Source organism: Petromyzon marinus, chromosome 9 (assembly GCF_048934315.1).
Source record: "Petromyzon marinus isolate PM22_M1 ecotype Great Lakes invasive population chromosome 9, UKy_Petmar_22M1.pri1.0, whole genome shotgun sequence".
In the NCBI taxonomy this organism is placed as follows: domain Eukaryota; kingdom Metazoa; phylum Chordata; class Hyperoartia; order Petromyzontiformes; family Petromyzontidae; genus Petromyzon; species Petromyzon marinus.
In genome coordinates this window covers 129,171-201,259 of record NC_133675.1, presented here as the reverse complement: position 1 = coordinate 201,259, position 72,089 = coordinate 129,171, and the positions used below count along the sequence as shown (strand labels likewise).

The window sequence follows — 72,089 nt, the reverse complement described above, 5'->3', positions numbered from 1 at the left end:
GTTCACCCACCCACTCATTCGTTCACCCTCCCACTCACCCTTCCACTCACCTTCCCACTCATTCGTTCACCTACCCACTCACCCTCCCAATCACTTGTTTACCCTCCCATTCACTCCTCCACCCAACGACTTACTCGTTCACCCTCCCACTCACCCTCCCACTCACCCTTCCATCCATTCATTCCCCAGCCCACTCACTCGTTCACCCTCCCACTCAACCTCCTACTCACTCGTCCACCCCTCCACCCACCCACTCGCTCGTTCAAGAATCCACTCACTCACCCTCCCACTCACTCATTCACCCTTCCACTCACTCGTTCACCCTCCCACACCGTCCCACTCACTCGTTCACCCACCCACTTACTAGTTCACCCACCCACTCACCCTCCCACGCACTCGTTTACCCTCCCACACACTCGTTCAGCCAAAAACGCACCCTCCCACTCACACGTTCACCCACACACTCACTCGTTCACCCTCCCACTCACGCTCCCACTCACTCGTTCACTCACCCTCCTACTCACTCTTCCATCCACCCTTCCACTCACTCGTTCACCCTCGCACACACTCGTTCACCCTCCCATTTACTCACTTGTACACCATCCAACTCTCTCATTCACGAATCCACTCACTCAACCTCCCACTCACTCGTTCACCATCCCACACACTCGTTCAGCCAAACCCTCACCATCCAAATCACTCGTTCACCCGTCCACACCGTCCCACTCACCCTCCCACTCCCTCGTTCACCCTCCCACTCACCCTTCCACTCACCTTCCCACTCACTCGCTCACCCACCCACACACTCGTTCACCCTCCCGCTCACCCTTCCACTCACCTTCCCACTCACTCGTTCACCCACCCACTCACCCTCCCAATCACTTGTTCACCCTCCCATTCACTCCTCCACCCAACGACTCACTCGTTCACCCTCCCACTCACCCTCCCACTCACCCTTCCATCCATTCGTTCCCCAACCCACTCACTCGTTCACCCTCCCACTCACCCTCCTACTCACTCGTCCACCCCTCCACCCACTCGCTCGTTCACGAATCCACTCACTCACCCTCCCACTCACTCATTCACCCTTCCACACACTCGTTCACCCTCCCACACCGTCCCACTCACTCGTTCACCCACCCACTTACTAGTTCACTCACCCACTCACCCTCCCACTCACTCGTTTACCCTCCCACACACTCGTTCAGCCAAACACGCACCCTCTCACTCACACGTTCACCCACACACTCACTCGTTCACCCTCCCACTCACGCTCCCACTCACTCGTTCACTCACCCTCCTACACACTCTTCCATCCACCCTCCCACTCACTCGGTCACCCTCGCACACACCCGTTCACCCTCCCATTTACTCACTCGTACACCATCCAACTCACTCATTCACGAATCCACTCACTCACACTCCCACTCACTCGTTCACCATCCCACACACTCGTTCAGCCAAACCCTCACCATCCAAATCACTCGTTCACCCTTCCACACCGTCCCACTCAGTCGTTCATTCTCCCACTCACGCTCCCACTCACCCTCTTACTCACTCGTTCACCCACCCATTCATCATCCCACTCACTCGTTCGCCCTTCCACTCACCCTTCCATCCATTCGCTCCTCCACCCACTCACTCGTCCACCCACCCACTCACTCGTTCACCCTCCCACTCACCCTCCCACTCACCCTCCCACTCACACGTTCACCCACCCACTCACCCTCCCCTTCACTCTTTCACTCTCGCACACACTCGTTCCCCCAAACACTCACCCTTCAAATATCTCGTTCTCCCTCCCACTCACCCTTGCACTCATTCGTTCACCCTCCCACTCACCCTCCTACTCACTCGTCCACCCACCCACTCACTCGTTCACCCTCCCAATCAAGTTCCCACTCACAGGTTCACCCTCCCACTCACCCTCCCATTCACTCGTCCAACCTCCCATTCACGCTCCCACTCACCCTTCCATCCATTCGTTACCCAACCCACTCACTCGTTCACCCTCCCACTCACCCTCTTACTCACTCGTCCACTCAGCCTCCAACGCACTCGTCCACCCACCCACCCACTCACCCTCCCGCTCCCTCGTTCACCCACACATTCACCCTCCCACTCACTCGTTCACCATCCGACTCGCGCTCCCACTCGCCCTTCCATCCATTCGTTACTCCACCCACTCACTCGTTCACCTACCCACTCACCCTCCTACTCACTCGTTCACCCTCCCACACACTCGTTCACCAATACACTCACCCTTCAAATAACTCGTTCACCATCCCACTCACCCTCCCACTCACTCGTTCACCCTCCCACTCGTCCTCCTACTCACTCATCCACCCACCCACTCACTCGTTCACCCTGCCACTCACTCGTTCACCCTAGCATACACTCGTTCACCCAAACACTCACCATTCAAATAACTCGTTCACCCACCCACTCACCCTCCCACACACTCGTTCACCCTCCCAATCCCACCTACTCACTCGTACACCATCTAACTCACTCGTTAAAGAATCCACTCCCTCACCCACCCACTCACTGGTTCACTCTCCCACTCACCCTTCCATCCATTAGTTCCCCAACCCACTCACTCGTTCACCCATCCACTCACCCTCCTACTCACTTGTACACCATCCAACTCACTCGTTCACGAATTCACTCACTCTTCCTCCCACTAACTCGTTCACCCTCCCACAAACTCGTTCACCCAAACACTCACCCTCCTCTCACACGTTCAAATCCCACTCACCCTCCCACTCACCCTCCCACTCACTCGTTCACCCTCCCACTCACTCTCCTACTCACTCGTCCACCCTCCCACTCACTCGTTCACCCTCCCACTCACCCTCCCACTCACCTTCCCACACACTCGTTCACCCTCCCAAACCCACCTAATCACTCGTACACCATCCAAGTCACTCGATCACGAATCCACTCACACACCCTCCCACTCACTCGTTCACCCTCCCACACAATCGTTCAGCCAAACACTCACACTCGCACTCACACGTTCACCCACCCACTCACCCTCCAAATCACTCGTTCACCCTCCCACACCGTCCCACTCACTCGTTCACCCACCCACTCACCCTCCAAATCACTCGTTCACCCTCCCACACCCTCCCACTCACACGTTCACCCTCCCAAACGCACCTACTCACTTGTACACCATCTAACTCACTCGTTCACGAATCCACCCACTCACTCTCCCACTCACTCGTTCACCCGCCCACACACTCGTTCAGCCAAACACTCACCCTCCCACTCACAGGTTCACCCTCCCTCTCACTCGTTCACCCTCCCATTCACGCTCCCACTCACCCTTCCATCCATTCGTTCCCCAACCCACTCACTCGTTCACCCTCCCACTCACCCTTTTACTCACTCGTCCACTCTGCCTCCAACGCACTCGTCCACCCACCCACCCACTCACCCTCCCTCTCCCTCGTTCACCCACCCATTCACCCGCCCACTCACTTGTTCACCCACCCACTCACCCTCCGATTCACCATCCCATTAATTCCTTCTCCAACCCACTCACACGTTCACCCTCCCACTCACCCTCCCATTCACTTGTTCACCCTCCCACTCACGCTCCCACTCACCCTTCCATCCATTCGTTCCCAACCCACTCACTCATTCACCCTCCCACTCACCCTCCTAGTCACTCGTCCACTCACCCTCCTACTCACTCGTCCATCCACCCACCCACTCACTCGTTCACCCACCCATTAACCCTCCTATTCACTCGTTCACCCTCCCACACACTCGTTCACCTTCCCATTTACTCACTCGTACACCAACTAACTCACTCGTTCACGAATCCACTCACTCCCCCTCCCACTCACTCGTTCACCCTCCCACACACTCGTTCAGCCAAACCATCACCCTACAAATCACTCGTTCACCCTTCCACACCGTCCTACTCACTCATTCACCCACCCACTTACTAGTTCACCCACCCACTCACCCTCCCATTCACACGTTCACCTCCCACTCACCCTCCCACTCACCTTCCCACTCACTCGTTCACCCATCCACTCACCCTCCCACACATTCGTTCACCCACACACTCACCCTCCCACTCCCTCACCCTTCCATCCAATCGTTCCTACACCAACTCACGTGTTCACCCTCCCACTCACCTTCCACTCACTCGTTCACCCACCCACTCACCCTTCCACTTATACTCCTACCCTCTCACCTTGCCGCTCAGTCGTTCACCCACCAACTCACCCTCCCATTCACCCACCCACTCACCCTCCCATTCACCCTCCCACTTACCCTCCCACTCACTAGTTCACCCACTCACTCACCCTTCCACCCATTCGTTCGCCCTCCCACTCACCCTCCCACTCACCTTCCCACTCACTTGTTCACCCACCCAATCACCCTCCCACTCACTCGTTCACACACCCACTCACCCTCCCACTCACCTTCCTACTCACTCATTTGCAATAACAACATCAACCGTCATTCGCCACTAAGTGGCGAATGGCGCTGGCACGAGGTCATGTGACAGACCCAGGTTCCACGCGTCGACTGACTGAGTTGAGCGCCTGATGCACCACCGGTGCCCCCTACTGTGTCAACTTGCTGTGCTTTAGACACCCGGCGCTCCGCTCGTTGTTGTGATCGTCGCCACTCTGCCCTCCGTTGTTGTTGGAGGGCGATTGCCTCTAACTGCCAGTAGCGTGCTTCACGAGCTTCCTCCACAGAGGCCGATCTTGAAGTCCACTCATCTCCACATCCTCCTGTGTCATATCACTCCATCTCTTCCCTAGCCTGTCCCGCGTCCATTTAGCCCTCTCGATCCGGCCATTCAAAAGCTGTTTAGGCATGCGGTGGCTGGGCATGTGGGCTACATGACCCAGCCAATGCATCCTTGCCTGCCGGAGGAGCTCACCAATGAGACTTTGTCCAGATCTTTCAAGGATTTGTGAGCTCCTCACAATCCAGCCTGGTTACACACAGGATGAATCGTAGACAGGCCAGTCTAAATGTTTCTCTCCGGCGAAGATGTTCCATTAGGGGGCTCCACGTTTCGCAAGCGTTGAGAAGGGAGGAAATGACTGTGGCTGTAATGACCTGAAGCTTCGTGCGGAGCGACAGACCAGGTAGCTTCCACACAGCGTTATGCAACCGATGAACTCTCCACTCTCTCCACAACTGCCCCAACATCAATTGGGAGCTGTGCGGGTGGAGTGTCCGATGGTACAAAATACCCAGGCAGGTGCTTAGTTTTGGTGGAGCTGATGGGAAGGCCCCACCTCTTAGTGGAAAGCTCCAGGTTCAGCAGCAGGGCTTCTAACTCCTCCTCTGAGTTAGCAGCAATTCCCAGATCATCGTCATACATAACATGGTTGAGCAATAGACCTCCTTTGCCAGTGTAGTGGAGTAGGAAGGTGCGTAGTGCAAACAGTGTGATTGCATGGAAACAAAGACAGTACGGCTTATGTTGGGTCAGCCTGTTGCGAAGGCAAAGTCATTACGGGTTATGTTGGGTCAGCCTGTAGCGAAGGAAAATACAATATAGGTTATGTTTGGACAATTAAGCTGGGGGAGCCAAGGACGGCTGTGATTGGTTGGTGTTGTTGTCAAGGCTTGAAGTCTGGCGAGGTAACAGTTGCACGGGCACGCGGAGTGCCGTTGGGACGCGGGTTAATTAATTGGGGTGTAATGAGAGCGGGGATAAGGTCCGGAGTTGCAGTCGGGAGTGGGGAGTTGGAGTTGGGGGCTGGACGAGGCAAGACGTGGAGCAGCTGAAGAGACGAAGGGGAAGACGGAGTTCGTTGGGGAGTTGGTTGGTTGGAGAGTTTGGAGACAGAGTTGGAGACAGAGTTTGGAGACAGAGTTTGAGACAGAGTTTGGAGACAGAGTTGGAGACAGAGTTTGGAGACAGAGTTTGAGACAGAGTTTGGAGACGGAGTTGGAGACGGAGTTTGGAGACAGAGTTAGAACAGAAGAGAGCATAATGATAGCGGAGCTGACGAAGAGAAGCAGCTAGCAGTAGAGAGAGCGTGACGATAGCGGAGAGCAGAGACGAAATAGTTAGCAGTGGATAGAGGATAGCGACGGTGATAGCGGAGAGCGGAGACGAAGAAGTTAGCGGTGGAGTAAGCGCAGTGATAGTGGGGAGTGGACAGACCAAGGTGGCGAGCGAGTCGAGTGAAGCACAGCGAGCGAGCCGTGGCGACATGGAAACTGGAATATTGAGGACATGCGGAGAGTTGTAAATAAAGCGGTGTTCGAAGAAAGACAAAAGTTGTCCAAGTGAAATCGAACACTACACCAGTACCAAAATGTAATAATAGGTTTTTCCCCCTTTTTTCTGGCAACAAAACTTAAACCTTTTTACAAGGATTCATGTCTGCATTAACCAAAATACCTGCAGTCAAAATGCAAACAAAAAACATACTTTTGGCGTCATCTGGTCGAGCACCAATTGAGTCGAGGCTCAAAAGAAAGCCATCCTTTGGTGTGGACCAATCAGTTTCCATGAAAATGCATATATTATCATTGTATGTTTTTTCTTTGCATTTTGACTGCAGGTATTGTGGTTAATGCAGACATGAATCCTTGTAAAAAGGTTTCAGTTTTGTTGCCAGAAAAAAGGAGAAAAACCCTATTATAATTATTTAATGCTTTGTGAACTACGTGAAATAGACGTTAAATAATGTGGGAGCCAGAGGACATCCCTGTCACACCCCAAGGTGTACAGGGAATGGCTCCGACTCCGGCCACGTAGTTTTACCCGGGCCCCCTCACCATCATGAAGGTCCTTAATGATCGAGAGCAGAGGGTCAGGGACTCTGAAAGCACGAAGAACAACCCAGAGCTCAGACCTACTATGGTATCATAGGCCTTGTCCAGGTCAATAATGCAGATATATAGGTCTCGTTGTAGCAAACGGACAGAAAATATGGCATCTGTGCAGGACTGCCCTTTCCTGAAACCGCATTGGGGCTCCGCAAGCCTCTCCTCAGTGTGCCTAGCAAGGCGATGGTGAATAATCCTTTCCAGGAACTTTCCTGGTACACTTAGGAGTGAGCTGCCCCTGTAGTTGTTAGAGTCTGTGCAATCCCCCTTTTTAAAGAAGAGGACCACCAGGCCATCCTTCCAATCCTGCGGAACCCATCCAGTGGTCCAGACTGTTATTATGATGTAATGTAGGGCAGTCTGTGCACAGACGTTACCCTCCCTCAAGCATTTCGCTTGGGGGATCATCTTTGCCTGGTGCCTTTCCTCGTCTCAGACTCCGGATCGTCTTCAGTACTTCCTTAACAGATGGCACCTCTGCCAGGGGGTGAATTCTTCTTCCAATATATGAGGCACTGCAGTCTCAGCAGGGTCATCCACACTTTGTCCCACGATGTTTTCCATGTGGAGGGATTTCCCCTGCCCCAGGACTTCACGGCAATGCTCAGCAAATCTGCGAATCTGTTCCTGGGGGTCGGAGATTGGATCACCGTTCTTTCTCCTGATGATGGTAATAGGTATGGTGCTGCAGGTTACTTTTTTGATGGCGTTAAAGAGCGATTTGTGATCGCGGGCAATTGAGGCAGAATTCATATCCTCAGCAACCCACGACCTCGACCTAACCCTGCAGCACCTCACGGCTCTCCGAACCTCCGAGGAAAGGCTGCGGTAAGCCTTATTCTCCGACGTGGGATGCTCTAGCCGATGAGAGTTGGCCTGGCGCTTTGTCTCACTCAGCCTGAACACCTCCTCTGTCAGCCAGGGTCTCTGGGGAGGTCTGGACCGTGTACCCAAAGCAGCCATTGCAGCTGCAAGAGCCACAGTCCTAAATATCGCTGATTTCCCCTCGACATCTGGAGAAGTGGGGGACGATGACAACCCCAGCTGCAAGTGATGATGGAATTCTTGCTTGCAACTTTCATCAGCTAGCTGAGACTATGCCACTATGGGTTTAAATGGGATCCTGGGTAGTATACCCACCAACGGAGTGGAAGAATGGCAGGCGCATCTTACAGATGACAAGTCGATGGTCAGAGGGCAGATAAGCTCCACGGTAGGTCCTGGTGTCAAGGACATGGGCCCGCATCCACTGTTCCGTCACTATGTAGTCCAGCAGATGTTCTTGCTTAGTCCCGGCATGCATCCATGATGTTGTGTGGATGCGCCGATGCTGGAACAGCATGTTGCTAATAACAAGCCCATGGGCTGCACAAAAATCTAGCCACCTCCTGCCATTGTTATTGTTCTGATCTGACCCATGCCTTCCAATCACTCCAGACCAGGTGCCAGCATCATGACCAACTCGGGCATTGAAGTCACCCAACAAGATGACTCTATCCTGAAGGGCCACTTTAGCTAGCACCTATGACAGGAGGTAATAGAAGGCATCTGACTTATCGGCCTTGCCTGCATTCCCCCACGGATGTTCGTCTTTGGGGTGGGGTATAAGTAACCACGACCACCACTCCTCACCTCTGGATGATGGAAGGCGAGCCCAAAGTAGACTGGGGCTTACAGCTTCCCACACCTCAAGAAGAGCCACTTCCTGTTGTTTGACAGTCTCCTGCCCCAATAGAGGACTGTCCACCCCTCATAGTGGCAGGAGCCAGAGCTGGTCCACCGGACCTCCTGAATACCACAAAGATCCAGGCAAGGTGGTACCGGTCCAGCTCCCGACAGAGAAGTTGCAGCTTTTCCTCCGCAGTGAGCGTTTCAACATTCCACGTGGCCACCCGTAGTGGTTTTTTGTTGTTTCTGGAGAAGCCCTGAGGGTAAGGTTTCGGTCTCCTGGCTCCGCTAAATGGGGTTTGGCCAGGAGACAATCCCCATTCTGTCCACCTGGGCCTCCGGCACAAGCTTTTTAAGTGCATTTTTCAGTCGTGGTTTGGTGGTAATTAATTGAAGGTGGAGGGGTTACCAGCCACTCGCACCTGTCCAGAGCCCCCGTTTGGCCGCTGTGGTGGTTACAAACGCCATGAGGGGAATGGCCAATCTTATATTGGCCCTCCCCCTACGGCACTGCCCACCACAGCATTGCCGTCCGGCACCAACGAGGAGGTAGCGGGTTGTTTTTGCCGGATATTCACACTCAATCTCCCACTCACTTGTTCACCCTGCCAGGAACTCGTTCACTCTCCCACTCATTCGTTCACCCAAACACTCACCCTCCCACTCACACGTTCACCCACCCACTCACCCTCCCATTGACTCGGTCACCAACCCGCTCACCGTCCTACTCACCGTCCTACTCACTCATTCACTCTCAAAACTCACTCGTTCACCCACCAACTCATCCTCTCACTGACCTTCCTACTCACTCATTCACCCACCTAACCACTCACCCTCCCACATATCCTTCCACCAACTCACCTTCCCACTCACTCACCCTACCATCCATTCGTTCCTGCTGCCACTCTTTCACCCTCCCACTCACCCTCCTACTCACTCGTTTACACACCTACTCACTCGTTCACCCTCCCACACACCCACCCACTCACCCTCCTAATCTCTCGTTCACCCTCCCACTCGCTCATTCACCCTCCCACTCGCTCGTTCATCCTCCCACCCACCCACTCACCCTGCCACTCACTCGTTCAACCACCCACCCACTCACCCTCCTACTCACTCATTCACCCTCCCACTCACTCGTTCACCCACCCACTAACCCTCCCACTCACACGATCAACCCCCACTCACTCGTTCAACCACAAACTCACCCTGCTACTCAATTGTTCACCCACCCACTCAGCCTCCCACTCACTCACTCCCACTTACTTACTCTTTAAATAATTCGTTCCCCCACCTACTCACTCGTTCCCTTCCGCTTACTCTCTCACTCAACACCCCACTCACTCGCTCACCCTCCCACACCCTCCCACTCACCCTCCTTCTCACTCTTTCACCCTGCCACCCACTTGTTTGCCCACCTACTCACCCTCCTACTCACCTTCCCACTCACTCGTTCACCGACCCGCTAACCCTCCCACTCACTCGTTAACCCACCCACTCACCCTCACATTCATCTTCCCATCCACTCACCCTCCCGCTCACTCGTTCACACACCCACTCAGCATCCCACTCAATCGTTCACCCTCCCACTCACTTGTTCCCCCTCCCAAACCCTCCAAATCACACTCCTACTCACTCGTACGCCCTCCCACTCACCCTTCCACTCGCTTGTTCACCCTCCAACTCACCTGTTAACCCACCTACTTACCCTCCAACTCACAAGTTCACTTACCCTCCCACGCACTTGTTCACCCTCCCACTTACTCGTTCACCCTGCCACTCACACTCCTACTCGTTCACCCACCTAATCACTCTCCCACTTACTCGTTCACTCACTCTCCCACTCGGTGGTTCACGCTCCCACTCAACCTCCCACTGATCCTCCGACACATTCACCCTCTCACTCCATCACCCACCCACTCACCCTCCCACTCACTTGTTCAACCTCCCACTTACTCGTTCACCCAACCACTCACCCTCGTATTTCACGCTTCCACCCACTCGATCACCCTCCCGCTCACTTGTTCACCCACCAACTCACCCTCCCACTCATACGTTCAACCACCCACTCACCCTCCCACTCACTCGTTCAACCACCCAGTCACTCTCCCACTCACTCGTTCACCCACCCACCCACTCACCCTCCTACTCACTCATTCACCCTCCCACTCACTCGTTCACCCACCCAATAACCCTCCCTCTCACTCGTTCATCCTCCCGCTCACTCGTTCACCCACCCACTCACCCTCCCACTCACACGATCACCCTCCCACTCACTCGTTCAACCACAAACTCACTCTGCTACTCAATTGTTCACCCACCGACTCAGCCTCCCACTCACTCCCACTTACTTACTCTTTAATTAATTCGTTCCCCCACCTACTCACTCGTTCCCTCCCACTTACTCTCTCACGCAACACCCCACTCACTCGCTCACCCTCCCACTCCCTCCCACTCACCCTCCTACTCACTCTTTCACCCTGCCATCCACTTGTTTGCCCACCTACTCACCCTCCTACTCACCTTCCCACTCACTCGTTCACCGACCCACTAGCCCTCCCACTCACTCGTTAACCCACCCACTCACCCTCACATTCATCTTCTCATCCACTCACCCTCCCGCTCACTCGTTCACACACCCACTCACCATCGCACTCAATCGTTCACCCTCCCACTCACTTGTTCACCCTCCCAAACCCTCCATATCACCCTCCCGCTCACTCGTTCACACACCCACTCACCATCCCACTCAATCGTTCACCCTTCCACTCGCTTGTTCACCCTCTCACTCACCTGTTAAATCACATACTCACCCTCCTCCTCACTCCTTCACGCTTCCACTCACTCGCTCACCCAGCCACTCACCCGCCCACTCGTTCACACACCCAATCACTCTCCCACTTACTCGTTCACTCACTTTCCCACTCAGTGGTTCACTCTCCCACTTTTCCTCCCACTCATCCTCCGACACATTCACTCTCCCACTCACTCGATCACCCACCCACCTTCCCACTCACTTGTTCACCCTCCTCCCTTACTCGTTCACCCAACCACTCACCCTCCCACCCCCTTGTTCACCCACTCACTCACCCTCCCACTCACTCGTTCAATCTCCCACAATCTCCCACTCATTCGTTCACCTATCCACTAACCCACCCACTCACCATCCCACTCAATTCTTCACCCTCCCACTCACATGTTAACCCCTCCTACTTACCCTCCCACTCGTTCACCCACCCAGTCACTCTCCCACTTACTCGTTCACTCACTCTCCCACTCGGTGGTTCACGCTCCCACTCACCCTCCCACTCATCCTCCGACACATTCACCCTCCCACTCACTCCATCACCCACCCACTCACCCTCCCACTCACTTGATCACCCTCCCACTTACTCGTTCACCCAACAACTCACCCTCCTATTTCACGCTTCCACCCACTCGATCACCCTCCCACTCACTTGTTCACCCACCAACTCACCCTGCCACTCACTTGTTCACCCAATCACTCACCCTCCCACTCACTCGTTCAATCTCCCACAACCTCCCACTCACTCGTTCCCTCACCCTCCCACTCACTCGTCCACCCTGCCACACCCTCCCACTCACCGTATCACTCACTAGTTCACACACCCACTCACCCTTCCACTTACTCGTTCACCCACCCACTCACCCTCCCACTCACTCGTTCACCCTACACTCACTCTTTCACGTTCTACTTACTCGTTCACGCTACCACTCACTGATTCACCCTCCCAAACCCTCCAACCCACCTTTCTACTCACTCGTCTACCCTCCCACTGACCCTTACACTCACTTGTTCAACCTCCCACCAAACTGTTCACCAACCTACTCACCCTCCCACTCACGTGTTTACTTACCCTCCCACAGACTCGTTCACGCTCCCACTCAATTGTTCACCTTCCCACACCCTCCCACTCACTTCATCACCCTCCCACACCCTCATACTCACTCGCTCACTTTCCCACACTCACCCACCCACTCACCCTCCTACTCACTCGTTCACCCACCTACTCACCCTACCACTTACGCGTTCACCCACCAACTCATCCTCCCACTCACTCGTTCATCCACCCACTCACCTTCCTACTCACTTGTTCACCCTTCCATCCATTCGTTCCCCCACCCACTCAATCGTTCACCCTCCCTCTCACTCGTTCAATCTCCTACAACTTCCCACTCACCCGCCTAGTTACTCGTTCACCCTCCTGGTCACTCGTTCACCCACCCACTCACCCTCCCACTCTGTCGTTCGAAAATTTATAAAATTATGCAAATGTATGAAATTATAAAATTAAGCAAAAATTATAAAATAATGAAACGTGTGTATTTCATGTTAATTGATGTTAATTTAGGGTAAGTGTGATGTGATCACTCGTATGTGTGATTAAACGTGTGTTAAATATCACGTGGAAAAGTAGGTATATGATCTATATGTGTGTGTATAGGAGTATTTTTAATGTGTGTCTGGCAAGAACAACCCCCTACCTCCTCGTTGGTGCCAGACGGCAACGCTTTGGTGGGTAGTGCCATGGGGGGAGGGCCTTTTTAGATTGTCCATTCCCCTCATGGCGGTTGTCACCAACTACAGCGGCCAATAGGGGGCTCTGGACGGGTGCGAGGGGCTGGTAACTTCTCCACCTTCAATTCATTACCCCAAAACAACGACTGAAATTTTTAATTAAAAAGCTTATGCCGGAGGCCCCGGGGGGACAGGCGTCTATGACGTCTCCTGACCAAACCCCATTTGGCAGAGCCAGGAGACTGAATCCTTACCCTCGGGCCTCCTCCAGAAACAACAAAAAAACCACTACGTGTGGCCACGTGGAATGTTCAAACTCCCACTGCGGAGGAGAAGCTGCAACTCCTCTGTTGGGAGCTGGTCTGGTACCGCCTGGATCTCTGTGGTATTCTGGCGGTCCGGTGGGGCAGGAAACTGCCAACAAACAGGGATTGGCTCTTCTTCTGAACAAAATAATGAAGGGAGCGTGCCGGTGAGGTGTGCAAAGCTGTAAGCCCCAGGCTACATTGGGCTCGCCTTCTCATCAACCAGAAGTGAGGAGTGTTGGTCGTGGTTACTTATGCCCCCACCGAAGACGAACATCCGTGGAGGGATGCAGGCAAGGCCGATGAGTCAGATGCCTTCTATGCCCTCCTGTAAAAGGTGCAAGCTAAAGTTGCCCCTTGGAAAAGAGTAATCTTGGTGGGTGACTTCAATGCCCGAGTTGGTCATGATGCTAGCACCTGGTCTGGAGTGATTAGAAGGCATGGGCCAGATCAGCTCGATAACAACGGCAGAAGGTGGCTAGATTTTTGTGCAGCCCAGGGGCTTGTAATTACCAACATGCTGTTCCGGCTTCGGCGTATCCACACAACATCATGGATGCATGCCGGGTCTAAGCAAGAACATCTGCTGCACTACATAGTCATGGAAAAGCGGATGTGGGCCCATGTCCTTGACACCAGGACTTACCGTGGAGCTGATCTGCCCACTAACCATCGGCTTGTCATCTGTAAGATGACAAGTCGATGGTCAGCCATCCCTGTGAGTGGCTGGCTGAGGTGCCATCTGTTGAGAAATTACCAAAGGCGATCCGGAGTCTGAGACCAGGAAAGGCACGGGGCAGAGCTGATCTCCCAAGCGAAATGCTGAGGGAGGGTGGCGTTTGTGCACATGGCACATGCCATATTTTCTGTCCGTCTGCTACAGCAAAGACGTAGGGAATTCCAACAAGACCTACATCTCTGCATTATTGCCCTGGTCAAGGTCTATGATACCATCAGGCCTGGGCTCTGGGTTGTTCTTCATGATTTCAGAGTTCCTGACCCTCTGCTCACGATCATTAAGGACCTTCATGATGGTGAGCGGGCCCGGGTAAAACTACATGGCCGAGAGTCGGAGCCTTTCCCTGTACACCTTGGGGTGTGGCAGGGATGTCCTCTGGCTCTCACATTTTTTAGCATCTATTTCAACCACGTAGTTCGTGAAGCCTTCAACAACTGTACCGGAGGAACTTCCATCTGGTACAAATACAATGGGAGGCTGATCGATGCCCGGGTGTGGTCAAGGGATGGCTCCCTATTGGTCAACCATGTTAGGTATGCTGCTGAACTGGAGCGTGCCACTAAGCAGTGGGGCCTTACCATCAGCTCCACCAAAACGAAGCACCTGTCTGGGTATTTTGTAGCATCGGACACTCCTCCCCGACAACTCTCAATTGGTGATGAGGCAGTTGTGGAGAGAGTGGAGAGTTTCCCATGTCTGGGCAGTGTGCTCATGACCGGCTCTGGTTTGACAGCAGAGGTCTCATTTCGAGTCAGTCGAGCGGCATTATCTTTTCATCAGTTACTGTACATAACGCTGTGTGGAAGCTACCTGGTCTGTCGTCAATCCCCCTAATGGAACATCTTCGCTGGTTAGAAACATGTAGGCTGGCCTGCCTACGACCCATCCCCGGTTTATCCAGGCTGGCTTGTGCGGAGCTCACAAATCCTTGAAAGATCTGGACAAAGTCCATTGGTGAGCTCCTCCGGCAGGCAAGGCTGCGTTGGCTAGGTCATGTAGCCCGCCTGCCCAGCCACTGCGTGCCTAAACAGCTTTTGCCTGGCCGGATTAAGGGGGCTAAATGGGCGTGGCACGGGCTAGAGAAGAGATGAAGTGATGTGGTATAGGAGGATGTGGAGCTGAGTGGACTTGCCGATGACTGGATCCATCGGTGTCAAGATCGGGCTCTTTGGAGGAGGCTCGTGAAGGATGCTACTGGGCAATTGGAGGCAGTCGCCATCCAACAACAACGGAGGGCAGAGGAGCGACGCTCGCAACAAGGAGCTGAGCGCCAGGTGGCTAAAGCACAGCAATTTGGCACAGTAGTGGGCACAGATGGTGCATCAGCCAGTCTTTTTTAGAATGAATAATCAGCCAGTCATCTCAGTCAGTCGACCCCTGGCACCTGGTTCTGCCCCGCAACCTCCTGGCAGCAGGTGTTCGACACTTCACGTGGCCTCAACGTGTACATAGCCTGGCAAAGGTGTCGTGGTGACGTCACCGCCACTTAGTGGCGAATGGCGGTGTGTTAGTTTGTATTACGATCAATAGGTGTGTGTAGTTACATGTATTATTATTATTGGCTCTTTCGTTGTCTTGGGGGTGTATTATGTGTGTCGTTATTTGTAATTGATGTGTGATTGTGAGGGTGGGGCTAGGCTTCATTGTCTAGGGGCGTATTGTGTGTGTGTGATTAACCTGTGTATCTATGTGTAATGCTTACCATCGTTGTTTAGGGGTGTATTCACAATTTTGATAATACAATAATTTTCATTTTAACTTTTACTGATTATGATTCTCGCTTAAACATTTACTGATCATGATTTTGTGTATTTATGTCTGGTCTCAGGACTGAGATCTCGCCACAGGATCTTATAATTAAGATAATTACGCATGCACTTAGGAAGGAAGCACTCACGATCTTCTGTGTAAGCAACTTTTATATCCAGGAACACTCTAATGTGAACACACTTATGTAGGTGGTGATACAATCTTGATTTGAAGCTTTTGTGACTGCGGGAATGTATACTCTTTGATTATTTCGGTAAAGTCACGTAGGTAGAAATAAAATCAAACAAATCATGATGTTTCCATCGCAACAGAAGCAATCTTCATGAGGTGGAACAACCACAGCAAGAAAAATGCTGAAGTAGGCGAGAGAGCTGCCGTGGCAAGAGGTTTTATCAGTAAGAAAGGCGGGAAGGGCAAGGAGAGATAGAGAGAGGGGGGAGGGGGTGTGGAGCAGGGGAAGGGGGGCTGTGTGAGCGCTAGGGGGAGAAGCAGTGAGGCTGGGGGGGAAGTAGGCGGGGCTAGAAGTGGGAAGCTGAGTGTGGGACACGGGGGGAAAGTAACTCGGAAAAATTATACTAGTGTAGAGTAGGAGTTAGTGACGTCATGTCACGCTCGCCCTCTGGTACGATGACGTCACGGATGGTGACGTCATGCACAGGGGGCGGGACGGTGACGTCATGTCCCCCTCGGGGATTTAAGCCGGAACCCATCACGGGTTCAGGGTCGTCTGGAGAGTCTGGGAACGTCTACTGCACAGTCGGGACCCAGGGGGGGGGGGGGGGGGGGGGAATTGGCACCAGGCTAGGGTAGCCTGCGGGTGTGCTAGGGACCTCCCCAGTACCTTTCCCCTGGGGTGTGGAGTGTAGGCACTGAGTGTGCAGTACACGGAGTCGTGTGCGGAGAAGTCTTTAATAAAACAACTGGCGTAAGCCCTTAATAAAACTGGCGTGAGCCCCTACACGAAGATCTGCCTCGGAGTCATCATTTACGCCTCACCAACTGACGTCAGGAGTGGACTTTTTCAAGGCGATGCTCTTGAAAAAGCGGAACCCACTTGTTGCGTCTTCCAACGACGCAGAGGCGGCAACCCGGGACCGGACGATCCCGGGCTCCGTGGCCCCGGTTATTGCGGCCACGGCTGGTGTGTCTACAGCACCAGTGAAGGACATCGGGCGCGCTGGGGAGACGCCATTACAGGTCCTCTAGCGACCACGTGGCAGGCCGCCGCCATCTTGACCATCGCGGTGGAGAAGCGGGCGGGACCGGCCATTTTGGAGGTGTCACGTGGTGCGCAGCCTGCTGCTGAAGCAGCTGTGGCACGGGAAGGAGCCGCGAGCAGAGGACGCCGTCGTCGCTTCGGAGGGCTGGTCGGCGTGCAAGATTCTTCCCAGCGCTCCACCCTGCCGTCCTCCGCTCGTCACAGCTTGTCAGGCGAGGTGTGACGCGCCACACACCGGCCCCTGTTGACACCTCATCCATCTTGCGTGCGCCTGGTTGTGAGTTAATGTTATTTTTTATTGTTTTCCCGCCGGGATGCCGGGTGTCCAATCGCTTTTAATAATTTGCGTCTGTCCGTGGCGTTCATGTCGGGTGTCCGCATATACCATTTTTGTTCATTACGGCGTCGGGATTCTTATGTTAAGGAGCCAGTTAATGATTAATTTGGCTAGGTGGGGGGTCTCGGGCTCCGTTAAGATCCAGTGGATTGCCGGGTTTATGATTTGTTGACACTTGTTGGTTGCCGTTGCGTAGTCGCGATTGTTTTGGGTATACAGTATGGAGCTTCGCTTGTGAGTGTTGTCAACGTGTGACTGTGGAAAACTCTGTTCATCATTGTTAATGTATAGCTGTGCTGTGATTGTTAACAGTTTATAGACTGTATGAAGCATTGCTCGAGATGGTTAGCTGTATGCAGACTGCATAGACTGCATATACTGTATTACCCCATTCGGCGATTATTAGGCATTTTGTGTATTAAAAAAAAATTTGCTCCTCAAATTGGAATGCCTGAGTCCCATGGTAAATGTTGAGGGGGGTTTTGAAATGCAAGGTTCAAATTGTACGTGTTTGTGATGGTGTGAGATTGCGATTGTGCGGGGGATGATTGCCTTGGTTTGTGGCTCTGCCGTCATTGGTATGGAGCATTTAAATTGAGATGGTGACATGCTGCCGGTGGTTGGAATTGTTGTGCTGGCTGTCAAATTTCTTGGGGCGCAGATCCTGACCAGGAGGATCCAGGGGGTGTTGCGTGCCTAACATGTCAGTTGTGGTCCCGTCATGCTATGGCTGACGGCTTGACCTGGCGGCCCGGAGGTTGAGACCCTCCGTGGTGCATCTGGAGCTGGAGGCTCGCCCTTCCAGCCTGGAGATCGAGACACTCCGAGGCGCGTTGCAACAGAGAGCTGGTGATTCGTGGTGTTCGGGCGTTGTTGTCCAGTTGCGTTGAGACTGTATCCCTCCGTTGTTAGGGTGCATGTCGTGCAGTAAGTGAGCGCTAGACGATTCTTCCATCTTCGCTCTATCACAATCTGGTGGATGGAACGGGGGCTGGGGGTCGGGGAACCCTGCCACCCGTGTTGTGTGGGTGAAGGTGAACGTACAGTTGTACCCCGGAGATCAAACTTGATTCGTTCCAACACCGATTTGTTCCAACACCAATTAGTTCGGGTTCTGGTGCATTCCATCTCCGAGGTTCTACTGTATTTGGGTTCATCGCGGCGTTGGTTGTGCATCCAAGGCGTCTGAATTTGTGTTATTTTGTTCTTCTCCTCTCTCGCGCCGGCCGGAATCCCCTCATCTCAACTACACAGGGGGCCGGGTGTCTGTTGTGTCCGCTGAGCCGGGCCGCACGAGTTGTGATGGCGCGAGCGATGCCGTGCCTTTGTGTGCGCCTGCAGAAGCCCCGCCAGTAATTCCACCAGCGGCGCCTCACCTGGCGGATTGGCCGGCAGACTGGACACCTGCCAGCACACCGCCGATTCTGACGCCGACGCAGCACGGAAGAGCCGGCCAGCGTCACGCACACGCTCGCGGGGCAAGCGGATACGGTGATGGACAGTGGGGCCGTTTCTTCGTCCCCTGCCTTCGTCGGACACGTTCCGGTGTCCCCTGTGGGGAGTTGTCTTCCCATTCGGGTTGCCGGGCTCTGCTCTCGTAATGGTTGCAGCCGGGTCGGCTGATTTATTTCACGGGGCGGGGGGGTGATGTAGAGTAGGAGTTAGTGACGTCATGTCACGCTCGCCCTCTGGTACGATGATGTCACGGATGGTGACGTCATGCACAGGGTGCGGGACGGTGACATCATGTCCCCCTGGGGGATTTAAGCCGGAACCCGTCACGGGTTCAGGGTCGTCTGGAAAGTCCGGGAACGTGTACTGCACAGTCGGGACCTGGGGTAGGGGGAAATTGGCACCAGGCTAGGGTAGCCGTGGGTGTGCTAGGGACCTAACCAGGACCCTTCCCCTGGGAGAGCGATGGGACCCCGGGATAGGGGGAAATTGGCACCAGGCTAGGGTAGCCGCGGGTGTGCTAGGGACCTCCCCAGTACCTTTCCCCTGGGGTGTGGAGTGGCGGAGAGGTCTTTAATAAAACAACTGGCGTAAGCCCTTAATAAAACTGGCGTGAGCCCCTACACGAAGATCTGCCTCGGAGTCATCATTTACGCCTCAACACTAGTACCCGGCAGGTATGATGGAAACAACCACAACCAGTTAAAGCTTTATCTGGTTAATAGGATTCTTCCAATGATTGCTCAATTTGTATCCATCTTCTCGGTTCATGTTATGTCTATGTTTATTTATCTGGATGGCTTCATGAACAAACCTTTGCTCGTTGCCAGAAGGTTTGCAGATCACCTTGGTCTCGGAAAAAACAATATCATGTGAGCCCGTAGCATTATAAAAATGGTCAGCCACGGCAGAGGTATTGGTTCTGCCGTGTTTCAGATCTGCCTTGTGTTCGCAAACATGGTCCGAGATATGTCGTTTCATTTCCCCAATGTATCTGCTACCGCAGGTACAACTCAGTTTGTACACTCCAGGATATTGCATGTCAGGGATTACCTCCTTCACATATGGGATTAGATCACGGATTTTGTATACTGTATTGAATCGGACATGGATCTTGTGTTTGTATCAGATTTTAGAAATATTTTTGGTAACACCTGTTATGTATGGTAAAGTGATGGTTTTGATTGGCTTCTAACGGGATTGATTCTCTATGATTGGAGACACAGCTTTGCGAATAATGCCTGGTGTACGTGTTCCAGTTCAATGGCTAGGTGGTGTTGGTCGGAAATGCAGTGGACCCTATGGTGTAGTGTTTTGATGAGGGAATTCTTCTGTGCCGAGTGGTGGTGTTAATCAGGTTTCAGATAGGAATGTGTGGGTGGCTTTCCTGTGGACAGAGTGTCCCAACGAGCCATCAGGTCTCTTCTCAAACAAAACATCCAGGAATGGTAGCTTACCATCCTTCTCCACTTCCATGGTGAATTTTTTGTCCATGAAAACATTCGCTATCACTGGTGTTGAGGGGGAACCCATGGGGGTACCTTCATTTTGTTTGTAGAAAGTACCATTCCAGGTGAAGAAAGTGTTGGTAAGGCAGTGTCTAACCACAGTTGGTACATCAGGATTCAGTCCATCTTGGACCAAGTTTTCAATTAATGCTCAAGTGTCAGGTACAAGAGCCTTGGTGAACAGACTACATCAAAGCTTATTCTTAGCTCTTTCGGTAAAGTCACGTTGAAGGGAAACAATAAAATAATAAAAAAATATAAAAAATATATAAAATAATAAAAATTCTCACGATGTTTCGACCATAACACAAACGGTCATCATCAGGTGTTATGGTCGAAACTTCGTGAGAATTTTTATTGTTTTATATATATTTTATTATTGTATTGTTTCCCTTCAATGTGACTTTACCGAAAGAGCTAAGAATATGAATTACTGCAGTCACGAAAGCTTTAAATAAAAAAAATACATCAAAGCTGACAAGCAAATCATCTGGAAATAGTGAAATGCCCTTGATTAGAGAAACCAAGTGAGCTGAGTTACGTACTTCTGAGGTAATCTTGCCCGTGAATGGAAGCAAGGTCTCGGACAAGTAGGTGAGTTGATAGTGGAAACGATGGGCCGAAGTAGAGTACCTTCTTTATGGATTTTTAGAAGACCATAGAATCTGGGTGGTCTAGTAGGAGAACGTTTTAGGGAGAGCCGCTTGAATGGTTAGATTACATAAGTCGAATTGGTGATTATGTTGGTTTTGTAGCCAGGTGGTTGATAGGGTCTTTGTTGTTTTTGGTGTAACTGCCATCATTATGAAGGTCCGGGATTTTCTTCTTGTACGTGGTTTTATCCATGATGACAGTAGCATTGCCCTAGTCGGCTGCGAGGATGACTATGTCCTCTCTCTTTTTCAATTTGGCGAGTTCAGAACGCTCGTCTTTGCTGATGTTATTAATGGGGCTCTTAGCATTTTTAATGATGGTGGCATTTCATATCTTACCATGTCTGTTGTGATGTGTCCCAAGCCTTTGAGGGCTACATCTACGTTGTTCAATTATATCATCCACTGGGATGTGTTTGGGGGTGAGAGCAAAATTCAGCCCTCGAGCTTGTACCGATTTTTTGGCTATCGGAGATTGTGCTGTTACTCTGACTGATAACAGTCTTGTTAACATCTAGCTTTATAATGTGTGGATCTGGTTTATTTTTTGACAAGTTATTGAATATAGGAATAAGGTTAACCTCATATTTGGAAAACTGTTGCGGCAGAAGCAGTCATGTTATCTACAAGGTTCCAATCAGATGTGGACATTTTATCTGTCAATGTTAAGTGTGATTGTAAGAGACATTTGGCTAAATTATCAAGTTCAAGACGGAATAGTCGTATCCTCTCTGAGATTAGAGAAAGGCTAGCTCTGAATAAGATCCGTTTAAAGTTAGGAGAAGTAACAGAAGGAGATGTGGGTGTAAATGTGGTCGGTATTACCTTGTTGTCGTGGCATTTCTTCAGAAAGGTGAGAGACTCGATCATGTGAGCCTTCTTGTCTCACAGTCTGTTAAAGGCTCTAACAGACGTGTGGAAAACCTCTCCGTAGAGGTGGTTCAATCTTGATTTGAAGCTTTTTTGACTGCAGGAATCCATACTCTTTGGTTTTTCGGTAAAGTCACGTAGGTAGAAATAAAATAAAATAAATCACGACGTTTTGATCGCAACACAAGCAATCTTCATGAGGTGGAACAACCACATCAAGAAAAATGCTGAACTAGGCGAGAGAGCTGCCGTGGCAAGAGGTTATATAGGTAAGAAAGGGGGGAAGGGCAAGGGGAGAGAGAGAGGGGGGGGGGGTGGAGCAGGGGAAGGGGGGCTGCATGAGCGCTAGGGGGAGAAGCAGTGAGGCTGGGGGGGAAGTAGGCGGGGCTAGAAGTGGGAAGCTGAGTGTGAGACACGTGGGGAAAGTAACTCAGAAAAATCTACTAGTACCCAGCAGGTTTGATGGAAACAACCACAACCAGTTAAGGCTTTAACTGGTTAATAACATCCTTCCAATGATTGCTCAATTTGTATCCATCTTCTCGGTTGAAGTTATGTCTATGTTTATATATCTGGATGGCTTCATGAATAAACCTTTGATAGTAGCCAGAAGGTTTGCAGAGTACCTTGGTCTCAGAAAAAAACAACATCATGAGAGCCCACAGCGTTATAACAATGGTCAGCCACGGCAGAGGTATTGGTTTTGCCTTGTTTCAGATCTGCCTTGTGTTCACGACCACTGTCCGAGATATGTAGTTTCGTTTCCCCAATGTAACAGCCACCACAGGTCCAACTCAGTTTGTAGACTCCAGGATATTGCATGTCAGGAATGACCTCCTTCACATATGGGATTAGATCACGGATTTTTAGTACGGTTTTGAATCTGACCTGGATCTTGTGTTTGTTTAAGTTTTTAGAAATCTTTTTGGTAACTCTTGCGATGTATGGTAGAGTTGATGGTTTTAAATGGCTTCTCAAGGGATTGTTTCTCCATGGTTGGAGAAACAGCTTTGCGAATAATGCGGTCCGAGTACCCATTCATTTTGAGGGCCTGGTGTACGTGTTCCAGTTCACTGGCTAGTTGGTGTTGGTCGGAAATGCAGTGGGCCCTATGGTGTAGTGTTTTGATGAGGGAATTCTTCTGTGCTTGATGGTGGTGAGAATCAGGTTTCAGATAGGATTCTGTGTGGGTGGTGATGTTGATGGTGTTAATGGTGGTGTTGGTGGTCGAGTTGGTGGTGGTGTTAGTGGTGTTGATAGTGGTGTTGGTGGTGTTGATGTTGCTCGTCGAGCTGGTGGTGATGTTACTGGTGTTCGTGGTGGTGTTGGTTTTGATGGTGATGTTGTTGGCGGTGGTGTTGGTGGTGGCGTTGTTGGTGGTGGCGTTGTTGGTGTTGCTGGTGGTAGTGATGTTGGTGGTAGTGTTGGTAGTGGTGGTGTTGTGGGTGGTGTTATTGGTGGTGTTGGTGGTGGTTCCTACGATCCATCCTGGGTTTAACCTAGCTGGATTGTGTGAGGAGCTCACAGATCCTTGAAAGATCTGGACACATTTCCACCAGTAAGCTCCTCCGGCAGGCAAGGCTGTGTTGGCTGGGTCTTGTAGCCCGCATACCCAAGCAGTTTTTTTTTTGGGCCGCATAAAGAGGGCTAAACGGGTATGACATGGGCTGTAGAGTAGATGGACTCATGAAGTACGGGAGGTTGTGGAGCTGAGTGGACTTGCAGAAGACTGGTACCAGCGGTGTAAATATCGGTATCTGTAGAGGAAGCTCGTGAAGGATGCTACTGGGCAGTTGGAGGCAGTCGCCCTCCAACAAAAACTGAGGGCAGAGGAGCGATATTCACAATGAGTGGAGCACCGGGTGGATAAAATTCAGCAAGTAGGCACCGTTAGGGGTGCAGCTGGTGTATCTACCAGTCATCTCAGTTGGCCAACCTTTGAAACCCTGGGTCTGTCCTGTGATGTCTTGTTAGCGAGCCTTCGACACTTCACGTGGTCACAAAGTGCACCTGGCCTAGCACAGGTGCCGTGGTAACATCCCCGCTAATTAGTGGCGAATGTCGGTTGTTGTTTTTTTGTTTAGTGTTTTGGGTAAGTGGTGATGATGTGAGTCTGTGTTGATGATGTAGGTTCATGGTGTGAATGTGAATCCGCGTTGTGACTTGACTCGTGTTGAGACGCGGTGCTGTCACGCCCCCTCGACTCTGTGTGATCCTCGCCTTCGTCTCCTGCTCCGCATGCAGAGACGCTTGAAGTTCTGTGCAACCTGCTCTGCAAGTTGCCACAATGGAGGTACGTGTGGCTCCTCCACTCGTGTGGTGAATTATGGATGGACGTATGCTCTCCACTTTCTGTTTACCTACCTGTCATCTATCCATATACCTGAGTGTGCATTTGCTTGCCCGCCAGAGTATCTCCCCGAGATCCTGTCTGTGTACCTGCCTGTCTACACGTGAATGTTCTACAGTACTTTTATCTATCCACCACTGAATGAGGGCCTCCATCCCTGAGACCCTGCTACCCCGCACAATCCTGTGATGTAATAATCCACCAAGCATTGATTTCGTCGCTCCATTTTTCTGGCAGCTGTCCTCTCAGGCGTGTTCCGATACTTGGCTGCATCTCCGTTATTGTTCTTAACCATTGGCCATCATTGTTCCTCCTGGCCGTGGCACGTCCTGGCCCAGCCCCACTCCTCTTAACAGTTTGAAGGATCCAATAACCTGCGTGTGTCCTCTAAATCCACACGTGTCTCATTGTAAATCCAAGTGTGACATCTGATATTGGCCAAATATCCCAACGCTGAGAACTGACGAAATCTCGGAAGAACCATCCTGGAAGTCGAGCCCAGGATCTCAGAGATCCTGGCTCAGTGCCAGCCTCCTGCACTTTCCCCAACATATTGCTAAAGCCTATGTGGTGGACCTTTGTCTTTGTGTGTGTGTAGATTAGCCGAGCTGGAGAGGCGAGGAGTAAGGGCGAATCTTGCACCACGTGGAGTGCGCTGTCCTCAGAGGGCACCGCCTCCATCTGCATCAAATTGCAGCAAGGTAAGAACAGTCATGTGGGATATCACAGAGGGCCATGGTGAATGGTGGAACATCACGATGGCCATGTTACATGGGGAAGTCACAGTGGCCAAGTTGCATGGGGGACTTAATGTTAACCATGTTGCATGAGGGACTGCATCATGGTGGCCATGTTGTATGGGGATCATTATCTGTGCTCTTGCCTTAGGACATCATGCTTTCAAATGCACTTCCGATATTAGGATTATTGTCCTTTCCCCACATATCCATTTAGCACAATTGGCTATGTACGGTGCAAAATAAGTTAAACATATATACAGACATAACTGGTATTGGCCAAAACATCCCAATCCTGAAATATTTTGCCTACAAATTGCTTCAATTTTGGATCAAACAGCTGTTATTCTCATGTCTGCACAAATCCTGGCTCTCTTTGGCCCTCACTTAACCAACTGTGAGAAGCGGGAACTTGCAGCCATGCAGCAAGTGTGGTACTTTGCACTCTACTACAAATCCGAGGGTGTCAACATTGATAGATATGACGACTACGGACAAAATTCCACTCTGGTGAAGCTTGCCACAAAACACCGGCTGTGGGCGTGGTCACAGGGCCCATCGGTAGCAGGGCTTGTGGCCTCTTATTATTGCACCTGAAGTACCAAACAGGGCTATCACACACGCACACACCAACGCACTTCAGAATCCCCTGCAATACTGCACATGACGTGCTGAAAACGATTGGAGGTCAAGGCCAGGTGATCCAGTGCCTTTATCACAAAAGGAACACCCTTTGAGGCCGACGTTTGTGTTAAGTCCGTTTCCACGGGCGGCCGTGCAATGCAGTGGTGACACTCATGCCTCGCAGCGAGGAGGGGGGCCTGGGTTCGACTCCTGATTCAGGTGCCGTCTTGTATGGAATTTGCATGTTCTACCTCTGTTCTGCATCAGTTCCTTCTGTGTTTTCATACTTTTTCCTCCCTAAAGCTTAAAATACACAAAGACAGTGTAAACTGGTATTGGGGCAAAACATCCCATTGCTGAAAGATTACCTGCACATTACGGTAGTTCCTCATTTAATGCTATAGATACATTACTGAAAAGTTCCGCATTCAACAAAAAAGTATTGAGCGAAAATAATTTCCTCATAAATAATATAATAATAATGTTTGGCGAGATACAATGTACACATACAATTTAAGATGGCGAGACCAATAACTGAGGGTATGCCGTCACGTTACTTTATCATTGCGAGTAATGTATCATTGTAGCTCAAGAAAGTAGTTCGTTGTCGGCTCCTCAAAAATCGCGTTATAACGGGCAGGTTCCGCGCTTTAACAGGCGTGTTCCACATTATAACAAGTGCGTTTCGTTTTAAAACGAGAAGCGTTCTGTGTTGCAATGGGCGCGTTCGTGTTATTGCGGGCACATTCCGCGTTGTGCGAAAAGTGTGTCCTAATGGAAGAGCCATGTTAAAGCGAAAACAAATGTTAACATGCGATTGCATTTAGATTTCTCAAATGACCAATCCGATTTGAATATCTTCAAATCCTATTGGGCGCCCTACGTCGGCTCCTGCTTCTTCTGTGGTAGCTCCTCACCAATGAGAGTGAAGTGTACTACTGGAACTCACGGTGCTATTAGACCTGGTGAAATGATATTTAATTATTTCATTATGAACATGATTTATCTCTGGATATTCCTGAAACATGTGTAGGCTCCTCACTTTTTGCGATTTCCTTTGTGCAGCTCCAAGCAGGAAACATTCCCAAGATGGAGCTGCAGATAGCTCTGGAACTTCAGGGTGAGGGCAGTGATGAAGATTTCAACATCATAAAAGTCCTGAACAGATTTTATTTCAGAGAACACCGCTGTATCGTTCTGAAGCTGAAGTATGTACTGTGTGCTGCTGCCGCCGCCCCCCCCCCCCACCCGCCTATAACGTGGTTAACTAACTTAACAAACTTTCATAATATTTTTAAAGTGACCTGGCCACAAATTAAAGCTTAACAAAGTAGCATGTTGATTTTAAATGTGGAGGGGAAAACCAGTGGACCCACAGAAAAATCCAAGTGACCACGGAGAGAACATGCCACTCGCACCAGCATTTCGGCGAGCGGCCCGATGGTGACGGCCGACACCAGCATAGCGGCTATGGGTGTGAAGCGAGGGCGATTCGGCTTGGGTCCCAGGAACGGGATCCGCTCCCCGCTGCCCTCCACGGTGGCGCATCGCTGGTGGGGCTGCAGGTTGAGCCCCAGCTTTTCCAGGAGGTCCGTACCTGCAATACACTCGTGGCATAACACACTCGAGACGTAGAATTCCTGGGTGCACACCTGGTGTCCGAGACGGACCTCGAGGGAGATCCTTCCCAGCAACCCCATCCCGGCTCCGCTCGCTATGTGCAGCGTGCGATCCGGGGCCTGCAGGCGGCTCACGTCAACCCCGAGCACGCTGCAGTGTGCGGCGCTCACGAGTGAGGCTATGGCTCCCGTGTCCAGTATGATTCGGGTGCGCTGCCCGTTCACCTGTCTTTCCACCAGCGATGTGGCCCCCGTGATTCCTGCCACCAGCTCCCGTAGCCAGTCGCCCGTCCTCACCGCATCCTTGGGTGTTGGGGTCGGAATCTGCGTGGGGGTCACTCGCTCACCATTAATATTATCGTCGTTTTGTTTCGGGACCTCATTGATTGCACCCCTAGGTGGTCCACTCTCTAGGGGGCGTTGGCGTTTAACCCTGGCGCGTTTCTAGCGCGGGCGATCTGAGGACAGTCTCTCACTAGATGTCCCCGGTGGTCGCACAGGTAACATGCCCGGGGGGCTGTTCCGTAGGAGGTCCCCTGTCCACCCCCTCTCCCCCTTCCCGTACGTAGCTGCCCAAGGTCGGCTGCTAACTGGGTCACCCGTCCGGCCAGTCCCCCCACTGTGGGGCATAGCTCACCCATTTCGGATTGAATGGTCTTTACATTTTTGTTCGCTTCGTCCCGTATATCTTTTATACCCGTCTGTATCCTCACTACCCAGCCCGGGGTTGTCTCGCGGGGCCCCGTAGACTCTCTTGCTCGACCCTTTATCGTGCGGGTGAGTCCCTCTTCCTCCTCCTCTTCCTCTTCCTCTTGGCCCAGGCTCGCGATGGCTCGCTCTCGTCCCGGGCCCCGGAGCTGCGCGCGTTGGCTGGAAAGTCTTTCACACTTACGCGCGCGCTCAACAAGGGCGTTAAAGGAAAGGCGGGTGCAGCTTAGATCGGGGTGCCACCATGAGGTACGAGTCAAGTATCGTAGGATTTTCTCGGAGGCGAGGTCCTCAACTGCCTCCGCCGTGTACCCTGGGCGTGCAAGCTGCGTTAGCGTACGCACGTCCTCGACATAGTCACACAAATCCTCGTTGGGTTGGCGGCGGCGTGCCTCTAAGGCGATCTTTGCCTCCTCCTCATTACTCACGCCGAACCCAAGTCAAGTTGGCGCATTAGCTCTGCTAGTTGGGTTTGTGTGCTCGCGGGTAGGGCTTTTATGAAGTCAGCCGCCCGTCCATCTAAGTGTATGGTTAGTTGCTCTAACGCCTGTGCGTCTATCCACCCATTATTTTTTTTAGCCCCTTAAACGTTGTGGGCAAATACCTTCCATGACGGGGTCCCCTGGCCGGTAAATATATGCCTTATTTTTACGTGGGGTCACGCGGGGGTTCGTACCGCTTCTGACGCCAAACTGTGGGGGCTACCGTCCCCTGCCATCACCGAATTGTCGGGGCCGTTGCCCCCCGACTCCCCCGTTCCATTCATACCACTACCCCCCGGTTGTTCTGTGGGGTTCGGGTTAGCGACCTCCACCTCCTCACCCCCCGGGGCCCCTGACTTTGTTGCCAACCGCGTAGGCATGGCTCAATTAGTGGGGCCGCCTGCTCTACGCTTACAACGCGCTATGTTGTTCAGTGGCGGCGTGCCGCGGTGAGCGCGCTCGCAAAGTAAAACCCCGTCCCGCACGTGAACAAACAGGTACGGTGTGCCGACGCGTGATTCCCTCACACACACGCTCTACGCGCTCAGGCAATAACAAACACGACGCTGCTACCTGCCGAGCCCCATGCACCAATCCCACGCGAGGGAGTGGGGGGTCGGGGGTGGGAGGCCAGGGGCGTCTGCCGTGCGCGGGCTGCTGATTGGAGGGGGTCACTTCGCTCCGATTTAAAGGGTCGTTTAAACAGCCGCGCAAAAACGCGCACGCCAGGCGCCTAGCTCGCTACCTCGCTATAAACAATCGCGCAGGCACGCGACCGCAACACAGTCACACAGGGACGTGAGTGCTAAGCACTACTGTAAACAATCGCACAGGTACGCGAGCGCTAAACACCACCGTAAACAGTCGCGTAGGCACGCGCACGCTGAACGCTCCGCCTCATGGTAAACAACCGCGCATGCACGCGAACACCAAGCATGCTCTACCCTCCTCTTCACACTCCCAAAGACCACACGACACAGCTGATCCCCCTGCTAGCTATTTTATTTACCGCGAGTAACCCGTTAAACTACGCGTGATTGTGTGAGTCAGTGGATGCCAGCCTATTCCCCCTGGGCTCCTAGGCTCAATTTATCCTGCCTATCGTTCCGCTCTCTACCCTCAATTAAATAGCTCAAACTCACCGCTCACTGACTTATGCCTACGTCCACTCTGCTGCGCTGGAAGCTGTAGAAGGGCGATGCTGTGGGTCGTCTCCATAGAGGGTTGAGCCTGGCTGCATTGAAGCTCGTCACACGGACGTCTCGAACGGCTGACCCTAACACCTCGCTGCTCTCGATCTCTTGAAGAAGAACTCTCCTACTGTCTCAATCACCTGCCTTTTATCCTACCTATCACAAAAGGCATTTCCGCGGACCTTGCTTGCCCGTGCCCTTTTGTCCATTCAGATGCCTCGTTATTCTTGTCCCTTTGTTATCTAGATCCCTAATCCTGCCTATAACAAAGGCGTTCCGCTGTTCCCACACCCCGTGCCGCCCTGTCCATTCAGATGTCGGAATGCTCCTGTCCCGTTGTTATTTGGATCCGTAATCTCAACTTTATAACAAAAGGCATTCAGATGCTTCCGCACCCGTGCGGCCCTGTCCATTCAGAGGCCTGGCTATTCTTGTCCCTTTGTTATCTAGATCCCTAATCCTAACAAAGGCATTCCGATCCGTACTCGTGCTTGTGTGTGTGCGGTTTCACTCACGGTGGCTCAACGGCCTCTGCCGTGACCACGTAACTTTAACATCAGGTCACGGCGCTGCGGTGCATGTCAGCCTCGGGGGTAGATCGCCCAATTGCCCGCCCGCAGGAAACCATGAAACTTGATCCCATTAGGGGCTTCTGGATAAAAACCTGTCGGCCAGGTGACCTTCCCTCCCGGCTCTACGTGGGGTATGCGTGCATTCATGTGGGGCGGGGGGGGAAGGGGTGGCGAGAGGCGCGCCGCGTCGGCGCTGTCACTCCCCGGTGGCGGTGTCACGGCGGTGGGCACGGCCCCGATGGAGCGGCTCCGCTGCGGCGGCACCACAGTCTCTGTGGCTGTGTGCAAGTATTCGTCTCTAAGTGTCTGTCTGAGTGTCTCTGTGTATCTGAGTGTCTGTACTTGTGACTGTTTATGTGTGTGATGATGATGCTGTTTAAGACAGTGTATACATGCACATATGTATGTTGTTCTTGTGATCATTGTGCAGCTATGGATGTTCATGGGACCCTGGAATACTTGGCTCCGAAACTGTTGCAGGGCTATAGCTTGGCCTGTGGAAAGGATATGTGGGCACTGGGCTGCACGGTGGCGGAGTTGGCGACGGGCAGGGAATTTTTCTGGTCCGACAGCCACGTGATCCCCCTCTCTTTCCTTGGAGTCGTGGGCCATGGGGGGGCGGGGGGGGGGCAGGAGGGTGGGTGGCCACTTTGTGATCTCTGAATAATGGCCGTCGTATGTTGCGTGTGGTTGTGTGTACACGTGTGCATCTTGTATGTGTGGGGGAGCGGTAGTGTAGCGGTTAGCCTGCTGTGCTAGAAACTGAGTTCGAGTCCAGCTCATGGCCAACACCAGTGACGATGATCTGAAGTGGTCCTGGGCCTCCCCTAGTTCGAGTCAGTCTCAACTGAGTACCTGGTGGAGTGTGTGAAGTACCTTGGTCAACGTGGCCCGCCACCCCTGTCTTTGTGTGTTGCTGCTTTTGCTATTCAATACTAACAGCACTTGCTCCATACAGTGTGCCGAAGCTATACGGGTGACCTTTGTCTTCATATAAACCGTGTGCAGATTCTGGGGATGCCTCCAAGGTACATGGTGGATGCAGCTCCCAACAGAACGCAGTTCTTTGGTGAGTTGAAGGGTGGGGCGAGTGACGGACCGGATTCTGTTTTAGGGAGTGGCCTCGGGCTGTTATATTTTTTTGGAGGGAGCCTCTTTGTATTTTAAATTATTTGGGTGTGTGGGTGGGTAAATTAGTATGTGGGAAAGTGGGTGGTTATGTGGGTGAGTAGGCGAATAGGTTGGTGAGTGGGTGGGTCGGTGTGTGGATAGGCGGATAGGTGATTGGGAAGGTGGAAGAGTGGATGGGTGGGTGGGTAATGTGAATGCGTGGGTTGATGGATCGGTCAGTAAGTGGGTAGGTGGGTGACGTGGTGGTTGGTGACTTGGTCTCTCCCGCTGTGCATGGCTCCTGCAGACCATCGGGGGAAGATGTTCTGCCCAGGCAAGAAAAGGGTACCGGGGTGCTTCCCACTTCACAGGGTGCTCAAAAGCGATGACCCGGAGTTTGTCGAATTCATCAGCTCCTGGCTGCTGTAAGAACCACCTACTACTCCCACCACCTCCCCACGAAGTTTGCTCCCCTCCATGTGATCGCGACTGCTCTCCACCAATCACCAGGAAGATGTGGAACCGAGTGGACCTGCCAATAAGCGGTACCACCGGCGTGAAGTTAGCCCTCTGTGGAGGAGTGGGAGGTCTGTGCAAGACGCTGCTGGGCATCAGAGGACTGCCACTGCTACTGCTGCTTCCCCTGCTGCTGTGCGTTCCTGGACCTCTTGGGAGAAGGGAAGGAACATCAAAGCTCTCACCATGACTCTCTAACCACGTGGCTGCGTGTGTCCCCCATGCGTATCTCAACAGATGGGATCCGAATTGTCGCATGACGCCAGCGCAGGTGCTGGCTCATAGCTGGCTCGGGACCGTGTCCACCAGCACCACCACCAGCAAAGCCACCACCACCACTGCTGCTGCTGCTGGCAGTGTGAAGAGCTCTGGAGCTGCTGAGCCACGGTAAGCCACTACCTGCTTGTCTCGTGGTCAAGGAAGTCTATAGGGGCGTGCGGGGCCTGGGGCTAATCACAACATGTGGGCCTTCGAATCGCGGATAAATCCTCTTTCGGTCTTAATTAGAATGATGCATGTGATGTCATTACTTGTGAGATATTCCGGTGCGATAGCCTACGTGTTAAACGTAAGTAATGTCTGACACTGTGACACCGAAGCGCAGGGCCCCCCAAAGCATGGGGCCCGGTGTAGTCGCCCCCATACACCGTACCTGGGGAACGACTCTGCTCCTGTATGTGTGTTTAGTATCGATTTCTTTTTATTACTACGACTACGCTTATTTAGCCAGCACGAGCCTCACTCAGTCTCAAGACTCTTTTTCAGAGGGTCCTGCCAAGTTGTTTGCAGTACAGAACAAATTTACTGCTACTGCTGCTGTGTGATCCGAATTGAGTGATTTGAAGATTAAATTTCCAACACTGGCGGGGATGTCCATCCAACACTTGTTGCACAGCGTGTGTGTGAGGCTTCCATTGCCAAACCCAAAGGAATGGAAGTGAAATTTTAATGTGCAATTTTATTGATGGACTTTGTGTTGTCTTGGTGTGGTCTGGGGCAGTTTTTTATTCAGTTTTTTTTTGCCTTGCCCAAGCTTGCTTTGAGTATTGAAAAACTGACAGGATTTGATTTATACAATTTGTATTTATATGCTTTATTTTTTTGTGTGACTTCCTTACACTTTGCACTCCTTTTGGTTTTGTTTTGTTGTTGTAATCTGCTCAACACCCACTCACCAATCACTCTCACGCCTGCCTACCCACCCACTGACTCTCCCACCCACCCACCCACCACTCACTCTCACACGCATATACCCACTCTCACACACACCACTCACACCGACCCACCCACCATTCACTCTCACGCCCACCCACCACTCTCACGAATCACTCACGCACACCCGCCCACTCACTCACTCACACCCACTCACCACTAATTCACGACTCTCATGCCACCCACTAACCGTCACACTCACCCACACCCACCCACCACTCTCTAACACTCTCCCACCCACCCACTCACTCTCACGCCCACCCACCACTCACTCTCACACCCACCCACTCTCACGCCCGCCTACTCGCTCACCACTCACTCACCACTCACACCCAGCCACCAAACACTCACCACTCACTCTCACACCCAGCCACCAAACACTCATCACTCATTCTCACACCCACCCACTCTCACGCCCGCTCACCCACCCGCCACTCATCCTCACACACACTCAACACTCATTCTCACACCCACCCGGTGTTTGCGGTCGCGTGCGTATTTACCGAGCGCGTTTTACGCAGGGGGTTTACGTGGCGGCGATCGCATTAAGGGTTCGGCGTGGTGCGTAATTCTGGCGTGGTGCGTAATTCTGGCGTGTGTGCAAGTAAGGCTGCGCTGCGCACTAACTCATTACCTGCGCCAGCGCTCGCGCAGCAGCCGCGCTATTTTTAGCGCGTGCACGTGGTGGGCAGCAGGTCCGGTTGTGCGCGCGCCCGCAGCCCCCGCAGCGTGAGTGGTGGTTTACGTGGGGGGTGGGAGGCAGAATAACGTGAGGCGGTGGAGAGCCAGCAACGAGCCATGTCCCACAGAGAGGATGCTGGTGCGGGGAGGCCGATGACTCGATCGGCGGCAGCCCGGTGTAAAAGAGAGGAGGTCCAAGGGGGAGAGGAGGAGGGGGGCATCAGCCCTCACACACCATCTAGCCATTTCTAGCGTATATACGGTGCTAAGCCGCCATCTTGTGTGGGGAAGGCGCCCAACCACCAGGCGGCCACCCACCATTATTTCACGTGGAAGGCGTACAACCGCCATCTTACGTAGGAAAGGCACACAAACGCCCTCTTAGGTAAGGAAGACGGCAAACCGCCATTGTGCGTGGGGAAGGTGCCCAACCGCCATTTACGTTGGGAAGATGGCCAACCGCCATCTTACGTAGGGACTTTGCCCAACCACCATCTTGTGTGGGGAAGCCGCACAACCGCCATTTTACGTGGGGAAGGCGCCCAACCGCCATTATGCCCACCCTAGCTGGGCATTATGAACCCACCCTTCCTGACCATTATAACCCACCTTACCTGGCCATTATAACCCCACTCTACCTGGCTATTATGAACCCACCCTGGCTGGGCATTATGACCCCACCCTACCTGGCCATTATAACCCCACCCTTCCTGATCATTAAAACCCACCTTACCTGGCCATTATAACCCCACCCTACCTGGACATTATGAACCCAGACCCCCACACGGCACTGACGATCGAAGGCACCAAACCCCACGAAAAAAATCGTCTGCAACGTTTTTCACATACTGGTGACTTCATATATAATTATAACAATCATATTTACAATAATAATATACAAAACTACACACGTACAATGCTATTTTAACACACACCACGTGTTAGGGTTGTAGCCTGAGATAAGGGGGGCCCTGGGTAAGCTACTGGTGAGTGTGTGGGGGGGTGAGCGTGTGGTGAGTGCAGTGAGTGGCTGTGTCCAGTCCATGTCTGGCGGCCGCTCTTCAGTCGTCTTCCACAACTGGTCTCCACGATAGTCAGTGTGGTGAGTGGGTGTGTGTGTGTGGGGTGAGTGAGTGTGGGTGGCTGGGTGTGCGTGGGGTGACTGTGTGTGTGGGTGGGTGGTGCGGTGCTGCTGCTCGTGGTGGTGGTGGTGGTTGGCACCGACTCCACCACCACCACCACCCCCCCGCTACTCTGCCGTGGGCTGCCCACCACACAGCAGCAGGCGGCGGAAGATCGAGGAGAGTGCCCTGCCCATATGGGCCAGACCCCTTTGCTTCTTTTTCTTCTTCTTCTCCTGCTGCTGTTGCACCTCCTCCTCCTCTTCCATCTGCTCATCCTCTGCTGTCTTCTCGTCCACTTCCATCTGCTCCTCGTCTTCTGTCTTCTCCTCCACTTCCATCTTCTCCTCTTCCTCTGTCTCATCCTCCTCCTCCGTCTGATCCTCGTTCTCCTCCTCCTCCACCTCCTCTGTCTCATCCTCATCCAGCGATGATGACAAGGATGATGATGATGGGGGCTTTTTCTCCGACTCAGCTCTGTGGAGAGAGAGGCAGCAGCACCACAGCAGCGCATCATCATAATCATCGTCATGCTGGTACTACAGCCAGAGGTCGCGATCGGTCCCCACGGCCAGAAGTGGACCTGGCCATCACAAATGAAAGCAGCTCAACCAAGTGGCTGATGTCATCATCATCATCATCATCGTCACGTGGGGATTCATAGCGGCAGCCCAAATACTAAATTCATATAGATGCATCGAGACCCATACTCATAGAGACCCATACAGACTCACAACGACCCATACTCAGAGACCCTGCACTGAGCATACAGAGGGAGTCTCACCGTAGATCCGCAGCTCCAAAGGCCTCGCTGGTGATGGTTGTGGCCTCGCTGGTGGTGGGGGTGGCCTCGCTGGTGGCGGTTGTGGCCTCGCTGGTGGTGGGGGTGGCCTCGCTGGTGGCGGTTGTGGCCTCGCTGGTGGCGGTTGTGGCCTCGCTGGTGGCGGTTGTGGCCTCGCTGGTGGCGGTTGTGGCCTCGCTGGTGATGGGGGTGGCCTCGCTGGTGATGGGGGTGGCCTCGCTGGTGGTGGGGGTGGCCTCGATGGTGGTGGGGGTGGCCTCGCTGGAGGCGGTTGTGGCCTCGCTGGTGGCGGTTGTGGCCTCGCTGGTGGCGGTTGTGGCCTCGCTGGTAATGGGGGTGGCCTCGATGGTGGTGGGGGTGGCCTCGACGGTGGTGGGGGTGGCCTCGACGGTGGTGGGGGTGGCCTCGACGGTGGTGGGGGTGGCCTCGACGGTGGTGGGGGTGGCCTCGACGGTGGTGGGGGTGGCCTCGACGGTGGTGGGGGTGGCCTCGACGGTGGTGGGGGTGGCCTCGACGGTGGTGGGGGTGGCCTCGATGGTGGTGGGGGTGGCCTCGATGGTGGTGGGGGTGGCCTCGATGGTGATGGGGGTGGCCTCGATGGTGGTGGGGGTGGCCTCGATGGTGGTGGGGGTGGCCTCGATGGTGGTGGGGGTGGCCTCGATGGTGGTGGGGGTGGCCTCGATGGTGGTGGGGGTGGCCTCGATGGTGGTGGGGGTGGCCTCGATGGTGGTGGGGGTGGCCTCGATGGTGGTGGGGGTGGCCTCGATGGTGGTGGGGGTGGCCTCGATGGTGGTGGGGGTGGCCTCGATGGTGGTGGGGGTGGCCTCGATGGTGGTGGGGGTGACCTCGATGGTGGTGGGGGTGACCTCGATGGTGGTGGGGGTGGCCTCGATGGTGGTGGGGCTAGCCTCGATGGTGGTGGGGGTGGCCTCGATGGTGGTGGGGGTGGCCTCGATGGTGGTGGGGGTGGCCTCGATGGTGGTGGGGGTGGCCTCGATGGTGGTGGGGGTGGCCTCGATGGTGGTGGGGGTGGCCTCGATGGTGGTGGGGGTGGCCTCCATGGTGGTGGGGGTGGCCTCCATGGTGGTGGGGGTGGCCTCGATGGTGGTGGGGGTGGCCTCAATGGTGGTGGGGGTGGCCTCCATGGTGGTGGGGGTGGCCTCCATGGTGGTTGGGGTGGCCTCCATGGTGGTGGGGGTGGCCTCCATGGTGGTTGGGGTGGCCTCAATGGTAGTGGGGGTGGCCTCAATGGTAGTGGGGGTGGCCTCCATGGTGGTTGGGGTGGCCTCCATGGTGGTGGGGGTGGCCTCCATGGTAGTGGGGGTGGCCTCAATGGTGGTGGGGGTGGCCTCCATGGTAGTGGGGGTGGCCTCCATGGTGGTTGGGGTGGCCTCCATGGTGGTTGGGGTGGCCTCGATGGTGGTGGGAGTGGCCTCGATGGTGGTGGGGGTGGACTCGATGGTGGTGGGGGTGGCCTCGATGGTGGGGGTGGCCTCGATGGTGGTGGTCTCGTTCTGGAGCCAGCCGTGACTCAGCGCCTGCTCCGGTGTCATGCGGAGTTCTGGATCCCACCTGGGGGGGCGGGGGGGATGGAGACAGGGGAGGTGAGGATTTGACGTTCCCATCTGTACGTGTGTGTGTACGTGTGTGTGTGTAATGGACAAGGGTGGTGTTATGAACCCGGCAGAAACCCGAGTTAGATTCCTGCACACGGCCAACACCAGTGACAGTGATTATATTATCTGAACTGGTCCTAGGCCTCCCCTAGGTCGACTCAGCCTCAAATGAGTACCTAGTGTAAACATCGCCACTGGGGAGACAAAGGTGGCCGGACGTGGTGGTGCTAGCCACCCACCTCCTCTGTGTGTGCCACAGTGCCGGAGGCCTTCATAGGCGGTGCTGCTACTCGCTACTACTAACAGCACTTGCCCCTACAGTCGGCTTGAGGCTACACGGGCGGTATGTGTCTGTGTTCTTACTGCAGGCAGCTGCTAATGAAGGCCACAAGCTGAGCTCCACATCTCCGCAGCACCAAATGCAGGGGGACACTTGCCGGGAGTCGTTTCCTGGCCGGGCAGTGAGGCTGTCCGGCCTCGTCTGTAGGACAGAGACAGAGAGAGATATACATACACACAGAGAGGGAGATAGAGACAGAGAGATACACAGAGAGACAAAGAAAGAGGAAGAGAGACAGAGAGAGAGACACATACACAGACAGAGAGATGGAAAGAGAGACACACAGAGAGAGGCACGCACAGTGTCACCAACCACCCACCCACCTACCCACCCACTCACCACCACACCGCTACCCCTACAACACAACCACCTCACCACCACCTCACCACCACACCACCTCCACTACCACCTCTACGCCACCACCAAAGCACGACCACCACCTCACCACCACACCACCACCACCTGACCACACCACCACTACCACCATACCACCACACCGCTACCCCTAGAACACCACCACACCACCACCATCGCCACCACCAACGCCTCACCACCACTACCTCACCACTACCTCACCACAACCACACCTCAACCACACCACCACCTCACCACCACACCACCACCACCTCACCACCACACCGCTACCCCTACAACACCACCTCACCACCACCACCACACCACCACTATCCATTGCCATACCACCACCTCACCAACACCACCACACCACCTCCACTACCCCATCTACACCACCATACCACCACCACCTCACCACCACCATCACCACCACCACACCATCACCACCTCACCACCACACCGCTAGCCCTATACCACCACCACATGACCACTACTTCACCACCATTATTGCCACCTCTACACCACCACACCACCACTACCACCATACCACCACACTGCCACCACCACACCACCACTATCGCCACCACTAACACCTCACCACCACTACACCTCACCACCACCACACCACCACCTCACCACCACCACACCACCACCTCACCACTATCCACTGCCACACAACCACCACACCACCACCTCACCACCACCTCACCACCACACCACCTCCACTACCACCTCTACACCACCACCACCACCTCACCACCACCACCTCACCACCACCACCTCACCACCACCACCACCACCACATCATCACCACCTCACCACCACACCGCTAGCGTTACACCACCACCACCACCTCACCACCACCTCACCACTACCTCACCAGCACTTCACCACCACCACACCACCATCACACCACCCTTCAACTCACCAAAGTATGCCGCTCTTTTGCGAGCTTTCTCCACCATTTCTTTTGGAGGCATGCCCAGGATCTGCGCAACCATTTCAAGACAGACACACAGAGGGACACACGCATGTTACACGAATGTTACACGCGTGTTACACACGGGGACCCATACAGAGACCCATAGAGATCCAGAGACTTATATAAAACCATAGGGACTCACAGAGACCCATATGGATCCACAGAGACCCATAGAGAGACCCATACGGACCGACAGAGACCCATACATAGACCCATAGAGGTCCAGAGACTCATATAAAACCATTGAGACTCAGAGGCCCACACTAAAACTGAATATTTCACCAGGGAAGGCCCCACTGAGCTACGTGGCTGTTTTTCATTGGCTGTACGACGAAAGACCTGAATGTGACATTATCGTTGTTGCTCAGCGCATCTAGCATCATGGGTGAGTAGGTGGGTGGGGGGAGGGTGAGTGGGTGGGTTAGTGGATAGGTAGGTGGGTGGGTGAGTGGGTAGGTAGGTGAGTGGGTGAATGGGTGGGTAGGTTGGTGGGTAAGTGGGTGGGTGAGTGGGTGAATGGGTGAGTGGATGGTTGAGTGGGTGAGTGGATGGGTGGATAGGTCGGTGGGTGTGTAGGTGGGTGGGTTACTGGGTGGGTAGGTGGGTGAGTCAGTGAGTAGGTGGGTGGGTGAGGGGGTAGGTGGGTGGGTGAGGGGGTGGGCGAGTGGGTGGGTAGGTGGATGAGTGAGTGGGTGGGTAGGTGGGTGAGTGGGTGGTTACGTGGGTGTGTAGGTAGGTGGGTGGCTGGGTAAGTAGGTGGGTGAGTGGGCAGGTAAGTAGGTAGATGGGTGGGTGGGTAAATGTGTAGGTGAGTGAGAGGATGCGTAGGTAGGTGGGTGGGTAGGTGAGTGGGTGGGTGGTTGGGTGGCTGGTTGAGTGACTGGCTGACAGGGTTGGGTGACTGGCTGGGTGACTGGCTGGCTGTGGGCCAGGTCGTCGCTCAAGGCCCCCCAGGGAGGCTCCCCAGTCACCTCGATGCAGCATGCCAGGTGGTCGTCGCGGCTGAACGAGAGGAAGAGTTCCCTGTCGGTGGCCAGCTTGGCGACGGTGCAGCCCAGCGACCATGTGTCCACAGCGCAGGTCGCCGGGTAGCCGAGAAGCACCTCGGGGGCCACGTAGGCGAGGGTTCCTCCCACGTGCGAGGCTGTGCAGACGACAACAGCAGCGATGATGATGAAGATTGTAGACTAGGTACATGTGTGTAGGTGGGTGGGTGGGTTGGGTGGCTGGGTTGGGTGGCTGGGTTGGGTGGCTGGGTTGGGTGGCTGGGTTTGGTGGCTGGGGCGGTGGCTGGGTGGGTGGGGGGTGGATGGTTGGGCGGGTGAGTGGGTGGATGGCTGGCTGGGTGGATGGGTGAGTGGGTGGATGGCTGGGTGGGTGGATGGATAGATGGATGGGTGAGTGGGTGGGCAGGTGGGTGAGTGGGTGGGTGGGTGGATTCATGGGTGGGTGACTGGATGGACAGGTCAGTGGGTGAGTGGGTAGGTGGCTGGATGGGTCGGTGGCTGGATGGGTCGGTGGGTGGGTGGGTGCATAGATGGATGGGTGGGTGGGTCAGTGGCTGGGCGGGTGGATGGCTGGGTGGGTGAGTGGGTGAGTGGGTGGGTGAGTGGGTGGGTGAGTGGGTGGATATCCGGCTGGGTGGGTGGATGGGTGGGTGGGTGGCTTGATGGCTGGGTGGGTAAATGGCTGGGTGGGTGGGTATATAGATGGATGGGTGGTTGAGTGGGTGTATGGGTGGATGGGTGGATGGGTGTGTGGGTGGGTCGCTGGATGGGGGGGACGGTGGGTGGGTGGGTGGATGGGTGGGTGGATGGGCGGGTGGGTGAGTGGGTGGGTGGGTAATTGGGTGGATGGCTGGCTGGCTGGCTGGGTGAGTGGGTGGGTGGGTGAGTGGGTGGATGGCTGGCTGGGTGGATGGGTGAGTAGGTCGCTGGATGGCTGAGTGGGTGGGTGGATGGCCGGGTGGGTGGTTGGGTGAGTGGGTGGCTGGATGGCTGGGTGGAGGGGTGGATGGGTGGGTAGATGGATGGCTGGGTGGGTGAGTGGATGGCTGGGTGGGTGGATGTATGGATAGATGGATGGGTGGGTGGGTGAGTGGGTGGGTGGGTGAGTGGGTGGGTGGGTGAGTGGGTGGGTGGGTGAGTGGGTGGGTGGGTGAGTGGGTGGCTGGGTAGCTGAATCAGTGGGTGGGTGGGTGAGTGGGTGGATGGCTCTCTGGGTGGGTGCGTGGATCGCTCGGTGAGTGGGCAGGTGAGTTGGTGGCTGGATGGCTGGGTGGGTGGGTGTCTGGATGACTGGGTGGGTGGATGGATGGGTGGGTGAATGGCTGTGTGGGTGGGTGCATGGATGGATAGATGGATGGATAGATGGATGGGTGGGTGGGTGGGTGGATGGGTCGGTGGGTTGATGGGTTGATGGGTGGATGGGTGAATGGATGTGTGGGTGGGTGGGTGAGCGGGTGGGTGGATGGGCTAGTGGGTGGATGGGTGGGTGGGTGGGTGGATGGGTGGTGGGTGAGTGGGTGGCTGGATGGCTGGGTGGGTAGATGGATGGGTGGATGGCTGGGTGGGTGGGTAGGTGCATGGATGGATATATGGATGGGTGGGTGAGTGGGTGGGTGGATGGGTCAGTGGCTGGGTGGATGAATGGGTAGGTGGGTGGATGGGTGGGTGGATGGATGGGTGGGTGGGTGGATGGGTCAGTGGGTGGGTGGATGGGTGGGTGGATTGATGGGGGGGTCGGTGGGTGGCTTGATGGGTGGGGGAATGGATGGGTTGATGGCGAATGGATGTGTAGGTCGGTGGATGGGTGGGTAGATGGGTGTGTGGGGGTGTCAGTGGGTGGGGATAGGTGGGTGTGTGTGGGTGTCTCCACTCACTTTTGCCATCCACAAAGAAGCTTGAGGCGAAGTTCCTGACCCTGACGATGCCATCCGCGATGTTCGCCAACAGAACGTTGCTCTGGATGGGGAGTGAGCCGCAGGGAGGGAATTCACACCCAGCATGGTCAAGGCGGTGAGCGTCGTTTACGACCGAGCGTCTGTGCAGGGGGACTGCCTCCGCTCACAGACGTTCAACTTACGAAGTTTCAGAGATATGTGCAAAAAAAACAGTGACATCTACATCTGCAGAACGTGAAGAACCTGTGACATCTACATCAACAGAACATGAACAACCTGTGGCACCTACAGAACGGGAAGAACCAGTGGGATCTACAGAGCATGAAGAACCAGTGACATCTTCATCTACATAACGTGATGGAACAGTGGCATCTATATTTACAGAACGTGAGGAACCAGTGGCATCTACATCTACAGAACGTGAAGAACCAGTGGTATCTACATCTGCAGAACGTGAAGAGCCAGTGGCATCTACATCTGCAGAACGTGAAGAACCAGTGGCATCTACATCCGCAGAACATGAGGAACTATTTGCATCTACATCTACATCTGCAGAACATGAAGAACGAGTGGCATCTACATCTGCAGAACGTGAAGAACGAGTGACATCTGCATCTGCAGAACGTAAAAACCAGTGGCATCTACATCTACAGGACGTGAAATACCAGTGCCATCTACATCTACAGGACGTTAAGACATAGTGGCATCTACATTTGCAGAACGTGAAGAACCAGTGGTATCTACATCTGCAGAACATGAAGAACACCAGTGACATCTACATCTGCAGAACATAAATAATCAGTGGCATTTACATCTGCAGAGCGAGCACCAGCACTCCAGCGTGTACAACAACCGCCATTCGCCACTAAGTGGCGGTGACGTCACCACGACGCTTGTGCCAGGCCATGTGCACCTTGAGGCTACGTGAAGTGTCGAACGCCCGCTGGCAGGAGGTCACGGGGCAGACCCAAGTGCCACGGGTCGACTGACTAAGATGACTGGCTGATGCACCACCTGTGCCCCCTACTGTGCCAACCTTCTGTGCTTTAGCCACCCGGTGCTCAGCTCTTTGTTGTGAGCGTCGCCCCTCCATCCTCCGTTGTTGTTGGAGGGCAACTGCCTCCAACTGCCCAGCAGCGTCCTTCACGAGCCTCCTCCACAGAGGCCGATCTTGACACCACTGGTACCAGTCATCGGCAAGTACACTTAGCTCCACGTCCATCTGTGCCACATCACTCCATCTCTTCTCTAGCCCGTGCCGTGCCCATTTAGCTCCCTCGATCCGGCCGAACAAAAGCTGTTTCGGCATGCGGTGGCTGGGCATGCAGGCTACATGACCCAGCCAACGCAGCCTTGCCTGCCGGAGGAGCTCACCGATGGAACCGTGCCCAGATCTTTCAAAGATTTGTGAGCTCCTCACACAATCCAGCAGGTTAAACCCAGGATGGATCGTAGGCAGGCTAGCCTATATGTTTCTAACCCGCAAAGATGTTCCATTAGGGGGGTCCACGTTTCGCAAGCGTAGAGAAGGGAGGGAATAACCGTGGCCGAGAAGACCTGAAGCTTAGTGCGGAGCGACAGACCAGGTAGCTTCCACACAGCGTTACGCAACCGATGAAAAGAAATTGCCACTCGACTGATTCGGAGTGAGACCTCTGCTGTTAAACTGGAGCCGGTCATAAGCACACTGCCCAGGTATGGGAAACTCTCCACTTTCTCCACAACTGCCCAATCACCGATTGAGAGTTGTGGGGGTGGAGTGTCCAATGGTACAAAATACCCAGGCAGGTGCTTAGTTTTGGTGGGGCTGATGGTAAGGCCCCATCTCTTAGTGGCACGCTCCAGTCTCAGCAGCAGCGTCTCCAACTCCTCCTCTGAATGAGCAGCTAATACCAAATCATCGGCATACATAACGTGGTTGAGCAATAGGGAGCCATCCCTTGACCGCACCCGGGCATCGATCAGCCCCTCATTATATTTGTACCAAATGGAGATTCCCCCGGTACAGCTATTGAAGGCTTAACGAACTACGTAGTCAAAATTGATGTTAAATAATGTGGGAGCCAGAGGACATCCCTGTCGCACCCCAAGGTGTACAGGTAATGGCTCTGACGCCCGGCCACGTAGTTTTACCCGGGCCGGCTCACCATCATGAAGGTCCTTAATGATCGTGAGCAGAGGGTCAGAGACTCCAAAAGCACGAAGAACAAGGTCAATAAAGCAGAGATGTAGGTCTTGTTGGAATTCCCTACACCTCTGCTGTAGCAGACGGACAGAAAATATGGCATCTGTGCAGGACCGCCCTTTCCTGAAACCACATTGGGGCTCCGCAAGCCTCTCCTCAGCGTGCCTGGCAAGGCGATGTTGAATAATCCTTGCCAGGACCTTTCCCGGCACACTGAGGAGTGAGATGCTCCTGTAGTTGTTACAGTTTTTGCGGTCCCTCTTCTGCCAATCCTGCGGAACCCATCCAGTGGTCCAGACTGTTGTTATGATGTCATATAGGGCAGTCTGTGCACAAACGCCACCCTCCCTCAGCATTTCGCTTGGGAGATCATCTCTACCCGGTGCCTTTCCTGGTCTCAGACTCCGGATCACCTTCAGTACTTCCTCAACAGATGGCACCTCAGCCAGCCACTCACAGGGGGTGACTTCTTCCAATATTTGAGGCACTGCAGCCTCAGCAGGATCATCCCCACTTCGTGCCACGATGTTTTCCTGGCTGATGGATTTCCCCTCCCCCAGGACCTCACAGAAATGCTCAGCAAATCTGCAAACCTGTTCCTGGGGGTCAGAGATTGGATCACCGTTTTTTCCCCTAATGATGGTAATAGGTGTGGCGCTGCAGGTTACTTTTTTGATGGAGTTAAATAGAGATTTGTGATCGCGGGCCACTGAGGCAGACTCCATCTCCTCAGCAACCTGCGACCACCACCCATCATTGCAGCGCCTCACGGCTCTCCGAACCTCCGAGCGAAGGCTGTGGTAAGCCTCCTCATTCTCTGACGTGGGATTCTGTATCCGATGACAGTGGGCCTGTCGCTTTTTCTCAACCAACCTCAACACCTCCTCTGTCAGCCAGGGTCTCTGGGGAGGTCTGGACCACGTACCCAAAGCAGCCATTGCAGCTGCATGAGTCACAGTCCTAAACCTCGCCCATTTACCCTCGACATCAGGAGGAGTGGGGGACAATGCCAACCCCAGCCGCAAGCAATGATGAAATTCTCACTTGCAACTTTCATCAGATAACTGAGACCAGGCCACTTTAGGTTGGAATGGGGTCCTGGGTGTACACCCACCACCGGAGTGGAAGAATGGCAGGTGCATCTTACAGATGACTAGTCGATGGTCAGAGGGCAGATCAGCTCCACGGTAGGTCCTGGTGTCAAGGACATGGGCTCGCATCCGCTGGTCCGTCACTATGTAGTCCAGCAGATGTTCTTGCTTGGACCCGACATGCATCCATGATGTTGTGTGGATGCGCCGATGCCGGAACAGCGTGTTTGTAATTACAAGCCCATGGGCTGCACAAAAATCTAGCAGCCTCCTACCGTTGTTATTGAGCTGATCTGGCCCATGCCCTCCAATCACTCCAGACCAGGTGCCAGCATCATGACCAACTCGGGTATTGAAGTCACCCAACAAGATGACTCTATCCTGAGGGGCCACTTTAGCCAGCACCTGTGGCACGAGGTCATAGAAGGCATCTGACTCATCGGCTTTGCTGCATCCCTCCACGGATGTTCGTCTTCGGAGGGGGCATAAATAACCACGAACACCACTCCTCTCCTCCGGTTGATGGGAAGGCGAGCCCAAAGTAGCCTGGGGCTTACAGCTTCCCACACCTCACCGCCACGCTCCCACGCCCCCTTCATTCTTTTGTTCAAAAGAAGAGCCACATCCTGTTGTTTGGCAGTCTGTTGCCCCGAGTAGAGGACTGTCCACCCCTCATGGTGGCAGGAGCCAGAACCGGTCCACCGGACCTCCTGAATGCCACAGAGATCCAGGCGGTACCGGTCCAGCTCCCGACAGAGGAGTGGCAGCCTCTCCTCCGCAGTGAGCGTTCGAACATTCCACGTGGCCACACGAAGTGGCTTTTCGTTGTTTCTGGAGGAGCCCCGAGTGTAGAGATTCAATCTCCTGGCTCCGCCAATTGGAGTTTGGCCAGGAGACATCATAAATGCCTGTCCCCCCGGGGCCTCCGGCACAAGCTTATTAGTTACATATTTCAGTCGTGGTTTAGTGGTAAAATTTTGAAGGTGGAGGGGTTACCAGCCCCTCGCACCCATCCAGAGCCCCCCGTTTAGCCACTGTGGTGGTCACAGACGCCATGAGGGGAGTAGCCAATCGGAATTGGCCCTCCCCCCACAGCACTGTCCACGACAGAGTTGCCCATCCGGCACTGCGAGGAGTTAGCGGGTTGTTTTGCCGTGTACTCACCCACACACACAGACACACCCACACACAGACACCCACACACTCACACACAGACACCCACACACATATACACCCACACACACAGACACCCATACACACAGACACCATTACACAGCATGCACTCCACTCACGGGCTTGATGTCACCGTGTACGATGCCCCGGGACTTGGTGTGGGCCAGGAAGTGGAGGATGGCCCTAGTGTACGACCTCACCGCATCCTCGTGACTTTGCCACAGCGTCATCTGTCTGAGCACGCAATGGAGTTTCGCCCTGCCACGCGGAGAGACAGCGACCATGTCAGTCACGTCAGCGACGACGTCAGCGACGACGTCAGTGACATCAGCGGTTAGCGTGCTGCGCTGCGAACCTGGCGAACTGGGCTCGGTTCCCGCTCATGGCCAACACCCAGTGATGATTATCTGAACCGGTCCTGGGTCTACCCTAGGTCGACTCAGCCTCAAATGAGTACCTGGTGCGATGTGTAAACATCGCCACTGGGGAGACAAAGGCGGCCGCGCGTGGTGTTGGCCACCCACCCCCTCGTGTGCCGTGCCGGCCTTTAAAGGTGCTCGCTAACAGCACTTGCCACTACAGTCTGTTAAGGCTATATGGGGGATCTTTGATCTTTGTGTGCGTATGTTGAAATTCATTCACACCGTACGTAGCCAAGCATGCTAATGTGTGGGTCTCTATGGGTGTCTGTGTGGGTGTCTCTGTGGGTCTCTATGGGTCTCTGTGGGTCTGGGGGTCTGTGGGTCTCTGTGTGTGAATGTATGCAGAACTTCTTTTGCACCATACATAGCCAACCGTACTAATGTATGGGTATGGGTGTCTCTATGGGTCTGTATGGGTGGTGGTGTTGTGGTGGTGGTGTTTGGTGGTGGTGGTGTTTGGTGGTGGTGTTTGGTGGTGGTGGGTGCTGGTGGGTGATGGTGGATGGGTGGTGGGTGGGTGGTTATGGTGGGTGGTTGGGTGAGGGGTTGTGCTGGTGATGGTGGGTGGTTGAGTGGGTGGTGTGGTGGTGATGGTGGGTGGGTGGTGGAGGGTGAGTGGGTGAGTGGTGTGGTGGTGAGTGAGTGAGTGGGTAAGTGGTGGTGGTGAGTGAGTGGGTGAGTGGTGGTGGTGGTGGGTGAGTGGTGGTGGTGATGGTGAGTTAGTCGGTGGTGGTGGTGAGTGAGTGGGTGGTGGGTGAGTGAGTGAACGAGTGAGTGGGTGAGTGAATGTTGGTGGTGAGTTAATGAGTGAGTGAGTGGTGGTAGTGGTGCTGGTGGTGTGCATACTTCAACAGCTCCATGACAAGGCATTTGTGGCCTCGAAAGTAAAAAGTCTCCAGGACCCTGACTACGTTGTAGTCCACGTTGCTACGGTCGCTCTGGAGCTCCATGGACATTAGCAGCTCCGTTCTCTGGTGCTTTTCTTCCCTGGAGCTGCGAGCGAGTGAGCAAGTTCACAGAACGAGAGAGAGAAAGAAAGAGAGACAGATAGAGAGAAAGAGACATAAAGAAACAGAGATCAAGACAGAGACAGACAGAGAGAGACAGACAGAGACAGAGAGTTTAGACTTTAATATACAGTGGGTCTGTGTGTGGAACACTGAGTAGTAGTAGTGGGTCTGTGTGTGGAACACTGAGTAGTAATAGTGGGTCTGTGTGTGGAACACTGAGTAGTAGTAGTGGGTCTGTGTGTGTAACACAGAGTAGTAGTAGTGGGTCTGTGTGTGTAACACTGAGTAGAAGTCGTATTGGATCTGTGTGTGTAACACTGTGTAGTAGTAGTGGGTCTGTGTGTGTAACACTGAATAGTAGTAGTGGGTCTGTGTGTGTAACACTGAGTAGAAGTTGTATTGGATCTGTGTGTGTAACACTGTGTAGTAGTAGTGGGTCTATGTGTGTAACACTGAGTAGTAGTAGTGGGTCTGTGTGTGTAACACTGAATAGTAGTAGTGGGTCTGTGTGTGTAACACTGAGTAGTAGTAATGGGTCTGTGTGTGTAACACTGAGTAGTAGTGGGTCTGTGTGTGTAACACTGAGTAGTAGTAGTGGGTCTGTGTGTGTAACAGTGAGTAGTAGTAATGTGTCTGTGTGTGTAACACTGAGTAGTAGTAGTGGGTCTATGTGTGTAACACTGATTAGTAGTAGTGGGTCTGTGTGTGTAACACTGAGTAGTAGTAATGGGTAATGCGTAGTTGGTCTGTCGCTATCAATATTATCCACAATAGAGGTGAGTTTGGGTTATATGACGTAAATATAAATGTTGTGTCATTAAACCCGCCACACTGACACACGCCCAATTGGTTGACGTGGTTTGTCACCTAAACACAAAACGCTTGGCCAGCTCGTTACTTGCTCAGCACTTAACCGGTTGTTGTGTTGGAAAGTGTCAAAGTCAATTGTCAGTGTTGTGGTGGGGTTCGTCTCCAACACACAACCAGTGGTGGCGGTGGTGGTGAGGGTGGTGGGGAGGTGGTGGTGGGGTGGGAGTGTCGCTGTGGAGGTGGTGGTGAGGAGGTGGTGGTTGAGCGATGGAGATTCAAGTAAAGGATGTTCAGTCATTGTTTGTTGTTGTGGTTCACAGCCAGCAGCAGTCCCATAGTGTGTGTTTGTTTATTGTTCTTGTTATTGGTGGTGTTATTGTTGTTGTTGACTGCACTGCTGCGCCAGGGCCCACTCACGTGGAGGGCGAGGCGAGGATCTTGAGAGCCACCATCGTCCGAGTCTTGTGGTCCAGACACCTCACCACCACGCTCTGCCCACCCTGCCCAATCTTCCTGTCCAGCTGGAAGCGGTAGTAGAAGTGCTCGTTCTGGACCTGCAGGGGTCACGGGAGGTCAGGGTGGGGGTCACGAGGAGGTCACATGTAGCCAACAGAGCTTATCTGTGGGTCACTGTGGGTGTCTGTGGGTGTCTCTGTGCGTCTCTATGTGTCTGGGTGTCTCTGTATGTGTGTATGTTGAACTTCTTTCGCACTGTACGTAGCCAACCGTGCTAATCTGTGGTGCTTTATGGGTATCAGTGTCTCTGTGTGGGCCTTCATGATAGTGAACAGGCCCGGGTAAAACTACGTGGCCGGGAGTCAGAGCCATTCCCTGTACACCTTGGGGTGTGACAGGGATGTCCTCTGGCTCCCACATTATTTAACATCTATTTTGACCACATAGTTCGTGAAGCCTTCAATAGCTGTACCGGGGGAATCTCCATTTGGTACAGATATAATGGGAGGCTGATCGATGCCCGGGTGCGGTCAACGGATGGCTCCCTATTGCTCAACCACGTTATGTATGCCGATGATTTGGTAATAGCTGCTCATTCAGAGGAGGAGTTGGAGACGCTGCTGCTGAGACTGAAGTGTGCCACTAAGAGATGGGGCCTTACCATCAGCCCCACCAAAACTAAGCACCTGCCTGGGTATTTTGTACCATCGGATACTCCACCCCCACAACTCCCAATCGGTGATGGGGCAATTGTGGAGAGAGTGGAGAGTTTCCCATACCTGGGCAGTGTGCTTATGACCGGCTACAGTTTAACAGCAGAGGTCTCACTCAGAATCAGTCGGGCGGCAATATATTTTCATCGGTTGTGTAACGCTGTGTGGAAGCTACCTGGTCTGTCGCTCCGCACTAAGCTTCAGGTCTTCTCGGCCACGGTCATTCCCTCCCTTCTCTACACTTGCGAAACGTGGACCCCCCAAATGAAACATCTTCGCCGGTTAGAAACATTTAGGCTAGCCTGCCTACGATCCATCATGGGTTTAACCAGGCTGGATTGTGTGAGGAGCTCACAAATCATTGAAAGATCTGGGCAAGGTCCCATCGGTGAGCTCCTCCGGCAGGCAAGGCTGCGTTGGATGGGTCATGTAGCCCGCATGCCCAGCCAACGCATGCCGAAACAGATTTTATTCGGCCGGATCAAGGGGGCTAAACGGGCGCAGCACGGGCTAGAGAAGAGATGGAGTGATGTGGTACAGGAGGATGCGGTGTCAAGATCAGCCTCTGTGGAGGAGGCTCGTGAAGGACGCTACTGGGAAGTTGGAGGCAGCCGCCCTCCAACAACAACGGAGGGCGGAGGAGCGACGGTCACAACAATGAGCGGAGCGCCGGGTGGCTAAAGCACAGCAGGATGGCACAGTAGGGGGCACAGGTGGTGCATCAGCCAGTCATCTCAGACAGTCGTCCCGTGGAACCTGGGTCTACCCCGTGACCTCCTGGCAGCGGGCATTCAACACTTCACGTGGCCTCAAGGTGCACCTGGCCTGGCACAAGCGTTGTGGTGACGTCACCGCCACTTAGTGGCGAATGGCGGTTGTTGTTGTTGTGTCTGTGTCTTTGTGTGTGTCTGTGAGTCTCACAAGGATGTAGTTGTTGTCGTCGTCGTCAAATTCTCCGTTCTTCACTCCCCCTCGTGAGCTTCCTTCCCCGTCCAGAGTGAAGAACCAAACTTCCTGCATGGTGGCCAGCTCCAGCTTCTGGCGCTCAGTCAAGTGAGGCTTGAAGAGACTCAGGATCGCTGCACACGTGACAACAATAACAACTTAAACTATAAACTAATTTTATTTACGCACACACCAGGTTAAGCCCCCCACCGAAGTGACTGGTATAATCATCCTAATCGTCGTCATCATCGTCATCATCATTATCATCATTGTCATCATCGTCGTCGTCATCATTATCATTGTCATCATCGTCGTCATCGTCATCATCGTCGTCATCATCGTCATCATCATCGTCGTCATCTTCATTATCATCATCGTCATCATCATCGTTGTCATCGTCGTCATCATCGTCATCATCATCGTCGTCATCGTCGTCATCATCATCATCGTCAACATCGTCATCAACGTCATCGTCGTCGTCATCATCACCGTCATCATCATCGTCACCATCGTCGTCATCACCATGTGGGAGCAATTTGCTCTAAGTGCACGTTGATACAGACTTATAGAGACTCATAGAGAACCACAGAGATCCTCAGAGACCCACAAAGAACCATACTCATATAGAACCATAGAGACCCAAGGAGACCCATAGAGCCCCACAGAGATGCACAGAGACCCTCATAGACCCACAGAGACCCATACTCATATAGAACCAGAGACCCACAGAGACCCACTCATATAGACCATAGAGCCCCACAGAGATGCATAGAGACCCTCATAGACCCATACTCATATAGAACCAGAGACCCACAGAGACCCATATTCATATAGAACCATGGAGACCCACAGAGACCCACACAGAACCATACTCATATAGAACCATAGACCCAAGGATACCCATAGAGCTCCACAGAGACGCAGAGACCCTCAGAGACCCACTGAGACCCATATTCATATAGAACCAGAGACCCACAGAGACCCATACTTATATAGAACCATAGAGCCCCACAGAGACGCACAGAGACACTCATAGACCCACAGAGACCCATACTCATATAGAACCATAGAGACCCACAGAGACTGCCACTCATATAGAACCAGAGACCCACAAAGACCTATACTCATATAGAACCATATAGACCCACAGAGACCGATACTCAGAGACCCACGGAGCGGTACAGGGTGCTTGTACGGATGATGAACTTCGTTCGCACTGCACGTAGCTAACCGTGCTAAGGTATGGGTCTCTGTGGGTGTCTATGGGTGTCTCTGTGGATCTATGGTTCTTTGTGGGGTGTATCTGTGTGTTTATGGGTCTCTATGGGTGTCTCTATGTGTCTTTGGAGTCTCTTTGGGTATCTCTGTGTGTCTATGGGTCTCTATGGGTGTCTCTATGTGTCTATGGGTATATCTGTGAGTCTCTATGTGTCTATAGGTGTCTCTGTGGGTCTAAGGGTCTCTATGGGTGTCTCTGTGGGTGGCTGGGTGTCTGTGGGTCTCTATGTGTGTCTCTGTGGGTCTCCGTGGTGGTCACTGCGTGGATTTGTTCCCCTTCACATTTTGAGGAATCACCATCGTCACGCTTTTATCAAAGTGTTTTTTCGCTGCTGCTGTGCATTTCCAGGCGATGACAATGATGATGATTTGATGATATCAGGCCACTTGGTTGAGCTGCTGCTATTTGAGCTGCTATCATTCTTAGACTTTGATGATTTTCCTGCTCATCTCTCTCTCTCTCTCTAACCTTTGGGTGATTTGCTGCGGATTAATCCGGTGCCGGAGGTGAACGCGCTCCACGTGGTGATAGACGGAGGCTGCCTCCCACTCGGTCCAGCTCGACTTGTCTACACACACACATAAACACACACACGTACAAAGACAAAGATCCCCCGTATAGCTTGTAACAGACTGTTGGGGAAAGTGCTTATAGCGAGCCCCTATGAAGCCCAGCATGGCACACGAGGGGGTAGGTGGGCAGCACCATGCCCGGCCGCCTTTGTCTCTACAGTGGCGATGTCTACACACCACACCAGGTACTCATTTGAGGCTGAGTCGACCTACGGGAGGCCCAGGACCGGTTCAAATAATCGGCACTGGTGTTGGCCATAAGCGGGAATCGAACCCGGGTTGCCAGGTTCGTGGCAGTGCGCAAACTGCTACACTACCGCTCCCCACATACACATAAATAAAAAATAAAGATCCCCCATATAGCCTTAACAGACTGTAGGGGGCAAGTGCTGTTAGCGAGCACCTACGAAGGCCGGAACGGTACACGAGGGGGTGGGTGGCCAGCACCACGCCCGACCGCCTTTTTCTCCCTAGTGGCGATGTTTACACACCGCACCAGGTACTCATTTGAGGCTGAGTCGACCTAGGGGAGGCCCGGGACCGGTTCAGATAATCGTCACTGGTGTTGGCCGTGAGCGGGAATCGAACCCGGGTCGCCAGGTTCATAGCGCAGCGCGCTAACCGCTACACTATCGCTACACACATACACACACACATAGACAAAGGTGCAGTAGACTCGTCAACACACACACACAAAGACAACGGTCCCCTTGAGGCTGTAACAAAACTGTGTTCAAAGGTGTGGGTGTTTGTAAGTGTGGGTGTTCATAAGTGTGGGTGGTGTTCGTAATTGTGGGTGTTGGTAGGTGGGTAGTGTTCGTAAGTGTGGATCTTTGTAAGTGTGGGTGGTGTTCGTAAGTGTGGGTGTTTGTAGGTGGGTAGTGTTCGCAAGTGTGGATCTTTGTAAGTGTGGGTGGTGTTCGTAAGTGTGGGTGTTCATAGGTGTGGGTGGTGTTCGTAAGTGAGGATGTTCGTCAGTGAGGGTGTTCGTCGGTGTGGTGTTCGTCAGTGAGGGTGTTGGTGTGGTGTTTGTAAGTGAGGGTGTTCATCAGTGTGGGTGGTGTTTTGTAAGTCCTGGTGTGGTTCATATGTCGAGCAAAAGGGGTCACGCATACCATGGCGCTAATTCTGAGAGTAGCGTTGTTGTGCTCCGTAAATATCTCGGTGTCTCTGCGTGGAGAGTGGAGGGGGGGGGGGACGGAGGAGAGAGTCAGTGGAGGGCGAGGTCACCGCGATCACAAGTGGACTCACAACGTCAACACGGACTCACACATTCATCACAAACTCACATCCTCACCACGAACCCGCATCCTCACTACGGACTCACACCCTCACCAATAACCCACAATACAAACCCCATTCACCAAGAACCCACAACACGGATCCACACACTCACCAAGAACCCACAACACGAACCCACACACTTACCACGAACCCACAACACGGACCCACACACTCACAAAGAACCCACAACACAGACAAACACACTCTTACCACGAACCCACGACACGGACCCACACACTCACCACGAACCCACAACACGGACCCTTACACTCACCAAGAACCCACAACACAGACAAACACACTCTTACCACGAACCCGCAATACGGAACCACACTCTCACCACGAACCCACAATACAAACCCACAATACAAACCCACACTCACCAAGAACCACAACACGGATCCACACACTCACCAAGAACCCACAACACAGACCAATACATTCACCACGAACCCGCAACACGGACCCACACACTCACCACGAACCCACAACACGGACCCACACACTCACCATGAACCCACAACACGGACCCACACACTCACCACGAACCCACAACACGGACCCACACACTCACCACGAACCCACAACACGGACCCACACACTCACCCCGAACCCACAACATGGACCCACACACTCACCACGAACCCACAACACGGACCCACACACTCACCACGAACCCACAACACGGACCCACACACTCACCACGAACCCACAACATGGACCCACACACTCACCACGAACCCACAACACAGACCAACACACTCACCAGGAACCCGCAATACGGACCCACACTCTTACCACGAACCCACAACACGGACCCACACACTCACCACGAACCCACAACACGGACCCACACTCTCACCACGAACCCACAATACAAACCCACACTCACCAAGAACCCACAACACGGACCCACACACTCACCAAAAACCCACAACACAGACCAATACATTCACCACGAACCCGCAACACGGACACACACACTCACCACGAACCCACAACACGGACCCACACACTCACCACGAACCCACAACATGGACCCACACACTTCCCACGAACCCACAACACGGACCCACACACTCAACACGAACCCACAACACGGACCCACACACTCACCACGAACCCACAACACGGACCCACGCACTCACCACGAACCCACAACACGGACCCACACACTCACCACGAACCCACAACACAGACCAACACACTCACCAGGAACCCGCAATACGGACCCACACTCTTCCCACGAACCCACAACACGGACCCACGCACTCACCACGAACCCACAACACAGACCAACATACTCACCACGAACCTGCAACATGGGCCCACACACTCACCACGAACCCACAACACGGACTCATACACTCACCACGAACCCACAACACGGACCCACACACTCACCACGAACCCACAATACAAACCCACACTCACCAAGAACCCACAACACGGATCCACCCACTCACCAAGAACCCACAACACAGACCAATACATTCACCACGAACCCACAACACGGACCCACACACTCACCACGAACCCACAACACGGACCCACACACTTGATCACGAACCCACAACACGGACCCACACACTCTTACCACGAACCCACAACATGGACCCACACACTCACCACGAACCCACAACATGGACCCACACACTCACCACGAACCCACAACACGGACCCACACACTCACCCCGAACCCACAACATGGACTCACACACTCACCACGAACCCACAACACGGACCCACACACTCACCACGAACCCACAACACGGACCCACACACTCACCACGAACCCACAACACGGACCCACACACTCACCACGAACCCACAACACGGACCCACACACTCACCACGAACCCACAACATGGACCCACACACTCACCACGAACCCAGAACACGGACCCACACACTCACCACGAACCCACAACACGGACCCACACACTCACCACGAACCCACAACACGGACCCACACACCACGAACCCACAACACAGACCCTTACACTCACCAAGAACCCACAACACAGACAAACACACTCTTACCACGAACCCGCAATACGGAACCACACTCTCACCACGAACCCACAATACAAACCCACAATACAAACCCACACTCACCAAGAACCACAACACGGATCCACACACTCACCAAGAACCCACAACACAGACCAATACATTCACCACGAACCCGCAACACGGAACCACACACTCACCACGAACCCACAACATGGACCCACACACTCACCACAAACCCACAACACGGACCCACACACTCACCCCGAACCCACAACATGGACTCACACACTCACCACGAACCCACAACACGGACCCACACACTCACCACGAACCCACAACACGGACCCACACACTCACCACGAACCCACAACACGGACCCACACACTCACCACGAACCCACAACACGGACCCACACACTCACCACGAACCCACAACATGGACCCACACACTCACCACGAACCCAGAACACGGACCCACACACTCACCACGAACCCACAACACGGACCCACACACTCACCACGAACCCACAACACGGACCCACACACCACGAACCCACAACACGGACCCTTACACTCACCAAGAACCCACAACACAGACAAACACACTCTTACCACGAACCCGCAATACGGAACCACACTCTCACCACGAACCCACAATACAAACCCACAATACAAACCCACACTCACCAAGAACCACAACACGGATCCACACACTCACCAAGAACCCACAACACAGACCAATACATTCACCACGAACCCGCAACACGGAACCACACACTCACCACGAACCCACAACACGGACCCACACACTCACCACGAACCCACAATACGGACCCACACTCTTACCACGAACCCACAACACGGACCCACACACTCACCACGAACCCACAACACGGACCCACACTCTCACCACGAACCCACAATACAAACCCACACTCACCAAGAACCCACAACACGGACCCACACACTCACCAAAAACCCACAACACAGACCAATACATTCACCACGAACCCGCAACACGGACACACACACTCACCACGAACCCACAACATGGACCCACACACTCACCACGAACCCACAACACGGACCCACACACTCACCCCGAACCCACAACATGGACTCACACACTCACCACGAACCCACAACACGGACCCACACACTCACCACGAACCCACAACACGGACCCACACACTCACCACGAACCCACAACACGGACCCACACACTCACCACGAACCCACAACACGGACCCACACACTCACCACGAACCCACAACATGGACCCACACACTCACCACGAACCCAGAACACAGACCCACACACTCACCACGAACCCACAACACGGACCCACACACTCACCACGAACCCACAACACGGACCCACACACCACGAACCCACAACACGGACCCTTACACTCACCAAGAACCCACAACACAGACAAACACACTCTTACCACGAACCCGCAATACGGAACCACACTCTCACCACGAACCCACAATACAAACCCACAATACAAACCCACACTCACCAAGAACCACAACACGGATCCACACACTCACCAAGAACCCACAACACAGACCAATACATTCACCACGAACCCGCAACACGGAACCACACACTCACCACGAACCCACAACATGGACCCACACACTCACCACGAACCCACAACACGGACCCACACACTCACCCCGAACCCACAACATGGACTCACACACTCACCACGAACCCACAACACGGACCCACACACTCACCACGAACCCACAACACGGACCCACACACTCACCACGAACCCACAACACGGACCCACACACTCACCACGAACCCACAACACGGACCCACACACTCACCACGAACCCACAACATGGACCCACACACTCACCACGAACCCAGAACACGGACCCACACACTCACCACGAACCCACAACACGGACCCACACACTCACCACGAACCCACAACACGGACCCACACACCACGAACCCACAACACGGACCCTTACACTCACCAAGAACCCACAACACAGACAAACACACTCTTACCACGAACCCGCAATACGGAACCACACTCTCACCACGAACCCACAATACAAACCCACAATACAAACCCACACTCACCAAGAACCACAACACGGATCCACACACTCACCAAGAACCCACAACACAGACCAATACATTCACCACGAACCCGCAACACGGAACCACACACTCACCACGAACCCACAACACGGACCCACACACTCACCACGAACCCACAATACGGACCCACACTCTTACCACGAACCCACAACACGGACCCACACACTCACCACGAACCCACAACACGGACCCACACTCTCACCACGAACCCACAATACAAACCCACACTCACCAAGAACCCACAACACGGACCCACACACTCACCAAAAACCCACAACACAGACCAATACATTCACCACGAACCCGCAACACGGACACACACACTCACCACGAACCCACAACATGGACCCACACACTCACCACGAACCCACAACACGGACCCACACACTCACCCCGAACCCACAACATGGACTCACACACTCACCACGAACCCACAACACGGACCCACACACTCACCACGAACCCACAACACGGACCCACACACTCACCACGAACCCACAACACGGACCCACACACTCACCACGAACCCACAACACGGACCCACACACTCACCACGAACCCACAACATGGACCCACACACTCACCACGAACCCAGAACACAGACCCACACACTCACCACGAACCCACAACACGGACCCACACACTCACCACGAACCCACAACACGGACCCACACACCACGAACCCACAACACGGACCCTTACACTCACCAAGAACCCACAACACAGACAAACACACTCTTACCACGAACCCGCAATACGGAACCACACTCTCACCACGAACCCACAATACAAACCCACAATACAAACCCACACTCACCAAGAACCACAACACGGATCCACACACTCACCAAGAACCCACAACACAGACCAATACATTCACCACGAACCCGCAACACGGAACCACACACTCACCACGAACCCACAACATGGACCCACACACTCACCACGAACCCACAACACGGACCCACACACTCACCCCGAACCCACAACATGGACTCACACACTCACCACGAACCCACAACACGGACCCACACACTCACCACGAACCCACAACACGGACCCACACACTCACCACGAACCCACAACACGGACCCACACACTCACCACGAACCCACAACACGGACCCACACACTCACCACGAACCCACAACATGGACCCACACACTCACCACGAACCCAGAACACGGACCCACACACTCACCACGAACCCACAACACGGACCCACACACTCACCACGAACCCACAACACGGACCCACACACCACGAACCCACAACACGGACCCTTACACTCACCAAGAACCCACAACACAGACAAACACACTCTTACCACGAACCCGCAATACGGAACCACACTCTCACCACGAACCCACAATACAAACCCACAATACAAACCCACACTCACCAAGAACCACAACACGGATCCACACACTCACCAAGAACCCACAACACAGACCAATACATTCACCACGAACCCACAACACGGAACCACACACTCACCACGAACCCACAACACGGACCCACACACTCACCACGAACCCACAACACGGACCCACACACCACGAACCCACAACACGGACCCTTACACTCACCAAGAACCCACAACACAGACAAACACACTCTTACCACGAACCCGCAATACGGAACCACACTCTCACCACGAACCCACAATACAAACCCACAATACAAACCCACACTCACCAAGAACCACAACACGGATCCACACACTCACCAAGAACCCACAACACAGACCAATACATTCACCACGAACCCGCAACACGGAACCACACACTCACCACGAACCCACAACACGGACCCACACACTCACCACGAACCCACAACACGGACCCACACACTCACCACGAACCCACAACACGGACCCACACACTCACCCCGAACCCACAACATGGACCCACACACTCACCACGAACCCACAACACGGACCCACACACTCACCACGAACCCACAACACGGACCCACACACTCACCACGAACCCACAACACGGACCCACGCACTCACCACGAACCCACAACACAGACCAACATACTCACCACGAACCTGCAACATGGGCCCACACACTCACCACGAACCCACAACACGGACTCATACACTCACCACGAACCCACAACACGGACCCACACACTCACCACGAACCCACAATACAAACCCACACTCACCAAGAACCCACAACACGGATCCACCCACTCACCAAGAACCCACAACACAGACCAATACATTCACCACGAACCCACAACACGGACCCACACACTCACCACGAACCCACAACACGGACCCACACACTTGATCACGAACCCACAACACGGACCCACACACTCTTACCACGAACCCACAACATGGACCCACACACTCACCACGAACCCACAACATGGACCCACACACTCACCACGAACCCACAACACGGACCCACACACTCACCCCGAACCCACAACATGGACTCACACACTCACCACGAACCCACAACACGGACCCACACACTCACCACGAACCCACAACACGGACCCACACACTCACCACGAACCCACAACACGGACCCACACACTCACCACGAACCCACAACACGGACCCACACACTCACCACGAACCCACAACATGGACCCACACACTCACCACGAACCCAGAACACGGACCCACACACTCACCACGAACCCACAACACGGACCCACACACTCACCACGAACCCACAACACGGACCCACACACCACGAACCCACAACACGGACCCTTACACTCACCAAGAACCCACAACACAGACAAACACACTCTTACCACGAACCCGCAATACGGAACCACACTCTCACCACGAACCCACAATACAAACCCACAATACAAACCCACACTCACCAAGAACCACAACACGGATCCACACACTCACCAAGAACCCACAACACAGACCAATACATTCACCACGAACCCACAACACGGAACCACACACTCACCACGAACCCACAACACGGACCCACACACTCACCATGAACCCACAACACGGACCCACACACTCACCACGAACCCACAACACGGACCCACACACTCACCACGAACCCACAACACGGACCCACACACTCACCCCGAACCCACAACATGGACCCACACACTCACCACGAACCCACAACACGGACCCACACACTCACCACGAACCCACAACACGGACCCACACACTCACCACGAACCCACAACATGGACCCACACACTCACCACGAACCCACAACACAGACCAACACACTCACCAGGAACCCGCAATACGGACCCACACTCTTACCACGAACCCACAACACGGACCCACACACCACGAACCCACAACACGGACCCACACTCTCACCACGAACCCACAATACAAACCCACACTCACCAAGAACCCACAACACGGACCCACACACTCACCAAAAACCCACAACACAGACCAATACATTCACCACGAACCCGCAACACGGACACACACACTCACCACGAACCCACAACACGGACCCACACACTCACCACGAACCCACAACATGGACCCACACACTTCCCACGAACCCACAACACGGACCCACACACTCAACACGAACCCACAACACGGACCCACACACTCACCACGAACCCACAACACGGACCCACGCACTCACCACGAACCCACAACACGGACCCACACACTCACCACGAACCCACAACACAGACCAACACACTCACCAGGAACCCGCAATACGGACCCACACTCTTCCCACGAACCCACAACACGGACCCACGCACTCACCACGAACCCACAACACAGACCAACATACTCGCCACGAACCTGCAACATGGGCCCACACACTCACCACGAACCCACAACACGGACTCATACACTCACCACGAACCCACAACACGGACCCACACACTCACCACGAACCCACAATACAAACCCACACTCACCAAGAACCCACAACACGGATCCACCCACTCACCAAGAACCCACAACACAGACCAATACATTCACCACGAACCCACAACACGGACCCACACACTCACCACGAACCCACAACACGGACCCACACACTAGACCACGAACCCACAACACGGACCCACACACTCTTACCACGAACCCACAACACGGACCCACACACTCACCACGAACCCACAACACGGACCCACACACTCACCACGAACCCACAACACGGACCCACACACTCACCCCGAACCCACAACATGGACTCACACACTCACCACGAACCCACAACACAGACCAACATACTCACCACGAACCTGCAACATGGGCCCACACACTCACCACGAACCCACAACACGGACTCATACACTCACCACGAACCCACAACATGGACCCACACACTCACCACGAACCCACAATACAAACCCACACTCACCAGAACCCACAACACGGATCCACCCACTCATCAAGAACCCACAACACAGACCAATACATTCACCACGAACCCACAACACGGACCCACACACTCACCACGAACCCACAACACGGACCCACGAACCCACAACACGGACCCACACTCTCACCACGAACCCACAATACAAACCCACACTCACCAAGAACCCACAACACGGACCCACACACTCACCAAAAACCCACAACACAGACCAATACATTCACCACGAACCTGCAACACGGACACACACACTCACCACGAACCCACAACACGGACCCACACACTCACCACGAACCCACAACATGGACCCACACACTTCCCACGAACCCACAACACGGACCCACACACTCAACACGAACCCACAACACGGACCCACGCACTCACCACGAACCCACAACACGGACCCACACACTCACCACGAACCCACAACACGGACCCACACACTCACCCCGAACCCACAACATGGACCCACACACTCACCACGAACCCACAACACGGACCCACACACTCACCACGAACCCACAACACGGACCCACACACTCACCACGAACCCACAACATGGACCCACACACTCACCACGAACCCACAACACGGACCCACACACTCACCACGAACCCACAACACGGACCCACACACTCACCCCGAACCCACAACACGGACCCACACACTCACCCCGAACCCACAACATGGACTCACACACTCACCACGAACCCACAACACAGACCAACATACTCACCACGAACCTGCAACATGGGCCCACACACTCACCACGAACCCACAACACGGACTCATACACTCACCACGAACCCACAACATGGACCCACACACTCACCACGAACCCACAATACAAACCCACACTCACCAGAACCCACAACACGGATCCACCCACTCATCAAGAACCCACAACACAGACCAATACATTCACCACGAACCCACAACACGGACCCACACACTCACCACAAACCCACAACACGGACCCACGAACCCACAACACGGACCCACACTCTCACCACGAACCCACAATACAAACCCACACTCACCAAGAACCCACAACACGGACCCACACACTCACCAAAAACCCACAACACAGACCAATACATTCACCACGAACCCGCATCACGGACACACACACTCACCACGAACCCACAACACGGACCCACACACTCACCACGAACCCACAACATGGACCCACACACTCACCACGAACCCAGAACACGGACCCACACACTCACCACGAACCCACAACACGGACCCACACACTCACCACGAACCCACAACACGGACCCACACACTCACCACGAACCCACAACACGGACCCACACACTCACCACGAACCCACAACACGGACCCACACACTCACCACGAACCCACAACACGGACCCATACACTCACCACGAACCCACAACACGGATCCACACACTCACCACGAACCCACAATACAAACCCACACTCACCAGAACCCACAACACGGACCCACACACTCACCACGAACCCACAACACGGACCCACACACTCACCACGAACCCACAACACGGACCCACACACTCACCACGGACCCACACACTCACCACGAACCCACAACATGGATCCACACACTCACCACGAACCCACAACACGGACCCACACACTCTTACCACAACACGGACCCACACACTCACCACGAACCCACAACACGGACCCACACACTCACCACGAACCCATAACACGGACCCACACACTCACCACGAACCCACAACACGGACCCACACACTAGACCACGAACCCACAACACGGACCCACACACTCACCACGAACCCACAACACGGACCCACACACTCACCCCGAACCCACAACATGGACTCACACACTCACCACGAACCCACAACACGGACCCACACACTCACCACGAACCCACAACACGGACCCACACACTCACCACGAACCCACAACACGGACCCACACACTCACCACGAACCCACAACACGGACCCACACACTCACCACGAACCCACAACATGGACCCACACACTCACCACGAACCCAGAACACGGACCCACACACTCACCACGAACCCACAACACGGACCCACACACTCACCACGAACCCACAACACGGACCCACACACTCACCACGAACCCACAACACGGACCCACACACTCACCACGAACCCACAACACGGACCCACACACTCACCACGAACCCACAACACAGACCAACACACTCACCACGAACCCACAACACGGACCCACACACTCAACACGAACCCACAACACGGACCCACACTCTTCCCACGAACCCACAACACGGACCCACACACTCACCACGAACCCACAACACGGACCCACATACTCACCACGAACCTGCAACATGGGCCCACACACTCACCACGAACCCACAACACGGACTCATAAACTCACCACGAACCCACAACATGGACCCACACACTCACCACGAACCCACAATACAAACCCACACTCACCAGAACCCACAACACGGATCCACCCACTTATCAAGAACCCACAACACAGACCAATACATTCACCACGAACCCACAACACGGACCCACACACTCACCACGAACCCACAACACGGACCCACACACTCACCACGGACCCACACACTCACCACGAACCCACAACATGGATCCACACACTCACCACGAACCCACAACACGGACCCACACACTCTTACCACAACACGGACCCACACACTCACCACGAACCCACAACACGGACCCACACACTCACCACGAACCCACAACACGGACCCACACACTCACCACGAACCCACAACACGGACCCATACACTCACCACGAACCCACAACACGGATCCACACACTCACCACGAACCCACAACACGGACCCACACACTCTTACCACAACACGGACCCACACACTCACCACGAACCCACAACACGGACCCACACACTCACCACGAACCCACAACACGGACCCACACACTCACCACGAACCCACAACACGGACCCACACACTAGACCACGAACCCACAACACGGACCCACACACTCTTACCACGAACCCACAACACGGACCCACACACTCACCACGAACTCACAACACGGACCCACACACTCACCACGAACCCACAACACGGACCCACACACTCACCCCGAACCCACAACATGGACTCACACACTCACCACGAACCCACAACACGGACCCACACACTCACCACGAACCCACAACACGGACCCACACACTCACCACGAACCCACAACACGGACACACACACTCACCACGAACCCACAACACGGACCCACACACTCACCACGAACCCACAACACGGACCCACACTCTCACCACGAACCCACAACACGGACCCACACTCTTCCCACGAACCCACAACACGGACCCACACACCACGAACCCACAACACGGACCCACACACTCACCACGAACCCACAACATGGACCCACACACTCACCACGAACCCACAATACAAACCCACACTCACCAGAACCCACAACACGGATCCACCCACTCATCAAGAACCCACAACACAGACCAATACATTCACCACGAACCCACAACACGGACCCACACACTCACCACGAACCCACAACACGGACCCACACACTCACCACGGACCCACACACTCACCACGAACCCACAACATGGATCCACACACTCACCACGAACCCACAACACGGACCCACACACTCACCACGAACCCACAACACGGACCCACACACTCACCACGAACCCACAACACGGACCCATACACTCACCACGAACCCACAACACGGACCCACACACTCACCACGAATCCACAACACGGACACACACAGCTCACCTCGTAAAGATTTTCGAGTGGATGGCTTCGACAGAACCTGCTCGAAAGTCGATGATGAAAATGAAGCAGGCGTAGATCCAGCAGCAGCCGCCTCCTTCACATCCGTCTAAAATTCTGAAGAGACGTTATTGCAGCCACGCCCCGTCGAGTGACGTCTTACAACGCGACCACGCCCACCGACAGCTCCTCCCCTGGGCAACACCAACCACCCCCGCGTCTACTTCCGGGTTATGGAGATTGGAGGCGGCGGCGGGAAAATCTGAACCCAATCTGGGCCTCCTCTAGGTCGACGCAGCCTGAAGGTGCCTACACGGGACTCAGTGTGATGAGTCTGTGGGTCTCTGTGTGGTGAGTTTATGGGTCTCTGTGGTGAGTTTGTGGGTCTCTGTGGTGAGTCTGTGGGTCTATGTGTGGTGAGTCTGTGGGTCTATGTGATGAGTTTGTGGGTCTCAGTGTGGTGAGTCTCTGTGTGGCGAGTCTCTGTGTGGCGAGTCTGTGGGTTTCTGTGTGGTTTGTGGATCTCTGTGTGGTGAGAGTAGGTTTTGTGTGTGGTGAGTCTGTGGAACTTTGTGTGGTGAGTATCTGTGTGGTGAGTCTGTGGGTCTCTGTGTGGTGAGTTTGTGGGTCTCTGTGGTGAGTTTGTGGGTCTCTGTGTGGTGAGTCTCTGTGTGGTGAGTCTGTGTGGTGAGTCTGTGTGTCTCTGTGGTGAGTCTGTGGGTCTCTGTGTGGTGGTGCAGTGGTTAGTGTGCTGTGTGTGTGGGAGAGGTGGTGCAGTGGTTAGTGCGCTGTGTGTGTGGGGAGCGGTAGTGCAGTGGTTATCGCACTGTGTGTGTGGAGCGGTGGTGCAGTGGTTAGCGTGCTGTGTGTGTGTGTGGGGAGCAGTAGTGGAGTGGTTAGTGCGCTGTGTGTTGGGAGTGGTGGTGCAGTGGTTAGCGTGCTGTGTGTGTGGGGAACGGTGGTGTAGTGGTTAGCGCACTGTGTGTGTGGAGAGCGGTAGTGCAGTGGTTAGCGCACTGTGTGTGTGGGGAGCGGTGGTGTAGTGGTTTGCGCACTGTGTGTGTGGGGAGCGGTGATGCAGTGGTTAGCGCACTGTGTGTGTGGGGAGCGGTAGTGGAGTGGTTAGTGCGCTGTGTGTGTGCGGAGCGGTGGTGCAGTGGTTAGCGTGCTGTGTGTGGGGAACGGTGGTGCAGTGGTTAGCGCACTGTGTGTGGGGAGCGGTGGAGTCGCGTCGATAGAAAAATAATAATCAAGGTAAGGTTAAATCTTCATTTGAAGCTTTCGTGACTGCAGGAATCCATACTCTTTGGTTAGCGCACTGTGTGTGTGTCTGTTGGGGGAGCGGTGGTGCAGTGGTTAGCGCCGATGCAGCTCCCTATCGATGTGCCTGTTACAGAGACAGATTGCCGGAGCCTGCCACTTGCAGAACTGAATTGTGTGTGTTGTGTCTCTGCTTATATCTGAAATTCCCTCCCCTCGGCTCGCCTTCTCAGAAAGGACCGGAATTCCTTTGATTTCGCTCTCAGCTTGTGGGGGCAGTTGTTTGTCCGGTGTACGTGTGTGTGTGTCTGTTTTAATGTATTGAAGTAACTGTTAAGTCGCATCAAGGCCTGGTTCCCGTCCCCCTCCGCAAGCCACCCCGCGATCAATGGAAACAGATGCTCCAAATTGCCCCTAAGTGTGTTTTTCTAGTTTTTAAACTTTCTGCAATAATTAATCTGGAAGGAGGAGGGGTTCCTTTTGTCAGGCTGCGTTCTACCTCCTCCTCTTCCCTCCCGGTTGGAGGTGTTACATTTTCTTGTCTCTCACGAAGAGGGGCGCCGTCTCTTGAAGTTTGACCTCCCGTTACCATGTTTTCCGTTCACTCTGATGGGTTGTGAGTTGCGAGAACAATAAACATGATTTTCCACCCCTTATCTTAGAATGTGTCCCTTTTTGCGGTGTTGACTCTTTAAGTGACTCAAGGTATGTTTTGAGCAGTGTTTACAGTGCGTCCTCCCGTTACCATGTTTTCCGTTCACTCTGATGGGTTGTGAGTTGCGAGAACAATAAACATGATTTTCCACCCCTTATCTTAGAATGTGTCCCTTTTTGCGGTGTTGACTCTTTAAGTGACTCAAGGTATGTTTTGAGCAGTGTTTACAGTGCGTCCGTCGTGGTTTGGAAGACAAAGGCGGTTGGGAGACTGATTCTATGGAATACATATTATCTTGGTTGTGTGTGATTGACCTGTTTTGCATTGTATTTCTTCTAGATGGCCCTCGGTCTAATGCTTACTAAGTATTATTTGGTCTATGTTTAACCAAGGTTTTGTGATGACATAGTTGTTACCACATGTATTCCTAGGGTTTTATTAATCTTTGTTCCCCGTCTGTATCCAGTGATCCGTGTTTTTTATTCACGAGTTGTATTTTGATATCTTGAGGTTTGAAGATCTGGCTAAGTTTTGACTTAGACTTTCGTGACTGCCGGAAATAATTATTTGGTTATTTTGGTAGAGTCGCGTCGATAGAAAAATAATAAAGGTAAGGTTAAATCTTCATTTAAAGCTTTCGTGACTGCAGGAATCCATACTCTTTGGTTCTTTCGGTAAAGTCACGTAGTTAGAAATAAAATCAAATGAAACAAATCGCGACGTTTCGATTGCAACACAAGCAATCATCATCAGGTGGGAAAAACCACAGCAAGAATTTTTTTTGCTGAAGTGGGAGAGAGATGCCGTGGTAAGAGGTTATATAGGTAAGAGACTGGGGAGGGGCAAGGGGAGAGAGAAGGGGGGGTAGGGGGGGGCGTTGCGTGGACGCTCGGAGAGGGACGTGAAGCTGGACGGGGAGGAAATAGGTGGGGCTGGCAGTGGGAGGCCGAGAGAGCTGGGGATGCGGGGGGGAAGTTAACTGGGACACACGAGCGGTGCAATGCAGCAACAATGCCAATGCAGCAGCAACGCCAATGCAGCAACAACGCCAATGCAGCAACAATGCCAATGCAGCAACAACGCCAATGCAGCAACAATGCCAATGCAGCAACAACGCCAATGCAACAACAACGCCAATGCAGCAACAATGCCAATGCAGCAACAACGCCAATGCAGCAACAACGCCAATGCAGCAACAACGCCAATGCAGCAACAATGCCAATGCAGCAACAACGCCAATGCAGCAACAACGCCAATGCAGCAACAACGCCAATGCAGCAACAATGCCAATGCAGCAACAACGCCAATGCAGCAACAATGCCAATGCAGCAACAATGCCAATGCAGCAACAATGCCAATGCAGCAACAATGCCAATGCAGCAACAACGCCAATGCAGCAACAATGCCAATGCAGCAACAATGCCAATGCAGCAACAACGCCAATGCAGCAACAACGCCAATGCAGCAACAATTCCAATGCAGCAGCAATGCCAATGCAGCAACACTGCCAATGCAGCAACAATGCCAATGCAGCAACAATGCCAAACGCTGGGGATCCGGGGGGAAATTAACTCGGAAAAATAGACTAGTACCCGGCAGATATGATGGAATAACCATTAAACAGTTAAGTTTTTACCTGGTTGTTTAATCTTTGGCGTTAAAGGATTGGTATTTCAGGGTTGGCGTTCAAGGGATGCTATTTAAAGGTTCGCGTTTCAGGGTTGGTGTTTAATGGTTGGCGTTTACGGGTTGATGTTTATCGGATGGTGTTTAAGGGTTGGGCTTTAAGGGTTGGCGTTTTAGAGTTTGCGTTTAAGGGTTGGTGTTTTTTGGGTTGGCCGTTTAAGCTTCGGCGTTTAAGTGTTGGTGTTTAAGGGTTGGTGTTTATTGGTTGGTGTTTATGGGATGATGTTTAAATGTTGGGGTTTAAGGGTTGGCGTTTAAGGGTTGGTGTTTAAGGGTTGGCGTTTAAGGGTTGGTGTTTAAGGGTTGATGTTTAGGGGTTGGGGTTTAAGGGTTGGTTTTTTAGAGTTGGCGTTTAATAAGGGTTGGCGTTTATGGGTTGGTGTGTAAGGGTTGGCGTTTAATGAAGGTTGACGTTTAAGGGTTGGCTTTTAACGTTTAGTGTTTAAGGTTGGCGTTTATGGGTTGGTGTTTAAGGTTGGCGTTTATGGGTTGGTGTTTAAGGTTGGCGTTTAAGGGTTGGTGTTTAAGGGTTGGCGTTTATGGGTTGGGGTTTAAGGGTTGGCTTTTTAGAGTTGGCGTTTAATAAGGGTTGGCGTTTATGGGTTGGTGTGTAAGGGTTGGCGTTTAATGAAGGTTGACGTTTAAGGGTTGGCTTTTAACGTTTAGTGTTTAAGGTTGGCGTTTATGGGTTGGTGTTTAAGGTTGGCGTTTATGGGTTGGTGTTTAAGGTTGGCGTTTAAGGGTTGGTGTTTAAGGTTGGCGTTTAAGGGTTGGTGTTTAAGGGTTGGCGTTTATGGGTTGGGGGGGGACGAGGTACGTTGATGGGTTAGGAGGGAGACGAGGTGAGGTGATGGGTGATGTGGGAGAAGAAATAATGGGTGAGGAGAGACTAGGTAAGGTGATGGGTGAGGAGGGAGACGAGGTGAGGTGGTGGCTGTGGAGAGACGAGGTGAGGTGATGGGTGAGAAGGCAGATGAGCTGAGGTGATGGGTGAGGAAGGGGACGAGGTGAGGTGATGAGTTGATAGGCGAGGAGATACAAGGTGAGTTGATGGGAGGGAGACGAGGTGAAGTGAGGGGTGAGGAGGCAGACGAGGTGAGTTGGTGGGTGAAGAAGGGGACGAGGTGAGGTGATGAGTGAGGTAGAGGAGGTGAGGTGATGGGTGAGGAGAGTCGAGGAGTGGCGATGGGTGATTAGGAGGCAGAAGAGGTGAGTTCATAGGTGAGGAGAGACGAGGTGAGGTGATGGGTGAGGAGAGACAAGGTGAGTTGATGGGAGGGAGAAGAGGTGAAGTGAGGGGTGAGGAGGCATACGAGGTGAGTTGATGGGTGAGGAGAGACGAGGTGAGGTTATGGGTGATTAGGAGGCAGAAGAGGTGAGGTGATAGGTGAGGAGAGACGAGGTCAGGTGATGGGTGAGAAGGCAGACGAGGTGAGGTGATGGTTGAGGAGAGACGAGATGAGCAGATGGGTGAGGAGAGACGAAGTGAGGTGATGGGTGAGAAGGCAGACGAGGTGAGGTGATGGGTGAGGAGGCAGGTGAGGTGATGGGTGGGGAGAGACAAGGTGAGGTAATGAGTAAGCAGAAACGAGGTGAGGTGATGGGTGAGAAGGCAGATGAGAAGAAGTGATGGGTGAGGAAGGGGACGAGGAGAGGTACACGAGATGAGGTGATGGGTGAGGAGTGTCGAGGTGAGGAGATGGGAGGGAAACGAGGTGAAGTGAGGGGTGAGGAGGCAGACGAGGTGAGTCGATGGGTGAGAAACGGGACGAGGGGAGGTGATGGGTGAGGTAAACGAGGTGAGGTGATTGGTGAGATTTTTCGACGTGAGGAGATGGGTGATTATGAGGCAGACGAGGTGAGTTGATAGGTGAGGAGAGACGAGGTGAGGTGATGGGTGAGGAGAGACAAGGTGAGGTGAAGGGTGAGGAGGCAGACGAGGTGAGGAAGGGGACGAGGTGAGTTGATGAGTTGATAGGTGAGGAGATACAAGGTGAGTTGATGGGAGGGAGACGAGGTGAAGTGAGGGGTGAGGAGGCAGACGAGGTTAGTTGGTGGGTGAGGAAGGGGACGAGTTGAGGTGATGGGTGAGGTAGACGAGGTGAGGTGATGGGTGAGGAGAGTCGAGGAGAGGCGATGGGTGATTAGGAGGCAGAAGAGGTGAGTTGATAGGTGAGGAGAAACGAGGTGAGGTGATGGGTGAAGAGAGACATGGTGAGGTGATGGGGGGGGGGGAGACGTGATGAGGTGATGGGTGAGGAGAGACAAGGTTAGGTGATGTGCAAGCAGAGACGAGGTGAGGTGATGGGTGAGGAACGGGACGAGGTGAGGTGATGAGATGATAGGTGAGGAGAGACAAGGTGAGTTGATGGGAGGGAGACGAGGTGAGGTGATGGGAGGGAAACGAGGTGAAGTGAGGGGTGAGGAGGCAGA

General features: G+C 53.7%; 2 protein-coding genes across 2 annotated transcripts; both read right to left on the bottom strand.

Moving 5' to 3' along the window:
* Window positions 1–34,539: 34,539 nt before the first annotated feature.
* On the bottom strand, window positions 34,540–37,737 carry LOC142924126 (uncharacterized). The gene is made up of 3 exons (XM_076065771.1): window positions 37,596–37,737; window positions 35,599–37,188; window positions 34,540–35,291 (listed from the first exon to the last, which is right to left on the bottom strand). Exons 2-3 carry the CDS (start codon window positions 37,167–37,169, stop codon window positions 34,943–34,945), a joined length of 1,920 nt encoding a protein of 639 aa, XP_075921886.1. The 5' UTR covers window positions 37,170–37,188; window positions 37,596–37,737; the 3' UTR covers window positions 34,540–34,942.
* Window positions 37,738–38,812: 1,075 nt separating this feature from the next.
* Window positions 38,813–66,278, bottom strand: LOC142924137 (dual specificity tyrosine-phosphorylation-regulated kinase 3-like). Its single transcript, XM_076065786.1, has 10 exons — window positions 66,059–66,278; window positions 53,582–53,636; window positions 52,363–52,462; window positions 50,592–50,749; window positions 48,919–49,055; window positions 47,528–47,674; window positions 46,379–46,517; window positions 41,790–41,871; window positions 39,880–40,052; window positions 38,813–38,915 (listed from the first exon to the last, which is right to left on the bottom strand). The coding sequence occupies exons 2-10, from the start codon at window positions 53,582–53,584 to the stop codon at window positions 38,814–38,816; spliced, it is 1,041 nt and encodes a 346-aa protein (XP_075921901.1). The 5' UTR covers window positions 53,585–53,636; window positions 66,059–66,278; the 3' UTR covers window position 38,813.
* Between the last annotated feature and the right edge of the window lie 5,811 nt (window positions 66,279–72,089).

Coding starts and splice junctions, on each gene's coding strand:
- LOC142924126 (XM_076065771.1), bottom strand. CDS start 37,169: ATGACACCGGAGCAGGCGCTGAGTCACGGCTGGCTCCAGAACGAGACC. Junction 35,292..35,598: donor TTTGGAGCTGCGGATCTACG/GTGAGACTCCCT, acceptor CTCTCTCCACAG/AGCTGAGTCGGAGAAAAAGC.
- LOC142924137 (XM_076065786.1), bottom strand. Junction 50,750..52,362: donor CCGCAGCAAATCACCCAAAG/GTTAGAGAGAGA, acceptor TCACGTGTGCAG/CGATCCTGAGTCTCTTCAAG. Junction 41,872..46,378: donor TACACGGTGACATCAAGCCC/GTGAGTGGAGTG, acceptor CTCCCCATCCAG/AGCAACGTTCTGTTGGCGAA.